General features: G+C 37.9%; 3 protein-coding genes and 4 long non-coding RNA genes across 8 annotated transcripts; 4 read left to right on the forward strand and 3 right to left on the reverse strand.

Annotated features, from left to right (window-relative positions):
* The first annotated feature begins 2,542 nt into the window (after window positions 1-2,542).
* LOC139138804 (uncharacterized) lies at window positions 2,543-8,484 on the forward strand. The gene is made up of 3 exons (XR_011553672.1): window positions 2,543-3,292; window positions 4,489-4,700; window positions 4,903-8,484. It is a non-coding gene; the product is annotated as an uncharacterized lncRNA (long non-coding RNA).
* A 3,986-nt stretch (window positions 8,485-12,470) lies between these two features.
* LOC139138805 (gluconolactonase-like) lies at window positions 12,471-14,237 on the reverse strand. The gene is given in 3 exon segments (XM_070707340.1): window positions 12,471-12,680; window positions 13,021-13,503; window positions 13,506-14,237. Coding segments are annotated over 3 exon segments (1,158 nt in total). The 5' UTR covers window positions 14,122-14,237; the 3' UTR covers window positions 12,471-12,621.
* Window positions 14,238-17,394: 3,157 nt separating this feature from the next.
* Window positions 17,395-20,137, forward strand: LOC139137920 (uncharacterized). Its single transcript, XR_011553495.1, has 3 exons — window positions 17,395-17,512; window positions 17,766-17,926; window positions 19,695-20,137. It is a non-coding gene; the product is annotated as an uncharacterized lncRNA (long non-coding RNA).
* Window positions 20,138-24,596: 4,459 nt separating this feature from the next.
* On the forward strand, window positions 24,597-38,160 carry LOC139138026 (excitatory amino acid transporter 3-like). The gene is made up of 8 exons (XM_070706246.1): window positions 24,597-24,912; window positions 25,034-25,088; window positions 27,714-27,756; window positions 28,708-29,015; window positions 35,830-36,063; window positions 36,466-36,660; window positions 37,509-37,643; window positions 37,959-38,160. The coding sequence occupies exons 1-8, from the start codon at window positions 24,597-24,599 to the stop codon at window positions 38,152-38,154; spliced, it is 1,482 nt and encodes a 493-aa protein (XP_070562347.1). The 3' UTR covers window positions 38,155-38,160.
* Window positions 29,134-33,788, forward strand: LOC139138806 (uncharacterized). 2 transcript variants are annotated; one of them, XM_070707342.1, is made up of 4 exons: window positions 29,134-32,164; window positions 32,417-32,612; window positions 32,975-33,128; window positions 33,413-33,788. In XM_070707342.1, exons 1-3 carry the CDS (start codon window positions 29,407-29,409, stop codon window positions 33,120-33,122), a joined length of 3,102 nt encoding a protein of 1,033 aa, XP_070563443.1. In that variant the 5' UTR covers window positions 29,134-29,406; the 3' UTR covers window positions 33,123-33,128; window positions 33,413-33,788. The 2 variants fall into 2 exon arrangements, with proteins under 2 accessions (XP_070563443.1, XP_070563442.1); XM_070707341.1 differs by having other exon boundaries at window positions 32,975-33,095.
* A 10,994-nt stretch (window positions 38,161-49,154) lies between the features above and the next one.
* Window positions 49,155-52,960, reverse strand: LOC139137921 (uncharacterized). The gene is made up of 3 exons (XR_011553496.1): window positions 52,104-52,960; window positions 50,451-50,674; window positions 49,155-49,848 (listed from the first exon to the last, which is right to left on the reverse strand). It is a non-coding gene; the product is annotated as an uncharacterized lncRNA (long non-coding RNA).
* A 1,846-nt stretch (window positions 52,961-54,806) lies between these two features.
* LOC139137922 (uncharacterized) lies at window positions 54,807-60,167 on the reverse strand. The gene is made up of 3 exons (XR_011553497.1): window positions 59,964-60,167; window positions 59,757-59,856; window positions 54,807-54,928 (listed from the first exon to the last, which is right to left on the reverse strand). It is a non-coding gene; the product is annotated as an uncharacterized lncRNA (long non-coding RNA).
* Between the last annotated feature and the right edge of the window lie 4,526 nt (window positions 60,168-64,693).

A 64,693-nucleotide genomic window follows, 5' to 3' on the forward strand; every position in this document is an offset into this window, starting at 1 on the left:
TGCAAGAAAAAGAGTTACCCACCCCAATTTTCATACTCAAAAAAGCGACCCTTCCCAGATGTCACAGTCTGTATCAATAATATCTTAATTGACTTATAATTTCCCATTTGACCTTTGAACTTTCAAAGAATCCTTTTGAACTTTACAAATAATCACTGGGTGAAATTCCAATATCATATTGGTTTTTCAGATCTGCTCTTTCAAATATAATATTCTCGTCACGTACATTTATATCAATTGTCAAACTTTTTTAAAGCACAGATTTTAAATGCTAGTTTTGTATTGTAAAAATATACAATGTATAGAGAATCAACATCTTTGGTGAAATTCCCAAATCAAGTTTCTTGCACACACATGAACTTAAAATCACCCTAATCTGATCAAGTACACGAATATCCATAATCAAGTGTACATGAATACAGAGATTTATCTAGTTTTGTATTGGAAAAAAAATTATTCATAGTTTCTTCATAGACCATGTATAGTGAATTAACATCTCGGTGAACTTCCAAAATCAATTTTCTTGCTCACACATGCACCGGTAACTATCCTAGTCTGATCAAGTACAGTAATATTAATAATTAAGTGTACATAAATACACAGATTTAGCTAGTTTTGTATTGGAAAAAAAAATTATTCATAGTTTCTTCATAGACCAACATGTATAGTGAATCAACATTTACAGTGAAATTCCAAAATCAAATTTCTTGCTCACACGTGTACCGGTAACTACGCCAGTCTGATCAAGTACATTAATATCAATAATAAAGAGTCTATAAATACACAGATTTAGCTAGTTTTGTATTTAAAAGAAATTATTCATATTTCTCATAGACTACTCATAGATTATGTATGGACGACCAAGCTACATTTCAGTGAAATTCCAAAGTAAATTTTTTTCAATAACTCCATACAAACCCGTAAAATTTGACCCCCCCCTTCCAATCATTGATTGTAAAATTTGACCCCCCCCCTAAAAAACGGTTTCGTACAAGTCAACCCCCCCCCCCCCGATTTCCACCGACCCCCCCCCCGTAAAAAACGAATGCTCCCTTACAGGGCCTATTACAGGGTCTGAAAGTATGTCAGCTTTCAGGGGTGTATATTTTTAGAAAAATTGGCGAATTTTGATGACAGAGATGAATACAGGCATAATTTTGTGCAGATTAAAAAAAAAAACAGGTCTGTATTCATCTTGCTGTGCACAGTCCTGTTAATATAGTGCTGAGACAGGCAGAAATTTGAGACCCTGTCTCAGTCAGTGGTCTACAACACTGTACACAGTCCTGTCCCCACAGCCTGGGATACAGACCTGCACATCAGCCCCTGTCACAGCAATGGGACATCTTTGCTGACACAGACCTGTACCATTAGGTTGTGTCAGGGTCTGTACAGGGCCAGTCATGGGAGCAATTTTTAGGTGTGTATGTCAACATGTCAGTATGTATGTCAGTATGTATATGTATGTATGTATGTATGTATGTATGTATGTATGTATGTATGTATGTATGTATGTATGTATGTATATTTGTATGTATGTATATTTGTATGTATGTATGTATGTATGTATGTATGTATGTATGTATGTATGTATGTATGTATGTATTATGAATGAATGTGTTAGGCACCGCCTTTCATCCACATTCCGTATTAACCGTTGAAAATAACATCATGAAACGTCCTTATTTCTATATCTGTAATAACATTATTTTCCGTTAACCAACAGATTTCTGTTCTAAGAAGTATACGTATAATGACACTAAAAATGGCGAGCAACGTTGAGGAGTCTGTCCACATGAAATTGTCAGTGATATTGATGAGCAAATATTAGAGTGTACAGTGTGTTATAAGAGACTGGTAAAACCGAAGATACTTCCATGTGTGCACACTTTTTGTGAGAAGTGTTTGGACACGTGGGTTGCCAAGAATGGGGGTAAGCTGATGTGTCCTACCTGTCGCAGTGAGTTCCCCCTCCCGGAAACTGGGGTGTCGGGACTCGGCAATAATCTATTCATCAACGATCTCCTGGATATTTTTAGCAAAGTCCGTTCCGAAAGCCCAGAGAAGACACTGTCATGTGAGCTTTGCGAGCGAGACGCACTGTATTGGTGCAAAGAATGCGCCCAACTTTTCTGCGACAGCTGCCGTTCATCTCACGGAAAACTGCGAATTCTCCGGAACCACACATTCATTTCCACCGAAGAGTACGGCAGAGTTGTAGCGGACGGTAAGCAAGCCCAGTTACTGCCAAGGTTCTGCAATCGCCATTCCCAAAGTCAACTAGAATTCTTCTGCGATTCTTGTCAAGTCACGGTTTGTATTAGGTGTGCGGTGACCAGCCACAAGGGAGACAGTCATCACCTGCTGTCCTTAGAGGAAGCAACAAAGAAGTACATGCCAGCTCTGAAATCTCTTGAACAGAAGTTAGGAAGTACTGTAACTTTCATGAAAGAAATACACGAAGCGAAAAAGAAGGTCTGGCTGGCTTTCAGAGAGAAATTAGTGATACTGAGGCGAAAATCAGGGCTCACGCTCAGAATTGGATGAAGCGCATTAAAAGGAAGAGGAGAAGTTGTTAAAGGAAGTTAGACAAGTTGGTGAGACGAAACGTAAGCAAATTGAGGCAGATGTTGGAGCTATTGAGCTCGATTTGGAACGTCTTGAAAATACTTACGCGTATGTGAAGCATTTCCTACGATATGGCAGTCACGCAGACGTACTAGCTCAGAAGTCTGATATAGAAAGTCAATTGAAAGATGTTACAGCCAAGTCACTGACTACTCGACAAAAAATTGAGAAGCAGCCTCGCAGGTGTGTAGACTTTGAAATTAAGCCACTTCCTGAACGCATCGTCCTCGGAACGTTGAAAAGTAACAGTACCGAACAGCATAAGGCCGAGGAGACAATTGCCAGGGATAGCGCACGAAAAGGAAAAAGTCGCCATGCCACGAGAAAAGAAATTACAGTATCACCACCACAGCAGGAGACAAAACTGGCCGCCAGTATTAAAGATAGCATACAGAGTGACTTTAGAGGTTTTGACTCACCGATGTGTGATGCATGCAAGTTGGCAGTTATTACCTGCGCAGTGAAACTCCCATGTCGCCACCAGTTCTGTCAACGCTGCTTGCGCCCAAAGCAGGGCTCAGCTATCAAGTGTCTTGTTTGTGACAAGATTTACGGTGACATGCCCTTCGGAACGATGTGTCACGACGTGTCATTCAGTTACTTACCTGGATTCGGTTGTACTACCCTGGTCGTAACTTATGATTTTCCCCCGGGGAAACAACAGGTAGGATAAAAATTAAATTTCAATACGCCTACCGTATTCTCTGTGTGTTTGTGTGTGTGTGTTTGGTCTGAACACTCAAACCTGAAAAGCCGATTGAATTCTTTAAACATCAAAGTACTTAATATCAACGTAATGGTGCCTTTCTGGCCGATACTCTTCACTGTTTATTTGGATAAACCTTAGCAAATCACTTGCTTCTCTACCGTATGGTTGCCTTATTGGTGACTTTAAGATCAATCATCTGATATACGCAGATGACCTTGTTATTTTTTCCACCGTTCTTACGGGCAGCAAATGTTAGTAAACGCTTGCGGTCATTATGGCAATGAATGCTCAATACTCTTTAATGAGAAAAAAACACTGTATGTTAAAACAACCGAATGCAAGGAAGGTGCGACAAGCTCCGATATATTTGAATAATAGAATGCTCAACTATGTTTGTGTGTATAAATACCTTGGACACTTTATAACTTCAGACCTAAAAGACGACGATGACATTCAAGCTCAGACTCGCCTGTTTTATGCTAGAGGCAATGCTCTTATTTGATATTTTAAATTTGCATCGCTTTCAGTTAAAACCACCTGTTTACTGTTTTCTGTGATATCCCTTATTGCACGTATCTTTGGTCTAATTTTCCTGTGAATGTTTTCGAGACAATGAAAAAAGCAATTTATCAGGTTTATCGTAAATTGACAGGTTTCACATACACTTTTGTGCAAAGTAACAGCGTTTTGTTTGTTAACCTATCGCTTTTAACATTTGACGAACCGTTTAGAAAAAAGTCGGTGAGTTTTCTCGGTAATAATAATAATAATTTATTGTTTAAAGACCACTACACACCTTGTCTCAGCGGTCTGTACATTGCAGAAAATTACAGGTAGAAATAAAAAATTCGAAGAAAATACAAAGTAGACTGCATATCTCTGATAACCCCCTTATTTCAGGAGTTCGAACTTTTCGATTTTCACTGACACATGGTAAATTATGGAAAAACTGGTGTAATTGGATTTTTTAACTCCATCTCTGTTTGTTTACTTTTTATTTATCTGTTTTTTGTATATGGATAATTATATCTGAAATAAACAATAATAATAATAATAATAATAATAATAGTAATAATAATAATGATAATAATAATAATAATAATAATAATAATAATATCTCACGTCCTTCGTGTTCTTCGCTCTGTTTGAAGGCTATACATCCAGAACCCGGCGAGCCGTTCGAGGGCGCTACATTCTTGGCATATCTACCGAATGACAACGAGGGCCAGGAGATCCTTCGACTACTGAAAATTGCCTTTGAGCGTAGACTGACATTTACCATAGACGCCACAGCAAACACCGTTACATGGAACGGCATAACGCACAAAGTATCGAGACATGGGTCAGCAGCGAAAGACGAAAAGTAAGAGACAACGATTTTCTCTGGTTCAATAAAGGCACAGACATCAAATAAACGAGTTTCAAGAATGTGATTTATACACGCTAACGAATTGACATCATACGACAACCTATCAACATTCCCATGGACACATTTTAAACCTCTCCCCCCCCTCTCTCTCTCTCTCTCTCTCTCTCTCTCTCTCTCTCTCTCTCTCTCTCTGTAGTGAGGTACGTCCTGTTGCAGACAGGGAATTCTTAGCGAAAATGAAGGAACAGCTGGCAGCCAAGGGGGTCAAGTGATTCAGTCCATCCTATCCCAGCCAGTCCGCAGTCTACAAAGTAATATTGACAGGACACTCTATACCAATGGATTTCTAATGTGATACTTCGGCCATGAAACAACATGACTGAAATTGACGCGCTTACATTACATTTTCTTACTTTTTACAAACCGAGATCGCTTCGTCAAATGGTTCCATGCTAAAAGATACTTGACGTGACCCATTTAATGGATACATGGCGTGACCTTGCGGTCAATCAATTAGAAAACATGTGGAGGTTAGAAGCTTTTAAATTCCCTTTTTTAGTAGTTCATTTTCCTCTCATGGTCACGTCGATTTGTGTATCATCTCTGTGTCGCTATTTATATATGTACGAGTTCTAAGAACTCAAGTTCTCAAAGTCTCACAGCAGAATATCACGCATAGCACTAGCAATGAAGTTTGTCTCTTTACAGTCCCTCTCTATCAATAGATAGAGGGATTGTTGTCTCTTCAAGTATTAGGGACCAGTAATGAGCCATATTTGCTTTCTGCCTTAACTCGTCGTTAACGCGATTTTTCTTTCGATTGTATGATAATTGCCTTTATTTTGTATAATATTTGACCCAATGTTTTCTTTTCACAATGCTAGGATAGGATTTAGTAGTGTTGAATGTTTGTCTTAATTTCTTCTTACATATGACATATATTTGCACCTCATCTATTTTTCCAAATCATCTGCCACAGTTCAAGCCAGTCATTCCTGTCATCATGCCAAACACGTTTTACTCCAAATATGTCTTATCGACATGTACTTTCTTTGTTCTCTAGGTTATCTTTGATTCACAAACTTCACTAAGTAGAGTCTGTTTTGATGTTTTCAAATACAGTCTTTGTAGTCCTAGTAACCTCACAACGCACCAGATACCCTGTCAAGAGTATTACACGTGTCGCCCTCTTGAGTTCATCATACAAATACCTGATTGAACACTTATATATATCGCCCTCTTGAGTTCAAATGAGAAACCTTACAGTCTGAAAGTATTATGTACAAATATAAGTTTTAGAAGCTTTACATACATTTATTTCCCGCATTTTGGGCCTGTAGTTGATATCTTGCCAGATATGAATTGTAAACTATTCAGAGCATTTGATGTTTTCAAATACAGCAAGGTGATGTTATTCTCAGACTCAAAGATAAGAAGAACTCTGCATTTTACAATTATTACAGAACAACTGGCATAAACTTGACAGGCATTCTCCTTTATTATTTCCACCAGAAAAAATTATCAATTTTGACAAAACAAAAATGCGGAAATTCTTACTTTATTTTCAGCTGTTAAAATTAAAAGTTTTTTGGATGATTTTTCGTTTACGGTACAGAATATGCAGGGTTAGGAAACTATACGGTTCGAGCTCTGGTGAAAGACCACTATTCACTGTATGGCTAATCTCACCCTTAATATCACGTGTTTCATATAGGATATAAGATATAGTCAAAGTTTGCCTAGATATACTTTGAAAATTATTTGGTATTCCATATCATGACTACCTACTTTTGATCGCTTCGAAAACTGATTGAAAGAATGTTTGGCAATTCAGAACACAGTGGAAACATTGTTTTTCAAAGTGAATGTCGTCATGGTATGACATTTCTACCCAAGATGATGATCAAAAAAGAAAACATTTGGTCACCCATGCTACCTTAGATTTCATATACATGTATGCTCTTATTCACGAATGAATTGACAACAGCCATAACTTTTTCATCATATTTCCATGAATTTTTTATTTACTCGACAGGTTGCTGTACTCCCAAAAGCATGTTGATACACACAATATTCAGCTCGTCAACTCAGCATGTATACATATGTAAACTATTGTTATTGTTGACAATTGAATTCTTGTCCGGACTGGAATTCAAATCTAAACAATAATGTGCGTTTTACACAGACGCCATGGTGACAAGCTAAATAGCGGGTGTTTCAAAATTCTTTTAGGAGTAGAATAAGACTTGCAATTGACATGCAAAATAAAAATAATGAAAACAATTATCAAAGGTAGGAGTTGCTGGCCCTTCAAGAAAATTTTCAAAATGAGTAGTAGAAAAAACGAATGTGGTTATAAATTTAATAACAATGAACAACTTAGATATGTCTGTTTAAAGATACATGATAGTAAATTGTTGGTGATACAATGCTGGTAAGTTTGTTTCCTCCAATTCAAGAGCTACTAGTGACTTAATGTCATGTATACTTGAATGTTTGAAGCGTGGACTTTTTGAATTCAAGCACCATTATGGGTTTAAGGATGATATTTATAAGATCAATTTTGAGAAAAAACTATTTTGTATTCATTAAAGCATGCGAGAATGTTTTGCTAATTGAATTGTCAGTGTATCATAAATACAAAACATATTCATATTCATCTGCCTAAAGTATATTAAAATGCCAAATACTAGCCCTTCCCAACTAAGTATTGGGTACAACTGTGCAAGAATATTGCCAGACAAATGAATAATTATCGTCCAGACTAGATCAATTCAGTTGTCAACAATGAAATTAAATGTTGATTACACACAGTGCAGGCTGGGTCGGCAAGTCTGAAGGCTAGGCATTTTAATGTGATTTACGATGAAGCAGGAAAAACAGTAACTTTTTGATGGAGTAAAAAGCTGGAAAATACAGCAAAGCTGACAGCAAACAGTAGAGCTTTTAAGCCCTTATATTCACAGTATCGACACAGTTTTTAGAACCTCTGAAACACCCCTAAGGAGTTCTGTGGGTTAACCAGTAATGCCACAGATAGGACAGATAACTGTCGCGTGAATGGTTGTAGGATTAGATACTCTCTTAAAGCAGGCAATAGACCACTGGGGGTTTGTGTGGATGATGGGCTTTGAGTTGTAATTTGACAAAATTTATTACACATTGTTTCATCCACCCTGTCTGCTAAATATACCACAAAGCTTGACAATATCGACAGGAAGGATCTGTGTAATTATACGCAAAATACAATTAGAAGGTGTGTGTACTCTGAGAGACCTTACAATATTACACAAATACCGTAGCTCGTGCCCAAGATCATAGCCACTAGTACAGCGGGCTTATTACAAAACACGTGCTACGTAGCATTCCGTCAATGAAAGTCATATTTTCCCGCTCAGTTTAGTTTTCAAAATATTACCCAAAATCAATATCAAAAGGGAAAAATTCGTTTGCACCTGATTTGTAGCTAAACCCACAAAGCTGTGTTATACACATTGATAATGAATACTGTTTTTCACCCATTGTAACTGTATCCAAGTCTGGTTCAATTACGTACATGCACCATGGCAACAAACAAAAAGCTTTGGGGTTTTTTTAATCGCGGTGTTGCCCATAGCAATGCCGGTACAAAGATCAGTTGCAGCTGGGCATCCCTCGGCTAGTCTTTGTACGCCAACATGTCAAAGAAAAAACAACCCGACTTTGTTTATCCAGCCATACGCGGTGAATATATATGCCTCCCAGCATGCAATGCAAACCTCCATATTGCCGGAGACAATTTGGAGACTGGCCTTGACCGTAGACTGTGTGAAAACAGTATTTCAGTGAAGATCAATTCTGGCAAGAATTCAGTACAATATTCCAATCGTACACTTTGCGTCGCATACCATCAACAAACATGAGCTGGCTAGTGTATTGATTAACGAGCGTTTAGATGGAATTATATTTAGATCTCCTGAGCAATATTAAATCACTATAATGACTCTGTCTTCAGATATTTATGTTGTTCATACTATCTCTATCACAGAAAAGCGAACCATCGACTCTCTTATTGACTCTCTTATTGACCTCAATGTATTTTATATATTTCTCAAAATTTAGTTGACAAATACAGGTACATCGACACTGCAGGGGTGTTGTTGTTTACAGTCAGCGCCTATAGCTTCCATTGTTTTGAGATTCTCATACCTTACATTACCATACCCGCTTTCTCGGTACTTGGCTCAAACCATAACATTGCAAACAAGAAATGCGTACGCAAGCAAGCGTTCAACATCGGTAAGGCGCCCAGCCGACGGAAAGGTCAAGCTGCCCTGACCTGTCCGGTTATCCTTCCATTCTCTGCAATCCTGATTCACTCGAGTTGAATGAAAAGAAAAGTCGTTCAGCAGCACTTAATGGGCAGAGACGGCTAATGGATGCCAAGACTTGTGTTCGGTCCTTGAGGCTGTCTTTGAATTACAACTTGGAGCAGAGAGAGAAAAAAAGGATGCCCTTGAACGACATCTAAGACGCAGCTGTTCAGACAGACGACGAGATATCACATTGTTCACAACAACCATGTTAGAAAACTTGCGATAACTGTTTTGTCTTCATCCCGGCTCTCTACATCGCTTTCATTTGATCGTGCCTGTCAATAATACAAGCGCCTATGACAGTTTTAATTTTATGTGCCATCTTGTATTCATGGACAAGTTTGTAATTCCTGTCGATTCAAATTTAGACAACAAAACGATCACTAAGTTTATAGCTTTCAATTTTATGCGCCACCATGCTGTCCTCTACACGCGTGTTTGTAATTCCTATTGATTGAAATTTCAATAACTCAAAAAATCACACAATTTATAGCCAGTAAAAAAAAACATATTTAAACCACTTTGGTATTAATTTCAAGGATTTTTGTGATTATTATTAGAATAACATAGTTCTGGATCATTTGAACCCCGTTGCTGAGTTAGCTGCATCTAAAATTTATACGGTCGTCAACCATAGATAATGTTTGTCATTCTCGTCTCTCTGATGAATAAAAATGTGGCGCTCAGCTTGTCAAGACAGTATGTCGATGCTAACGAGGAAATTCAAGTCAAAATTTGCCAATTTTGGCGGTGCACCTGTTAGTTGTGTCGACTAAACATTTCGTGCGCATATCCCCAAACCTCCGACTGTTCATCACGTTTGTTGTAACGATAGATCTTTAAAGAGTTCACATTTAAGGCGAATACATGTCCAAAATACATGAACATGGATCAGTTGCTGTAAATATCAAACCATTCTCTGATTGGTCAGTATACCGGTGAAGCCAGTCCGCGCTCAGGTGTATCTTAGGCTTGCACAGACAATGTAACCAATTATTGTAAATTTCGATGACGCAATGAATTGCACTGACCCTGTACAGCTCCACCAATGTATATCCAGGGAAAAGTATTTGAGCATATTGACATTTCTATCACCGTATGATGTCTATTGTAAGATATTTGACACTGTTATTTTGCCAATATTAATACATGCATCGGAGAGTTGGGATACAAAAGCTACGATTATTTGGAATGAATTCGATATTTTTTGAGTCGTGTTTTTGAGGTGCCTCAGGCAAATCTCCAAATGTTTTTGGGAGAATGTGGAAAATGCCCAATATAATTTTGTATACTGCTAAAAGTTGTGTCAAGTACTTTTCAAAAGCTCATAAACATGTCTAAAACAGATACCAAAGAAAATATTATGACGTGCAGTATAAAGTTAAAATTTCTGGAACGAGGAAAAAACAACATGGGTGCGTCTTATGAAAGATCTACTGTACAGTTGCTTTGCGATTTGCAGGATGTGTGGGAGACTCAAAATGTAATAGATATCAATAGATTTGTAAAAACTTTTGTTACTAATTTTGTTGGGATTTTTACAAATTTGACGAGTGAATGTGCACTTTGAATGTGCAAGTTTTATATCGTGACTTTGAATACACGCTTGAACCCGAAAAAAGTTGTTCTGAGTGAAAATATCAGTCCGTATGCAAACTATTCTCTCATAATTTAAACATTGAAAGAGGAAGACAATGTTGGATTGATAGAGACCAGCGACTGTGTGAACTGAATAAGGAAGGAAATGAATGTCATTTTCTATTGGTGTACTCTTTCTTTTAACTTTTTAGAAAAGAGTACATTCAGATATATTATTATGATGCTCATCCATCCTTAATGAAGTGTATTGAATAACTTTCTCATCAAGGTGTGGGAATGTCACAGGGTTTAGCTGCCTACACGTTTCATGCATTGATACTTGACGATGAACATGAGATATGAGTGATTGTGTGTTTTGTGAATTGTTAAGTATTATTATTTTCGTACAATCAGCCGAGGACCTTGAACACAGAATAATCCTACCTACTGATATATCATCAGTTTTTGTTTTGCTTGTTTGGACCATGGGTTTTGTTTCACAGTTGTTGAAAAAAATGTTTAGGGAATTCAGATCAGTAATTGTGAAATCCTCTGTATCCTGCATAGAATTGAATGGACCGTCCTCCTTGCGTGACACGGCCAGAATAGCCTAAACTGCCACGGAAGACGATTATGCAGCCGCTGTAACTTCGATATTTAGTAAAATTTTCTCTATTTGTTCAAGATTAACGTAAGATCTTTTTACAATCGCTCAGAAGTAAATGCACACTTTTTTTTGCTCGATTACCGTGTCGAGATTTACGTCATACGTCACGTGACGCTTACGTCATGGAAAAGATACATGCGTGATACATGTAATGACCGTTCAGATTTTGTTTTGAAAGTCCTGTCGTTTAAAATCCTGTCAGCAGTTTCAAACTTAATTTCAACAACCTAATTTGTCAATCAGCAGTCTATCGTATTTCGGGAAAATCAAAATCATGATGTCATCTTCAGATTTTTTTTTTTTTTTTTTTTTTTTTTTGCACTTCTAAACTATCGTTCAGGGAAGGGTATTAAGGTCAAATCCAATGCTCTTCGCTCGCCACGGGCTTTTCAATTATCTGCGGTTCGTTTCTTACATATGCATATTCGCTGAACATCTAACACTCTTTGCAGAATATCCAAGGAAAGTCGGAGACAGAGCCACTTAACGATGGCTAATTGACTCGACTGAACAGAATCTCAGTTGATTTCGCTGTGCGCAACGAATAAACAAATCTGCATGTAGTTGGCAATCTACAGCACAGCAAAAACACCGAACCGTCCCCGGATCAGCATTACTTAAATGACGCGGGAGACAGGATGTCAATTTTTTAAACAAATAATATTTTAATAATTCCTGATTTTTTTCCATATATAAACCGATCAGTAAACGTATACAACTAGTCCAAACACACATTAGACTCAATCCAGCACGTACAGACAATGGGAAGCCGTTGACATTGTCAACAAATATTTTCACGTGACAACTAGTCGTCGACGCGTCCCCGTTCACTTTTTTCAGTCCAGGACGCCCTAACCACTGTACTCATCACACTACGACCGACACGCACAACGAAACATCATGAGAACACGGCGCGAACGCCCTACATTAATTTACGTATTTCAGAAGTACATAAAATTGATAAATATTTAAAATTGATATAAGAAAACCTCATCGTCACAACGCGAGGTGAATTTGCAGCATTTATCGTGGTGTGGTTGATCTCGTCTGAAGGGTTAGACGCCTTCTCGGAGTCATTTAAATAATACACGTCTTTTTAAAAAATATCTTAGAGTGAAAGTCTATGACTACAAAATTGAAAGTCTAGTGTACTGTTACGGTGGGTACTGCCACGAAGCCGTGACTGAACTGATGACATTATCTACTATCATGTTTGCGAGAGTACTGTTGGCATGGACATATATCATTTGCATTTTGCAAATATGGAGGGTTGTCTTTTTAGCATTTGCCATTTCTTTTCTCATGCAACTACGAGTTACAGGTTCATCCATCGGACGGGGTCGTCCGTCTTCGTCGAGTTGGTCGCTGTCAGATCTGGGGAAGAAAAAAGTAAATGACAAAATGTGTAAATGAAAAAAAATATGGGAGGGCGCTGTTTCAGCTTGTTTCAAGGTTGGTATCTGGACATCACAAGGCGCCCAGCAAGGACTCTCAGGGTTTGGGGGTCGCCGGTCAAGTTGTCTGTCCTGTCGTGTCGGTATGATTAGCTTATTTTGCGAACAACACATGTTTTACAGCTTTTTCTTCGCGTCCTTTTGTCCATCGCTTCCATTACGCCGCCCTATGACAAGATATGCCAACACGATCATGAATAGCGCCGGTGACAATCCATTGTTCAATAAAACGTCTGTGCTAATGACACTAGTCGACTTACTTCTACAGCTTTGCTTGGCGGGAAAACCAGCACCAAAGGCGTTCAATGTCACTCGGTAAAGTGCTGAATTCGCCATGAGGTATAAGTCACTGCCATTGCTGCCGCCAAAATCCAGATTAGAAACAAAAGTAGGGGTTAAAATTTTCCCTATCAAGTCACCGTCAGGATTGAATACTTGAACTCCATCGCCCGCAGCAACATACAAATTCCCGCATTGGTCAAGTTTTATTCCATCTGGAATTCCAGGATTTTCGTCGCCGTTTACGACGTTCTCGATGACTGCGAAAAGTTGTCTGTTGCGGAGATGTTTGCCGTCTACTACGTTGTAGCGCAAGACGTGGTGAGGCAGTTCGGGATGCCAGCTACCAGGTGTTTGAATCGCCCCAGAGTCGGTGATGTAGAGGTACTGTTCGTCAGGCGAAAACGCGAGGCCATTCGGTTTGCTGAAATGATCGGCGACAACTGTCAGTCGCGATGGACCCTCGCGTTTTCATCGATACGGTACACAAAGTCACCAACCTTTGGTTTCGGGCGGAAGGACTGCAGAAAGCCATACGACGGATCGGTGAACCAAACGGTACCGTCGCTTTTAACGACCACATCGTTTGGCGAGTTCAGTTGCATCCCGTAGTTTGCATCGACTAGCACTTCAACGTCGCCGCTGGTCAGATTAGTCCGAGTGATGCGACCTGGTTGACCCTCTCTGAAGCCCTGCTCGCAAGTCAAAAGGCGATCGTACACGTCTCGAAACTGCCCGTTTGGCATGTTCGCTTTGGAAGGTGACTTGAACGTCGTCACTTCGCCGCTGTCTACATCGTATCGCCGGATGGAGTTCAGCGGCCCCGCTCTCGGATCGGAATAGTTACCGACTGGCTGCGTTGTGTACAGCACAAAACCATTCTTTTCATTCGGGAAATAAACAGGTCCTTCGTGGAACTCTAGTGGATCGCCGCTCTTCACCAGCAGCTCCAGTCTCGGTTGCCTTCCGAGTAGATCCGAAAATTCCTCCGAGTAGACGGCAAACGGTCCATTGCCCCTCGCAAGGCATGGCCACAACAAAAAGAAGCACAACGCTGACACGCAGGCGGCAAATATTGTCATTTGTTTTGGCCTGCAGATGCCCAGAGAGTCCTCACAGCCTTCACAGTAGTAGAAATTTAAGTCACAACGCCGGCCGGGCTGTGCGGAACTTTTATTTATACCATTCCTCAACAAAAGAAATTTCCGCCTATTTAATTTCTTCGAATATTAATCCGCATGCGCAGACGGATATCGAAAGGCCGTGAACCCTCTCAGGTTAGAAATTCAAGGCACTGTCAACAGCAAAACCTGCTTCCATCATGCGACGGTCACGGTCACACGGGGCGCCTTTACAGCGTTCAGGTCACGTTCACGGGCAATTTCTTGATTCAGCCTTAATGTCTGTTTATTTCCCTCATATATAATTTTTCAGACGTTAGTCGATATATTGTGCAACCAGAGCTGTTGACCGGTGATTATTTGCGTGCTATTTTTACTGAATGGTTTCGGCTGAAATAGGTAAAAAATAAGAATGGATTGCTGATTTCATTTGATTTATCGCTGAGACAAGACGGAGTGCAATTTTATGAGAGAGAGAGAGAGAGAGAGAGAGAGAGAGAGAGAGAGAGAGAGAGAGTGAGTGAGTGAGTGAGTGAGAGAGAATGAGAGAGCGAGCGACGTGGAAACAGATGGTGGGTCAAACTACTCCAGAAATCGCTTTTTGTATAAATTATGTGATTGGTAGTTTTTGCGTTTGAAAAGGAGTTTGAGCTACACGGTCATCGAGTGTACAGCTGTTACATGAACTAGCGGTGAGATGTGAAGGTTGCGGCGATATGACAGCGCGAGTTCAGGTGATACCGTTGTTATTATTAGTTGAGAGAAGTTCAAGGCGAATGTGGCGCAATAATGGCGCTGAGCACAATGCGTTTCGCGAAACGATTGTTCGCTCTAGTCGGATAATTGAGCAATAAGCGCGATTCGTCTTGAGTGCTTTCGTACAAACAACAAACGCTTCTATAACCATATCTCACTTGAGCATCGTTCGACCTTAATGGAGACCGCGTCAGGTGAAAGTTCGCAATAGAATGTCAGGGAAAATGAAGAGAAAGCTCGTATTATGACGACATTAAGTATAGTGTCGGTGCCTGTACACTAACTAATAGATTATATACAATATTTACATTCTTCAATTTTTTTTTATTTTCAATAGCCATCACTCTAGGGAAAGTAAAATTGTGCATTTTAAAAGCAGAAAAAACAGACCTTACATCAGGCGGTGGAAAGTGCAGTCCCTTAACACGTAGGATTGTTTGAACAGCGGAATGCATTTCACTTTCGCTGGAGATGATATATTGCCCTCATGTTTCGACGCATCTAGTCAAGGTCACGGTGACATTATATATACGACGCTTGATCCAAATTTAACTTCACAACAGTACCACATTGATTTCACCTTTAGTTATTTTCGATTCATGGGCAGGTCTTGTGTATTGAACAATTCGGAGATTATGAATGGCACCTCACAGTTTAATTTGTGCGGAACGTTTTGTTGTGGCTATATTTACAGGGAAGGGAGTGTTCTGATAGCGTCTGTATTACTCCGATCTTCTGCTGCTGTCTCGATAATTCTCGTTGATTTGCACGTCAACAATTTATAAATACGACAGTGATCAATATTACCTCGCACCTTATCAAACCTGTTTACGTAGTACGCGCCTCAAACTCGAAAGTCTGTAAAACTTGTGCATGAAACCTTCCCCAAGGAAACTTTCAACCATTCCCCGAAAAAGTTAAAGAGACCTCGCAAATTTTGGTACTTGAAACAAAATATCTTAAATTTACCAATATTTTAAATTCAAAATTATATTAACTCTATGGGTAACGATTACAAGTTCAATTTTAACGAAAATAAGGAGGTGAATTATTTTTTATTCAAAGACTTGACAATGAGCCCACACAAGCTGAGACCACGTTCAAAGTTTTGTAAAAAATCGCGAGTCCGAATGTCTGTCCCAGAGGCGTCGACTACTTTGATAACACCACTCAATTTGGGTGTCGTCCCGATATATGTACAAAAGACAACTGTCCTTCACAAATGTTTGCGAAGAAAAGGTATTGAGAAACGAGTGTGAGAAATGCGGAAAACGAAAGCTTACTGTATTCGATACCATCATCATGCATACCCTGTAAGTAGTGGCGAGCCTATATAGCCCTTATGCTCTGAGCATGATGAGGGAGCGTCATGAACAACTCGCAGAAATTGTAGCGAATGCACTACATTTTTGCAAAACAGATCGAGAAGGTGTGACGATCACATATGACAACTAACATCCTAATCAAATTACAAGTAAAGAAAACTCGTTGTTTTAAACTAGAATATTTCATGGTTTTTGTCAAAACTTATTTTCTTATACTAATTTCAATAACGTATATAAAGCTTGACAAGAGGCTGAAATATTTATGCGCCTTTGTTCTCAGTGCTAAGTCATCTGCCTGGTAAACTATCATCACCGATTTGAGCGTGTCTTTCAAGGTGATACGCACCTCGGAACTAGGTTTCAACTTTTGCCCTTCCTTTTCTCACGGAAGCGTAAAAATTAAGGGCTATCTTCGGAATTAGAGAGACAGAGTACCCAAACTTTACCGATATTTGAAATTCAAAATGGCCGCTATACCCTGTTTTTAGCGCTATAGGAAAATTAAACTTTCGATTTACTCATTGATAAAAACAAGACAATGAAAGCATATGTACTTTTTAAAAAGGCTTCACAGTGATTCGGTACAAGAAGCAGAGAACAAGAGCATTGTGTATTTTGGAGGCATCCGAAAAATTATCACCGAAGTTTATTCTACGCTTTACGGTATCCTTGCCCAAGTGACAGTTCTGCAATGTAACTTAATTTCTTCGATGAACTATCGTGGCCTAGAGTTGAGCGCGCGCTGTTTTTGTTATCCTTCTTTTTGAGTGCGTGTGAGTTCAAGGTAAATGTCATGCCAGCTGCTTCGCTGTTTATTCCGGTTGAAGAAGGATGTGTATAACAAAACAGCAAAACATGTGCGACGTTCACGGTGAATAGATGGCGCCTTGGAATGTTATAAATGTTAGAAGAAATAGAACTATTGCAGAGACCAACCGCGTGACCGGAGCTTGCGGGGCGCAACGGGGAGGTGATCTTTACGTGTCCGCAACTCGGCTTCGGGGTTTGTTGAGAATGTTGAGAATGACATGCTTCTCTGTCAACAATGGCCATGACCGTCAGCATCTCAGGTTAATCAAACACAATTTCAAAGATACCAATCAAGTGTAGTATACTTCATATTTTCCGTTTGGTGTCACTTATTTATTTATTTATTTATTTATTTATTTATTTATTTATTTATTTATTTATTTATTTATTGGTAGACGGGTGCCAGGGTGTCAATGCCATGGTCTTCGTGCATGAAAGTGGTGTCGCGTTGAACTCAGAAGGTATCGTGTTTTTATTGCCAAGGTTCATCCACTGGAGCTTATCATAAATTTATAGATTATGCTCTTATTCAATGATAATTGGATAATCGTGAAATTACTGATGATTTCAATATTTGGGCAATGCATTCTGGTTAACGATCTCGCTGTTGGCGTTTTAAGTGTTATTTTGAAACGGCTCGCCCTCCAGTGTCCATTTCACAAGGCATTCTGGTTTCCCATCGCTATCTTTCTCTCTTATTTATTCAAACGACAGACCACTTACTGCAGACAAGCATGCTATCAATACAGGACGCCGCATGTCAAACAGCTACGACACACTGTGACAGGAACACTGGATGGGGCGAGGGTTTTTTTGTATCGGAAGTCAAAACCCGAGCTCGTTAACTTACTATGGTTAACAATAGGCCTAAACACGTAAGTATTTATTGAGAACACTGGTGAAAACTGCAGACAGGATCTGCACTCCGCTTGTTAGAAAGTGCATCAAAACAATACGGAAAACTCAGTAGCCTCGCTTTCACTTTCCATAGCAGCGGGAAAGTTAACACAGAACTCCATGTTCAAAGTAAGAATAAACATTAAAGTCAGGGTTAGTAAGTCTTCCAAGGTCATGCTGTTTCCGATTATGTGCGCACGGTGACGTCAAACAACTTTGATTCAAACCTCAAGCTATATTATTCGAAGTACGAAGCAAATGAAAAATACATGTAATACGAACAGCAATCAACAATTTCACAATCTTTCACGACAATACACTCAGGCTGTCGCGACAAGCCTAACCGATATTAACGTATTTTCACGATTATGTGCAGTGTTACAGTTTATATCAACCATCTTCTACAATGGCTAATCGTATCGATTAGCAACGAGTAAAAATCATAGAGTTCCCAACAGAAGGAAAATTGATGATGATCGATGAGGGCGTTGTTCGGTTAGCTCGTTGCAGCTTATCCGTACGCTTGAAGTTGGCGTCTTGTGACTTAAAGGTGGGATTAAAAACAGACAAATGAAGTCACAATTCACGTGCATCATTGAATAATTTTCTTGCAACATGCAATAATTGTGCAAAACACCATCACACATCACGTTACTCTGATACACTGATCTGAATATCGTCACACCAAAATACACGTAAAACTCGTCTGTAGTAGCATTACACCTTGAACCTTTAAATACTTAGTGATGTCAGTGATGTCAGAAACTGTACAAAATGTATGCATCATTTACAGCAAAAAATGATAAAATCACCTGATCACCTGATGAGGTCACGGTGCTTTCAGTATATTTTTTCATTGTCAGAACTTAATGCTGTAACCGGATGTAAGAATAACTGCAATTCTATTGTATAATACACATATTCTAAACAACTGAATTCGGTTTTTTGCTTCACATAATCCAAGAAACCAATCCGAAGTCGTCCTCAGTGGGTATTAATATCGGGGTCCGGAGGTCATCATGGCGACCAACATTGGCCCTTTTTCGGTTATCCCAAAATGCTTTGCTTCGGCCGTTTAATACTCTATATACACCGTTGAAACAAAACATGATCACGATGTATTTTCGTTGCATACACTTTGCCCGGTAGTACAGCTTATGATGAAAATAAAGCTTGTGACCTTGTGTTTCAATGGGCGACGAATGTATTGGCAGACAGCTGCAGCCTGGTATAGTATCAGCTTGAAATGCCATTAGTTACCCTCTGGCGCGAAAAGCGCCATGGAACCGGTTCAATACAGGGCTATTCCAGCGTCAAAAGTCCACCGTCCATGTGGGACGTGGTGTTGAATCTGGGAAACTATATGCAAAAGGAAAAAAACAAAAAACAAAAGCAGACCGAAATGGTAAGCTTCAGCTGTGGGGGAGAGTTAATACGCACAATAGTAAAATGATTATCCTTAGCATGTTAATTTTCCTGGACAACACGATATGTAGTCCTGCCGTCAACTGCTTCCACTGGATCTGTTGAAAACTGACCAATAAGTTTGTGGGGGGTGCGGGGTAGGGGTGGTAAATTAAACATGAAAAAAGTAATTTAAAGTGCTCCTCAATAACCGAATTCTAACACAACAATGCACATGGAATTTTTGAAAGTATGCATAATTAAATCGTTCGCCATTGAACGGTATGAAGTTCGCGGGAAAAAATAAAGCAACTTACGGACTTTATTTTCTTCACACTGCAGGCAGAGAACCGTTAACGTTGATGCCTAAACTAAAAGATTCGTCGCTCGAGGGCGCTCTCCACGATCCACTGCCTGGAATCAAGAATATCGAAGTCTCTCATTCCACATTTGTCCTAATGACAAACTTTTGCCGATTAAGATTAGCGTTCCGGCAAACGAATTTGCTGGGTCTCTAGTTCTCTGCTATTGACGGAATCTGCACATGATCCTCTTGATATGCAGATCAAATACTTGCCGTTGGAGTACCTCCCTGCTGTTGTAACCTTTAGACGTAACAGGACAAACTGTTATTGCCAGGAAATTGCCTGAACATCTGCAGCTTCACATTTGTTCGTTTAGCTTGTGCGTTAATTGGAGCCTACATTCAATTCATCCATGTTCACTGACGTCACAATTCGAAAGAGGGATGTCACATTTGACCATAACAACAGCTATAGGAATGCTTTTAGGGAAATGGTACAATCTGAGGCAGAGGCGCCGGACGAGAAACTGTGGAGGAAGGTCACGTGCCTTTGAACGCTGGACTATACTAACTGTTACAGTGTGGACATGAGAAATGAGAGCAAGATTGCTCTACTTTATATTGTAAATAGTTTTGTGTGCCTAGTAGGACCTGGCAATTTTAGCGTTGAGACAAGTATCATCAAGGTCTTTCAAACGCCGGGTCTGTTGCGCGGTGCTATACATATCTAAAGTTCGACGAACAAGTATTTCTGCACAATCCCCTTGGAAAAAATGCAAACAATAAACTGAACAAAAATGTTCAAGGCAGACGTTTGACTGATGGAGAAGTTATTTGGAAAATAACAGCCACCTCTACACAAAAAAAACAAACGTATGACAAAAAATGTCACTGTGAAATGTTTTGCAATAAATTATTCAAATTTACGTAAAGGCAAATGAATGTGCTGTGAAACTTTGTTCCTTCTTTGACAATTATTTATTTATTTATTTATTTATTTATTTATTTATTTATTTATTTATTTATATACCATGGGTATCGTGTCATCAAGTCAAGAGGACAAACATGCTGGGAAATATATAAAAATTATAGTTAACAAAAATTTACAAATGATTGGTGGAATGGTAGGTCAAGAATGGCAACAATTATTTTGAATACTTCCATGCGCAAGTTAATTCACACCCTCACAGACACAGTTGAACATGACTGTGTAGTGAAGTAAACCCGCTATGACAATTCTATCGAAATGTTGTGCTAAATCCACATGATCCCAAATGCATATGGCGTTCAGAACCCCCAGCTCATGCAATGTAAACCCTACACGACAATCGTTGCTATGTGAATATGCCGTACAAATTACAACCTACTTTTGTCTGACCGATTTCATGACCCGATCCATACGACCTCTGACCTAAAATTTTCCATTACATGTCTGAGCATGAATGTGTTTGAAACAAGCATCTTTTGTTTGCTACGATGATGATGGTGTCGACGAACAACTAGGAACTTTTCCCTTCGAGAATTCGTCGGGCAGGCACAATCTCTCCATAACTTAGGTGGTATTTGCCGAGAAGGAAAACTTTGAAGTGGTATAGATTTGTCTTAAATTTAACATAGCTTTCACAGGTAAAAACAGGTTTTAAAGTTTCGGGTGTGATACTTCACAGTGTGAATTCCAAGGAAACACGCAATCTACAGGATTGAAATCAAAATCGTCAATACACTTGTTCAAGGGCAGCCAACAGTTGTTTCGTGCAGAATACTTTTGGGTGATATTCTTGGCATGATCTTCCAAATTGTGTTGACTCAAGGTCATTCTAACACTGGCACGAATAACTGCTGAGGCCATACCCTTCCTTTCGCCCCTATTTTGTTCTTTTAAAAGCGACTGCTGATGTTCAGACACAAGGTTCAATGCGCCCTGTTCAATGCGACCTTCCCAAAAGATGTATTGGTGCTCGTTACCAAGGAGATGGCTGTAACTCATCGATCCCAAACTAATGAACTAGTCGAAATAGCAAGGTCTGTATGGAGGAATGTCTTCTGCAGCATTTTGGCATTCGTCCTTGACCATCTGTGCGGACCATCTTTGTGTTCAAAACAGTGAATGCAGGTATCATTCTATCCGTTGTAAATCCACTGCCTTGGAAAATCAATGCCCATTCTTACTCTCAATTCATGTTTTATTATGCCTGAATTAAACAGTCAGAATGTTTGTGGTCCTGTCCTTGCCCTAAATACGGGCGTGTTCTGCATGTGTACACGACAACTGTTTCACCCTGTACAATACTTTTTTGAGATATTTTTGTTTTGAACTTATCTTTGCTGACTTAAGCGATCTCACACTATACATGCGTGTTTTATTGAAGTTGCTCCAAATCTTTTGGAATAACCTCCCACTGATCTTTCATCCCTCTATCTTCAAACCTGTCAGCTTTGAAATCAACTCCGAAACTCGTTTTTCATATCCCTTTTGACCATTTCTTTATATCCTATTGTTTTATCGACTTTTACATACGTCTTTCTCTATTTATATTTCAACATGCGCATTTCGAGCTTGTTGTTGAGAATATTGATGACAATACAAAATTATCGTTATCACACGATTCTTGATGATTTACTAAAGCAATAAAGCAAACTCAGCGGCGGTATATACCATGAGATTTTGACCAGTTCACGACATATATGCACGAGCGATAGCAAGTACGTATATGAAGTGAACTGGTCGAAATCGAGTGGTGTACCGTCGCTGGGTGTGATTTATTGCTATTATTTTATAACAGTGTATCGAAATTCTGGCATGGAACGTCAAAAAAGGATTTTTGCTCTAGCCGAGAGCCAGCCGTGGTAATCGCGAATATACCACGGTTCTTTTTGCGTCTCGACCAATCACATCGCTGTATTTGCGCCATCAATGTACTGGTATGATATAATTTTCCTTATAAACGTGCGCGGTGCCATTAAAATTGATTTATGATGCTTTAGACGCATGGTCCAATATGACCATTCGTAGTACGACTGATAACTATAGCTCCAAAAAAGACGCACGTGTGCCTGTTACCAAGGCGTTGATCTATATTCAGGAATGCCAAAAGAGGGCTCCAGAATAACAGAAAAACACGAAAAGTTTTGTTATAAAACCAGACTGTGCCTCATTTAGCAGATCTTTATGAGACAAAGATCTATATATTTTGCGATTTACACGATTTTTTAAATCTTTCGAAAAAGCAGGCAAAATTTTAAAACATCTTTGTAATTTGACTTTTCTTTTACATTACCTGTCAGTCCTTATAAACATTATTATTTCTGGCACATTTAAAAAAATCAGCTAGTGCTAATATAATATAGACGTTATCACATATGTCAATTTCGTCTATGAGGCTTCCTATCTTAGCTCGATTACTAATAATTACTGACACCATACCCTTCTATTAATACCCCTGGTGTCCACTGAAAATTGGCGTATGGCACTATGCCATAAGATGCAGCGCGAACGACTTTAATACGACCGATAATTCCAGTTCCATAAACAATTACGGATGCTTGTTACCAAGAGACCGATTAATACTATACTCAGGAATCCTATATCGACGAAGTGTTTAGACATAAGGTCCAATGCGACCTATTGTAGTAAGACTGGCTTCCAAAAAGCTGCACGTTACCAAAGAGCTGTCTAGATCTGGAACTCCAAAATAATTAACTAGTCTGAATGGCCAGGTCTGTATGGAGGAATATCTTCTGCAGCTTTCTGACATTCGTCCTTGACCATCATTGTGCGGAATATCTGTGCATTCAAAACAGTGAATGTACTACCATTCTTCTCTGAGATCCTTTGTAAATCCACTCTCTTGGGAAATAGGCAGGGCCGGCACTCTTTGTTAACCTGAACTAGAATTTTATGATGCCAGGATAACAAAGCCAGGAGGTTATGCAGCCACGATATGCAACCACGATAAGACAAGATGAAACTTTTTATAAATCCTAAAGAGGGCAATTAAATGCCTGCTTGACAAACTATACATACAGAAAATTCTAAAGTTCATTAAAAGCCGCAAAAATAATCAGAAGACGATAAAAAGTGAAAACAACAACATGTAAATGGCTAATTCAATTTCCACGATTAAATTTGCGTTAAACAGAATAACAGCTTGTTGGATAAACGAGTTTGCGTAGCACTTGATACGAGCTACTGGTGGGCCATGACTGCCACTTCTAACAAATCGTTTGTCGACTTTGTTTTGAAGAAGAGGATGAGTTGTGTCGGTCAGAATATGGGTAAATTTGTTTTTTATGGCTATCATGGTAGATAAGGTGAACTTGTCACTGTGAATTTCCGATGACTGTGCCTGCCTTCTTTATGATTTTTGTAAAGCCTAGCTTTCTCTTGCTTTGAGATGTTACAACCCCAACAGACAATACAATAACTTAACGCTGCTGATAACGGCATTATAAAATGAAGAAAGGATCTCTTTCCTTATATTAAAAAATCTTAATTTTCGAAGACGAGACATACAGGAATTAAACTCCTTCAACGTTGCCTAAGCAAGAAAACGCCAGCATAATATACTATCATATCGCTTATTGAATACGCACAACGAGGATTTGCGCAGATTCATTTTTACCTGCTGCGTGTGTGTTAACTGGCAGTGCGTACCATAGGCAGCGATTGTCATAAGAAACCAAAATGAAAGCATACAAAAGGGGCGATCTCGTTGAAGTGTGTCCTTGCAGCAACAGGTCACAATTTGTATGTTATTTGCATGACGAAGCAGAGAGTCGAGCCAATCTCGTTACAGCCTGCATAAAGTAGCAACCGATTTGTTATAGCGCACACCGGTATATGTGTGGACACGGGGAAAGTGTGCTTGAATGATTTCTCTGCCTTAAACAAATCTTTTGGTTAAAATACGCACGAACGTACTTTTCTCTGCGTCTTCAGAATGGATAAAGGCGGGGTCAGCAAAGGTCGAAGGAATAGCAATAACGAAGATGAAGAAAACTTGTGCAGCGGCAAGTGTTGCTGCAAATGGATGAAAGACAACGTGTTACTGGTAATGATAGCAACTGGGATCATACTGGGCTTGTTGATCGGATTCCTGCTGAAACTGCACTCCGACATCGAGTTCACAGCCAAAGAAATCGCCTACATCTCATTCCCAGGTGTCATCTTCCTTAACATGCTCAAGATGATAATTATACCGTTGATCTTCACTAGCGTGACAGCGGGATTGGCCGTCCTAGACACCAAGAGTTCCGGCAAGCTCGGCGGTCGCACGATGCTCTATTACATCTGCACAACAGTTATGGCTGTCATTCTTGGCATAATTCTCGTCGTGAGCATCAAGCCTGGGAAAGGGAGCTCTGATGACGTAACTAGAGCCGGTTCGTCGAAAAAAAGTGGAAGCAGACGACGCCTTCATGGACCTTATTCGGTAGGTACACCAAATCCCAAAAGTTACGGAGAAACCTCCATCTGCCATAACAGCAGCGTTATTTGTCGAGGGCAACATGATTTAAACAGTTATATGTTAATTGGAGGGCATTGGCAAAGAAGGTGATAACACCATCCTTGGTTAATAACATTTGGTGGCGACAAAGTTGCAATAAGTAGATAAAGCAGTGGTCACAAAACACATCCTCGCCAGATTACCGCTGATATTAAAAAGACTCACAAAGACGCCTAATGTCGCTTTTCCGGTCAGCTATGACACTTGATATGTAATCTGTCTTAATCTGTCTGAAGAACAACAACATTAACAACATTTTAGAGCAATTAACAATGTTTTATAAAAACTATTAAATGGCCATTTGAGACGATATTGCCATTTGAGACGATTTGGCATGCTGTAATTGACAGATACGTAATTTGTAATGTAAATTTCCAGCCCATATACTTTGTCATAATTAAAATGTATAATCATATTGAATGGTAATTAAGCCATGACGCCATATATAATTGAGTGGCTGTTTTGCTAGTGATTAATGCTTGTATTCTCGCTTTATGATCACAAGGAATCTTAAAGGAATATCAAACAGCACTTCCTTGATTAGATGTAACTCTTCATAGAATTCTAACTATTCCGTTACAATGAACTAAACGCTGAAAACAATTTTTACTTTATGTGTCATTAACCTCTACACAATATTTGATATCCCTGACCTCAAAGGTGTTCCCCATGCGAAATGTACATTTGATAGGGGGTTAAACTCAAGTTTCACAAGATCCTCCACATAATGGGACGCTTCTATAGTCACATGGACATTTTTAATGTAATATTAATGCTATTTAACATTTACTTCAAGTTGGGTAACAATATACAAAATCAGGCCTGAGGACATAATTAACGATAGGGAGGGCTAGTATATATCGAAAAATATACCAAATATTCGAAGTCACGTCGACATATTTGAAACCATACGAACCTATGCCCGTTACATACATAAAATGATATGAAAAACACAGAAATAGGGCTCGAGACAGACTTATCGAGGTGGAGGGGCTTTTGTTTTTTTTATAATATACCTACCCTATAAAAGACATGCTATTGAATTCATTCCCAGTTTTGAAGTCATACTAGTTGACGCTATTTAATCCTTCAAGTTAGATTTAAAACACAACATTAGGGTTCTAAAAGAGTAGTTAAGGGGAGGGCTAGTGTTTTGAAATACAGGGTTAGTGCTTTATTCCAAACATACATTTCCTATGAAGTGATGCTGCTTAGTTGATAAGTGCAACTTCGACGAGGTCATAGCTTCTATATAGTAATTCACGTTAGATATAAAACTGAAGATTAAGGTTACATGTAGAATAAAACAACTTGCTTCAATTAGACAAAAGTTGTTAGATACAGCGGTGGGAGAGTATTAGTATAATCATGAAAGATTACCAAGTGACTTTTTTGAGTTCATAAGAACACTTTTGGAGTCAAAGATATTTTCAAATCAATACCAAATGTTAGACAAAGCAGTGGACGTGTACAATAATCCTATACCAGCCACTGACGACGCTTTACTGGTCACCCGGCACACTTTAAGTCGAAAGAATTCCTTCAATATGTAAAAGTAGATGGATATAGGAGTGGAAAGATATAACCATCAGACTTATCCTGGCACACTTTGAGGTCATGGGAACACTTTTGGAGTCATATGCTTTATTTTCAATTCAATACTAAATGTTAGACAAAGTAGTGGAAGGGTATATCATCCTATTACTGACTGACACTTTACAGGTCATTTGGCACACTTTTGAAGTTAAACACTCTCCCTCAATTAAGTAAAATTATTCGGATAAAGTAATGTGAGCATATAATCATCATAATTATTCAGGACACTTTAAAGGTCATCGGACACTTTTGGAGTCATTAGACGAAGCCATGTTATGGTACCTTAATCATATTAGTAACTTACACTTTACAAGTCACCTGGCACATTTTTGAAGTAAAAAATATCCCCTCAATCGCGTAAAAGTAGGTGGATACAGCGGTTGGATATAGCGGTTGGAGGATATAATCATCAAAATTATCCGCGGACATTTTAGAGGTAATGGGACACTTTTATAGACATGTTTCAAATTAATACTAAATTTGGGATATAGCCATGGAAGTTGCCATAATTTTATCAGTAACTGACACTTTACAGATCACCTAGCGCAATTTTCAAGTGAAAATCACATTCCTTGAATTACGTAAAAGTTGTTGGGTGAAGCATTGGGAGCATATAACCATCAGAATTATTCAGGGACACTTTTGAGGTCATCAGGACACTTTTATGTCACGTGTATTCTTTTCAAAACAACACTGAATGTTTGACAAAGCCATGGAAGTGTCCCATAATCCTATTCGTAGCTGACACTAACTGACACAAAGTCAGTGATAAAATTTGACGCGCAGTTCGGTCTTGTTTCGCAAAGTAAAATGCATCGGGAATTATAAACATAATAAAAGTGAACGCATTTGCTAAAAATGACTCGAACAACTGATTAGTACTGAGAATGTTACAAAGTTCTAAAAATTTATACCAGTTATAACCTCTTCTTCTACTTTCTCTTTTCTATTCAGAAACATGGTCCCGCCAAATCTCATCGCAGCCTGCTTCGAGACGGTAAGTTTTAATTAACATTTGGTGGCATCTCTTACATATGACACTTTTAACGGCCACTACCAAGATGGGCTAAAATCTCGCTAAATGAACTTAAAGGGCGTTCAAAAGGAGGGTCATTTCAAGTGTTTGATCATTGGATAAGACTTGTATGACCGCGCCGTCCAGGGTATCAAATGCAATATTATTACTTAAGAATGGGGACAACAAAATAATCCCATTAATTGAGAGGACATGAAACGTCAAAACACTTTTTCTTAAAAAATAAACAAGAACTCAGATGAGTCGGGAGGAAGTTTGTTTCGCCGGTACGCAGTACAAAAAATACCCATGTCGGCATAAGTTAGACAATGAGAATTAAAAACAAGTCACCTTCTGTGTATCCTGGTTATATTCATCCCTTTAAGTATCGCCTGCAGGCTCCTCCTCCTCAAAGACAAGAATAACAAATCACAGATAACGTGTGTTTAACCATGATAGAACTACTTTCTTTCATGACTGCACGGTTACCTTCTCTGCTGCCGGGTCAAAATTCTGTAAACACTGCTCTCCGATATTTAGAGTTCTCACGATACAGTTACAATTATGGGAACGGCAAAAACTGCATTTGTTAAATAAGTGTAATAATCTGAATTGTATTTCGTTGTCAAATTCGATGAGTCTAACATGTTACTATGCCGCTACTTATCGCAACTTTGGAGGTTATTTTACTCTGCCTCACTCGAAAATCTCTCTTGACCAAAGGCTAAAAAGTAGCAGGTAATTTTTTTTCTGAGACCAAACTTTTCACGGTGACCCCTGATTTTCAATCTTGATTCAGTAAGAGAATGTCAAGAAAGTGTTCGCAAAAGTTTAAGTCTTTCACTTTTGAGGCGCATATATACTACCTTATCATTATCATACTTAGGCTTCGTTGAATAAATAGTCACATGTATTCTTGCAACACTTTCGCAGTATCGCACGAGTCTCGTCCCTGTCGCTCCAGAGCCGATGCCGTCACCGGAACCGTCAAACATGACAACTCTTCTGACAACGGGCATGATGATGTCAACGGACAATGCCACAACCTTGCCAATGACACCAACTGTTGTGTACAAAAGTCAAGGTGGCTACGTCGACGGATCAAACATTCTTGGTATTATCACCTTCTCCATCGTGTTGGGCGTGGTCATCAGTAAAATGGGACCCAAGGGGGCCATTCTCATTCACTTCTTCGTTGCTCTGAATGACGCCATAATGAGGATTGTTTGGCTCGTCATGTGGTGAGTAATTACACGATCGAGTACATCTCCCTACATGCATACTTTTGTACTTCAGGTAACAATCATTGGCTGACTTCCTCCTTGCTATACATATATCATAAGGCCAAAGTAAGTAAATTCTTTGTTTTGCGTCCGCGCGCGCGTAGGTTTTTGGAGATTTTCTGAAAAAAAAACACAAACTTTGCTTTTGAAATTTTGCCATTGATTGCGCTATTTTGTCGCAAAACAAGCGTTGCCTTTAAACTTTGCGGCAAAACACTCCTTTACGACAGTCGGGCTTCACTATTGAACCACGAGGTGACGTAAAACGGTACTCTCTACACACTAACCTCCGTCGATACCCGTGCCTGACATTCCCGCCGCGTGCCGTGGCTCTGCTTTTGCGATAAAAATGGACGAAGGCAGAGAAATAATCGTCGTTAAGGTAACAGAGAATGATAAAATAATCCTTAACTGGTTTGGGATCGAAGTTACAAGACAGGAAACCTTTGCACGGCTACTTGAAGGCTTGGTGATTGCGAGCAATCGGGACGTGAACAGACATCGATTCAGTCGGCCGATTGATATGAAGGACAGCACGACGGTGCAGGTGAGAGTGCGGCAGACGGAAAAATCAGAAGGTGTTGAAGCCAATCCTAGTCTATCGGTCTTTCAGTTTTGCCAAAAATTTGGTTCATTTGTCCATTTTAACGTGAAACAAAAACAAACCACTGATCAGTCATGTACACGAAATGCCTTCGATGTGCTACTTGAAAGTGCAAGGAAAATAGATAAGAAGTATCCATCTAAATTTGGGTCTGATGAGTCTGTGCGTGGAGACTGGCGATTACGAAATGATTTCATTGATTTGATGGAAAGGAAAGGTGCTGGTTTTACGGATGGTCAGGAAGAAAGTGTAGGGAAAACCTTTGTCAATAATGTCACTAGTGTCTTGTTCTCGCTGATGCCCCATCTTTCAAAACTTCAAAGCAGAGGCTTCAAGTTACCCGATCTGTTCAATGTTTTCTTTCAAAACAAAGACACCTTTCAGCAAAACTATAACAACCCATCAGGGCATAAACATTTCCCAAGACTTAAAGTGCAAGAACTTGAACACAAAAGACAGCTATTGTATACTGTTATGGTGTACCCTTTCCTCAAACTGCCCAGATTTAAGGAATTTGATGAAGCCGTCAAGTTGTTGTGCAATGGTATTGACATATACATCAAAAACCTTGAAGAAACTACTGAGAGGGTTAATACAATTCACCAACAGCCCTTTCCTCAAAGAGAACCAGCTGATGGTAAATCTACTGACTTGAAACACATCAAAGGGAAGATACGAGACAATCATACAGTCGTACAGTATAAAAAGGTAGAAGTTTGTTTGCTTGAGAAAGCAATGTATGAGCCTGTGTCACTAAATGAAATCATGCCAGTTGACCGACGTCTTCGGTACAGATATGTTCATAACTTGGTCCTTCCCTTTGACATAGAGTTGTATGGTTACCATTCAGGTAGTCAGTATGGTAGCTTGTGGTTTGTTTGGAAATCAATGCCACTTACTGATATGGAGAAGTCAAACAAAGTCATACATGAGATAGGAAAAAATCTACCAGTCTATCACACTAGAGCTATGAAACGGGAGTTCATGTCACGGTTTTCTCTCGTTGTGAAGGTCAGTCCAACTATTCTCAATGAAATGTACTACTTTCTCACTGGTGACCATTCTGTTCCTTCTCATGAAATCTCAAAGAGTGTGAGAGAGCGACTGAAGGTAATTTTGGATGGGAATGATCCAGATATTGCTGTTGATATGCGAAAAATAAATGAAGGTAGACCATCAGTGTTTGACAGGTTTTGGGCTGAGGTTGATAAATTGCTGGAGGAAGAGGCTTCTCAGGCTGTTGATGACAGACGACATGGCACTGTTTGTTTTACTAGTACAGCCATGTCAGTACCTGACCTACTTCAGAAGGTTACACGGAGATTGCCTTCAGAGGTTCCAATCCCATCTGAAAAATGGCTATATTTACAGTTCATGCCAAAAAACCCATTCCTGAGATCAGCTATTCAGTACACTGGCAAATTTCCTTTGAAATTCAAAGTGCAGTCTCGACAGTTCAACATGACACATCAGGATGCTCATTATGCTAGTGCAATTTTCAAGTATCTGAAAGAATTCTGTGTAAAGTTCCGAGATCATACAGTGCTATTATGTGTAGATGACAAGAACCAAATACCTGTTGGGGAGCCTGGTGTCCCTTTAGCTGCTGTTGGTCGGGGTAAACAGACAGTGGTTCAGTCTGAAATTCCACTAGTTGCTTCAGATCATGATATGAACACTAAATGCAAAATAACTCCTTCAACAATCATTCTCACTGACATCCCTGATTCAGTGGATGAATCATTCTACAGGGGACAAGTTGTTGAAATACTTAAAGACACGATATTTGAACCATCATCACCACTCAGGCACGCAGCTGAAATGAGGAAAGCAGTATCGACGGAGGGAAAACTTGATCTACCCATACGAGCAATATATTCAGACGGTGGGTCAGACCACAGAGTTTCTTACCCATCAGTTCAGATTTCATTGATTGGCCTATTTCTCTTGGATGATCTGGATTTCCTTGTCGCCGCTAGATGCGCACCCCACCAGTCCTACACAAACCCTCCAGAGCGATGGCATGCTGTGATGAATTTAGCATTGCAGTCAGTCGCCATACAACGCAGTGCTATGGCAGAACACTTTGAAAAGGCTTTATCATCAGCCGTTACCATGAAGCAAATACGACTGCTTGGTGACAGGAGACCACAACTGAAAGATGCACTCATGGAAAGTTTGGGAAGTGTTATAGGTCAGCTGAATGAACTACTTGGCCGACTGAAGTTGAAGGGTGTACCTTGCAAAGTTGGGCAACCAGCAAATGAAACCTTGATAGATGAAGTGTGGCAAGCTGTTCTCAAAGTGGATAATACTTTACAACTGGACCAGCTTACAACCAAGGACATACGGTCAAAGCCAGCTCTGAATAAGTTCATGGAACACTGTACAACAAGCAGAAAGTATTTCTTCACAATACAGAAATGTGGGAAGGATAACTGTGATATCTGCAAGCCACCTCGTCTACCAAAGGATGTGTTTCGACTTCTTTGCCCTTTGCCAGGTAAAGTGTTTATCTCAGTAAAGTTTCTATTGTCATACATGAACAAAATGAGTGTTGTTGCTGTTTGTAGTGTATCGTGTGAATCTGAACTGTTTTTGGAATATAAAAAAATTCATAAGTTGTGAAAAGCATATTTTTATTTGTCATATTGTTTTATGTTGTGAGAGACACCTTTTTGCATCTGTGTCAAAGAGATAAAATGAGTTTTTTACAAAATCACATATATTACAAGTCATTTCGCTTGATTTTTAGATCCAGTTCCTACTCCTGATGGTGAACATTACAAGTCATTTAGTGAACTGTATGGGACTGAAACCAGTGAGAAGTACTGTCCATCCATTGCCAATGGTAGAAAACAAACTTTACCAGCAGAACGAGAAGTTGGATTCAGACTATCTGGTGAAACAGTTCGACACAAAGTAGACTGTTGTGAGTGTCAGAAACCAAGGTATGTTTAAAAAGCCAAATATATTCCCTCCTGTACGTGTCCTGATGATGCGGTACACATCATCATCTGATATACCTTAAACTGTATTGCAGATTTGAGTGTGAATAAAGATCTAAATATAAAATCACAGATCCCACTATAGGTATTATTTCTCATACCCTATAACATGGCCTGACAAAAATGATCAGTCAGTTGTTTCTTGCTGTGTACGTCTGCATTTAGTAGTTTCCAGAGCCCACCAGTCATAGCGGTGACAATAGTGACATATCATCATGATATTTAATGAATGCATTTTTTCATCAATATACCTGACAACTATGCCACCATTTTTTCAACTTTTTCCTGTTCTTCTCTTTCATCAGACTGATCTACTCAAAAAAGAAGCTGACGAATGATGAAATGGTCGAGTTAGATATCTTGAAGGAAAATTGTGACTATTCCTGTGGAAGCTGTCTTATTCCACCTGATCATTCACTTAAAGAGGTACTAGCAGAAGAAAGGGAGCAATAAGGGGGTGTAAGCAAACACAAATTGTATGGTGGTAGTGGTAGATTAATAATTTGGTGACGGAACTGAAGTTCAAAAATATATGAACAGAATCACAGTCCCTCTATGCACGTGGATAGAGGGACTGTGACAGAATGAATGTCATTGCCAGTACAATCATACAGTCAAATTGAGATATTGCCATATCAGAGGATTGCTGGTAGTGAGTCAATTATTGTTTTGTGAAATTTACTAAGAAGCATGTAATGAGTGTTTTATCAGCTCACATAAATTTTGAAATATTTCATTCTCAGAAATGTTACATAGTGCTGAACCAAACTTGCCAGATGGAAGTTTCTCCACACTACTACAGTGCGAGATTGAAATATCCTGATGTGTGCTACATTTGTGGAACAGGAGAACACCTCATCCCAATTACACCAGATATGAGACAACAGTACCAGTCTATCCAGCCTCTGTGCAGAGCATGCAAAGACAGTGGACACATTGAACGCACAAGAAAGAAATCTAAAGCTAATAAGAGAAAAGCAAACGTGGATGAATGACTGTTTATTTTCATCTGTTTGACATGAAAATACATACAGCAATTATACAGCGTGTCACACTATGACAGGGTTATTCATATTGTTTGAGAAAAGTTGTCAAATAAAGGCAAATTGATTTGTGTTATTTTTTCTGTGTGTGTTTTTTAACCGCTTACCCGCGTACCTTTTTGGATTTTGAGTGGACGCAAAACAAAGAATTTACTTACTTTGGCCTAATTGAACAGCAGTGTTGTCCTTATATTTAAAAGTAGCCAGGTAATTTAAGAAAGTAGACGGCTGGACTGCAAGGGAGCAAAGCGACCGAGCGGCGAGTGAGCGTAGCGAACGAGGGCGGAGAGCGCGAGAGGGGCGTGTCCCCCTCTCGCAAGGCGAAAAATGAAATTTTGGAGCGGAAATGGTGTTCTCTGGTGGCGTGACATTTGACTAATTAATATTTAACTGAGACTGAAACAGTACTTTTGTTGTGTGTCTTATACGTGGCTCACATTTAATTAAATCAGAAAAGAGTTAATTAATTTAGGGACCACGTCAAAAGATTGATGTCGGATAAAAAACTTAATTCTTTAAGTTTTGCCCCACTCCTTGAAACTTAATTGATGAATATTTATCAGATGTTCCCATTATTTATCTTTACTCTGATAATTCAAATCATACTTAAAACACAAATAGGATGGAAAATTGAAAATAATGACATTATTCTAATGAAAAACACATTTACTTTTGTTAAAAAAAACTATCAGTAAGATAATTCACTGTAATGTAAACACATGCACCAATATAAAAATGTCTATTTCAGACAACAAGAAGAAAAAGTTTTGCATTTGCAATTACGGCAATGTAAGGAGCAAAAATATGTAATTTCATCATCATTTTATAAGAATTCTCAACCAAATCAAACAAGAATATCGTTTTTGTCGGATGAAAAACCTTTCAAAGAATTTAGATTTTTATCTGCCATCGATCTTTTTACGTGGTCCTTTGGTAACCTACTCTATCGATGAACCTTATTATCTAAAAATGACACCCAATAAAATGAAATATCCTGACATAACCTTAATTTTAACAGTGCGCATACACGTAGACATGTATAGCGTATTAGAAGGTAGACGAGGCTGTCAGAGAGAACAGCGTAAAACGGTCGGAAACACAACCCCTGTGACTCTGTAAGGGAGCCTTCAGTAATTACAGGGGGTGGGCAGGGGAATTGGGGGAGCGTCACTTTTTAGAAAACAGTTCAAGGGGGAGGGTCACTTTTTATAAACCTATCTTGGGGGGAGGGTCACTTTTGACAGACAGAAGCTGATTTATGGCCAAAACTTTGATTGTCCATGTGATATTTCCTGAATAGGAAATCACCAACAAAATACATATAAATTATAGACCGCAATGCATAGTAAATTGACATTTCAGTGAAATTCCAAAATCAAATTTCTTACACAACCAAAGACTTGTAACCACTCTAATCTAATCAAGAACGATAATCTAAATAATCAAGCATACATAAATGCACAGATTTATCTAATTTTGTACTGAAAAAAAAAACATTTATGAAAATGATCGCGAAACTTCTAATCGTACATGTGCCGTCTGACAGCTAGCAGTGCGATCCCGAAATTAATAGGTCTATAAAATAATCCAATTACATTAAAAGTAGCCGGGAAGAAATGCAAAACAGGCGGGTTATTAACCCGGCACTCGGCTTCTAAGGACAACACTGCATACATACATACATACATACATACATACATACATACATACATACATACATACATACATACATACATACATACATACATACATACATACATACACACACACACACACACACATACACACACACACACACACATACATACATACATACATACATACATACATACATACATACATACATACATACATACATACATACATACATACATACATACATACATACATACATACATACATACATACATACATACATACATACATACATACATACATACATACATACATACATACATACATGATATATACATACATGATATATACGTACCCACGTATACAGTTAAACCCGTATTTGTCCAATAATATTGAATTTTGCTTTAACAATGAATAAAAACTGTCAAATAAAATGAAAAACGAAATTTTAATGATAGATATTTTCGTGCTATCTTTGACAGGTTCGCTCCATTCGGAATTATGTTTTTAATCATGGGTCGAGTTTTGCTGATGGACGATTGGAGTGTAATCGGCGGTCAACTTGGAATGTACATGGTGACAGTCATAACAGGTTTACTCATTCACGGTTTGATAATCTTGCCTTTACTCTATGTTATTTTCACAAGGAAGAATCCAATCAGGTTCTTCCTTGGAGTGCTGCCAGCGATATTGACAGCGTTTGGAACAGCTTCCAGGTAAGTTTAGCAAGCGCCCCCAGCGTCAAGAAGTACATGGATTATCCGGCCATTAAAGACCGAGCAATAGTTTCCAAGTCGAATGAACATCATGCAATGTTTGTGTTATTTTCAAGATCTGATCCTATATCTGCATTGTAGAACACAAACTTTAAAGGCATAGATGCATGTTTTGAACGTCTGCAATGGATACGCGATACGCTCTCATTGATACGATACACACGTATACCAGTTTTACTGAAGCAAAATTCCTGTGTTTCTAAGTAGTTCAGTCTAGAATATTAGAGTAGCTGTATGAAGGAGACATGATGTTTTTTCGAACTTCAACACATTTCGAAACGGAAAGTAATGATGCTTTATGAAGAATTGTCCTTTTCTTTCTTTCCTTCTTTTTTACCATAGTTCTGCAACATTACCTGTAACCATCCGTTGCGTTGAAGAAAATCTACGTGTTGACAAGCGTGTGGCTCAGTTCGTATTGCCCATCGGTGCCACAATCAATATGGACGGTACCGCCCTCTACGAGGCCGTTGCGGCTATTTTCATCGCCCAACTCAACAATTATGACCTTGACATTGGTCAGTATATCACCATCAGGTAAGGTCTAATACTGCACCATACCAGAGAGAGAGCATTGACGCAGCAACTTCCAGACTTACTTATTCAGCTTCTCTCAGCATTACCGATCTAATCCCTGTCGTTCGACCTTTTCAAATCACGTACCTACTTTACATTCTCGAACATCGCGAACTTCACGGTGAAGATGCAATGTATTTACAGTAACAGACAATCTTCAAAATCTCTGCATGAGCTGATACTCTGCTCTTTCTGTAGTAATTGTGTGTATTTTTAAAATTCAACTATTTTCAGCAATTTTTTGCTGAAAAGTATTCTACATTGCAATTTAATGCAAATTTTCTGTGAGCTTCATAATTGTTGACTGCCACTGTGTTCAGCCGCACATAATGTCGTACCGACGAAAATATAAGGATGTAAGGTCATATCGAGGTCATAAAAAGTGACCTGTTGTGAAGCCTTGCAGTCCTTCACGTGGAGCAGTTTGAACCACCTACCGCAGTGAAACAAAAGGCCTGTACTGTCATTGGTTGATCTGTGCGCTGTCTTGTCGATGCAACTGGCACTGCTATGAAGTGCACGTAACAGTATCTGACGGACAACTTGACGGCCCAGTCATCGCTAAATTGAAGTACGGTTTGATTTGAGCGACACCACAGATGCAAATATTAGTTTCATTAATGATTATAATTGAAATCTATCGTAACCTTGCCAGCCTGTATTGACCTTCACAATGTCATTAATTGGGGAAGATGATTTTGTTCAAAATTAAATTTTTAAAATAGATATTGTGCCGAGGATTTCATTTCGCCTCTTGGAGATCACGTATATCTGAAGGCAATATTTAAAAGATCGTTTATGTCTCTTAGCATCACAGCTACCATGGCGAGTATTGGCGCAGCAGGTATACCGGAAGCTGGTCTCGTAACAACGGTGCTCGTCTTGACCGCCGTCGGCCTGCCGGTTGAAGACGTCGCTCTGCTCCTTGTCATCGATTGGTTGATGTAAGTTATTGTTACCATGACGAATAACGACTTAGTGTCGAGCATTTCATCACGTGGTTGTGGACATGAAGAGTCTGTTATCTGCAATGTTCGCTCACATAGTTAATGATGAGGGTTGTTCAGGTTGAGCAGTGGTGAAACTGAGGATCATGACGTTTATATCATCGTGATGATCATCATCATGTTCATAATCATGATGCTGATCATGATGACGACAATTCTAGATTGCATTCGCTGTAAAGTTGTTTGCATCATCATGTCTGTCTTTCTTCCAAACATTCAACAAAATGTAATTTCTATTTCTTTTATTACCAGTGATCGTATTCGTACAGCTGTCAACGTTTTCGGGGACTCGACCGGAGCTGGCATCATAGAAAAGTACACGACCCATGATCTAGAGGAGGACAGCAAGGAGGAAGAATTTGACGCGATCGAAGCAGGCTACTATGACAACAAAGCTAAACACAATTACGGTTACAAGAACAGCGACAATTTCGACACTCCTCTGTAATCTATGCTGCTCGCATATTACAGCGCACATTACTCTACTCCGTTCGTTTATCATTTTTAATGTTTCACAGCAGTTATTAAAGTTGAAAGGGTTTCTCATCAAGTCTGCGACTACCATAATGAAAAAAGAGGCGTCTTTAGGTGCTTCGGCTACCCTGCCTCTCCTTGAGATCCTACGACGAACAAGATACTATTAGATAACCTGGCCTGTCGAGTGATCCTACGCAAGCTCTAAATTCTTACAAATATAAAAAGTTTAACGGTAGTGAGCATGCCATCCGCTTCCTTTCTAAACTAAAATACACACACTTACATCCATGAATACATCCATGAATCCATGAATACATACATACATACATACATACATACATACATACATACATACATACATACATACATACATACATACATACATACATACATACATACGCACACACGCGCGCACGCACGCACGCACATACATACATACATACATACATACATACATACATACATACATACATACATACATACATACATACATACATACATACATACATACATACATACAATACTCCTAACAGTGCTCGTAGAGCTGTCGAAGAGAAGTCGGCGAGAATTCTGTGTAAAGTCATCAGCATTTAATGTGACTTTTGACGAATCAATGCAAAAATATATAAACAGTAATCCCGGAAATATTTAGGTGAACAAAACCCAAAATAATATGCTGCTCTTTTAGAAATATTTTTAATATCTTTTGTTGGAATTCTACATTATATTTTTGTAATGTTTTGTAATTTTTACAATAATTCTGTTCTGAATAACATATTTTCTTGTATTCTCTTAATTACGTTAAAATACAGAGTATTAGTAGGACAAACAAAACGCACCGTGTCAAATATGCAACGATAGTGTTGACAAATTACCTCTGATCCTGGCTATTGTCAAAAACAATATCGAAAATTACACACATATACCGTGTTCACAAATTGAACTCTGGGTCTTTCAACACACCATCTTTACATTACAAGAAGAATGTGAACAAGTTTAAACGTATGCAGAGTATCGTAAATGAATTCGAAAGTAGATTAAATTTGCTTCAGAAAAAAACACGCAAGGACTAAGGTGTATCTTTTGAAAGGACCTGTACTGTAGACATTATCATTACTTGAAACGAGGTTGAACATCGATATGAGATATGGTTTCTGCGAAAAAATTACTACTTGGATATATATATATGCAACAAACTCCATAACGTTTGAACATCTTGAAAAACAGAATCTGTGTCTGTTACTTAATCTTCAGAAAGTATCTTAACCGAAAGTGAAAGACATAAAAATTAAATTTTGCTGAAACTTTCGTTAATGACACGTTCAACCATTCTTTGACCAAATCAAGAATAAATATCAGGGGGTCACTGCGTGAAGTTTGGTACTTGAAAATAGTCTACCCAACATTGACCTATATTTGAAATTAAAAATGTCTGCCATCGCTGTGTTAACCGTCTTGTAAAAACTGAAATTTTCGATTTTCGAAAAAGCTAAGACCGTGGAAAGTTATTTTTACGTCATGACCTTTAAGATGAGCCCCCATAAGATCAGAAAAGAATTTATCCGAATCTCCGACGGTCCCTGAGGTGCATTCTGCCTTCAGACAAAGAAATTTAATCCCCTGTGGACTAAGTTATCAAAATTTGAGTTTTCATAGAATAACCAACATATCTTACAATTAATTGTTAGAGTTATCTGTATTATGTAATAAAGTATAAGGTCGTTCAAGAATTAGCATTCCTTGTCCTTCCTTGAATTGATAGCATTTACACACAAGAAACAGAAACTTGAGAATCGGTATTAGCAGTACACTTAATTCAGAAATACAGGGCTAAGAAAGAACATTCAAGATCGAAATTTGGTTTTAATGTTAAAGTAAGAGGTCATGTGAACTGATGGAATAATGAAATTTGACCATATTTCGACTGCCATTCTGTGATTTCAGGGTGAAATAATAGTTGGCTGAATAATGTCACGGATTCAGTACTCTCAGTGAGTGAGAATAACTGTAATTTTACTGAAGAATACACATATTCTAAGGGACTGGTCAGTTTCTTCAGCCTGGGGGGGTGGATTATTTTTGCCGACGTCAAAAACTGGTTGACCCCCCTATTCCAAATTTTGAAAACAGGGTGACCCCCCTATTCCAAATTTCGAAAACTGGGTGACCCCCCCCCCCCCCGGCGCGCGACATAGGTAAAACAAAAGGTGGACATAATTATATATATATAATATATATATATATATATATATATATATATTATATATATATATATATATTATATTTTACATTTTACATATATTTATATTTTAAATAGTCATTCTATGTTTTAATGAAATTGTTGACATGTCAGTTGTAAGATAGGAATTTCAAAGTGTCAATCTTAAAGTTTGAATACAGTACATTTTGAATGAGCTGTATTTTGAATGAGCTGTGAATGTATTTCACACTTTCTATGCTTAACCAGATGTCCTGAACTGTTGTACAGAAATGGATGTCAATCATTAATATCAAAGAGGAAAAAGCAGTGAATCAAAAACTTTTATGGGTGTTAAGACTTGCCAACCATCCAATTAAATCTCCTGAGGAGCCATAGAGAGCTTTTTTAGCCAAATCTGATGTGTACAGTGTCTGAGAGGACCTTTTCTTGTAACATTGAAACCATAAAAGCACAGGTAATAATGACAAAAACTGCCTTTTTTAACTGTTATTTTGTTCATAAAAAAGCATCTTTCTACAGAAAACCAGTGACACAAAGGAAAATAATTGCATCAATGAGAAGGAAAGATATCTTGTCATTTTTCTATTTCTGAAATAAGTCACTGTATCAAATATATATTGTGAAATATTTGTGCATGTTGCTTTCTCATGCTGAATTCTCATAGAGAGAACAGAAAAGTATCAGGAATTTGTCATCCTTTTCATATGAAATGCAGATTTCATAATGGTACACTTTCACTTAGCAAACATCAAGATATCTCAGAAATATTAAAGTATGGCGCCCGAAGGGCGCGCCGAAAAATATGAAACATCCTGATATCTCCGATATATATGCCTTGTATATTAAAGTCATGCACCTGAAGGACATGCTGAAAAATGTCTGAATATAAAAGTAATGAGCTTGAAGAGCACGCTGAAAAATATTGAACATACAGATATCTCTGATGTATGTCTGCTTGATATGTTAAAGTTGGGCGTGCTGAAAAATGTGACTGATTATTAAAGTTATGCGCCCAAAGGGCGCGACGAAAAATACAACTGAATGATGAAATTTGTGGCTGACACTTGCATTTTAGGCAATGATGAGCCTGTGTCAAAATTCAAAAACACACTGACCCCCCCCCCTATTGGGCATTTCAAAAACATGGTGACCCCCCCTATCACCAAAGTCAAAAACAGGGTGACCCCCCCCCCCATGAATCCACCGCCCCCCCAGGCTGAAGAAACTGACCAGTCCCTAAGCAACTGAATTCGACGTATTTTCATTCACATAATCTGTGTAACGGATCTGAAGTCGTCCTCAATAGGTAAATATCGGGGTCAGGGGTCGTCATCATGGCGAACAGGTCGATCATCATAGACCCTCTTTCGGTTATCCCAAAATGCATTGCTGCGGCCGTTTACTCCATATAAGCTCTTGAAACCAAGACACGATGACGATGTACTTTCATTTCGTATACATTATATCACATCGTCCGGTAGTACAGTTTATGCTTTGGCAAAAAGCCTAGTACCTAGTGTTTCATTGGGCGACGAATGTATTGACAGGCCACCTGGTTTAGCATCAGCCATAAATACTATTCGGCCGTTGGCTAGAGGGGGTCTACGTGCACCCCCCTACCCCCACACAGGATAACAAACCTGTATTTTTCAGAAGCCTTGGTATCCCTAGAATACGAAATGGAATTTTAATATAAAAAATATAAGGATGCAATAGCTGTTACGGTAATGTTTTGAAGGGTACCGCAAAATCACGATTTTGCGACCCACGTGCATTTTCGTCAAACCTGTCTTCTTGTAAGTCATCCGCTGAGCTTATTTTTTACATAACCTCACTTGTTTGGTATCATTAGAAAGGCAATTCGTTCCTCTTTAAGATGACATATTGTGATATGCAATATCTTTTACAGATTTTGTGAATATGACCAAAACTTACCCCATACCCCAAAGTTAAACATCGCAAATTACTGTCGTAGATATCGTCAAATTCTACCAATTTTTTATCAAGACTTAAAAAACTGTCAATTTTTTGTATGAAATCTGTTTTATTTGGTACAGGGACATGTCAGAAATATGAAATAGACTTTTAACAGAAAAAAATATTGGGATTCTATAGCTGTAACAGTCATATTTTGAAGGGTACCGCAAAATCACAGTATTGCATCCGCATATTACGTTTTTGTTAAACCTGTCTTCTTATAAGTCATCTGCTTGAGCTTGTTTTTGAATATAATGTAACTTACTAGGTATCATTAGGAAGGTAATTTACTAGTCTTTAAAATAAGATATTGTAATATGCAATATCTTTTATGATTTTTATGGAATATGATCAAAACGTACCCCATACCCCAAAGTTTATACCGAAAATTACTTTCATAGCTAACATCAAATTCTACCAATTTTTACCTAGACATAACAAAAAATTGATTTTTTATACAAAAGGCAATGCTTGTATGCAATTTATAAAATCTGTGTTTTTGCTATAAAATTATGCCACAAATATGAAATTAACTTTTAACAGGAATGTAATATGATTTAGTAGCCATTTGAATGTGGGTTACACACTTGGGAATAGGTTAGAGTTAGAGAGAGACAGAATAGGCCGGAGACAGCTTTGTATTGTGTCTTAGTATGACCAAGTTCAAATCTATCCTTTATTACCGGTACTATAACAGGTCCATATATACAGTGTAGTATGAATAATCATTAGAATCAATGAATGACACGATTAACTAATGACACGCCCAATGCATAATCTACATAATTAGTAAAGGGTTTGTGGGCGGAGCTACACCATGAACGTGATTCCCGACATCCTCCCGCCGGCAAGATAAAGTGTTTCGAAAATCTTACACAACTGAATTCACAAATGCAAAAACAACACGAAACAAATCTCAAGAGTAAAGTGTCAATGATAAGCGTAAGATTGGAAAGAATAATCTGAAAGATCAATGGCGGTTGGTGTCTAATCATGCTTGATAAGAAAATACGCCTGGTACGGATTAAATCACAATCTGCTGCTGTTTGTGGCGCGTGATACAAACTTCAAAGAAACTCTACTTCAAATCCTTATATCAACTAAACTTAATTAAATCCTTATTACAGTACAGGTTCGTTATAAGCTTTAAAACCGGCACACTTATTTAAAAAAGGAGATAAATATGACCCGAAAAATTATAGGGGCATTTCTGTCGGAAGTTGTGTAGGAAAAGTTTTTTCTTACATTCTAAATGAAAGGCTAAATAGTTTTTTAGATGACAATCATATTATACATAATAACCAAGCTGGATTTCGCAAAAACCATCGCACAATAGATCACATATTTACCCTGAAGACAATAATACATAAATATATTAACAATAAGCAGAACATTTATGTTTGTTTTGTTGACTTTGCTAAGGCTTTCGACTCGGTATGGAGAGTTGGTCTTTTCATAGACTTTAAAAACGTTTTTAAAGTCTATGGTCTTTTCAATAAACTTCTCAAAAATAACATTAATGGCAAATTATACAGACTTATAAAACACATGTACACCAACACAAAAATACACGTCAAAACAAATAATTTTATCTCGCCCAGCCTGAAAGTTGAAAAAGGAGTAGTCTGTTCAATTTATATGTCAATGACTTGAAAACAAATCTAGACAAAGTAAATACTCAACCACCAGTGTTGAATAATACCCCAGTTAACTCATTATTTTACGCTGATGACCTAGTCTTAATCTCTACTTCAAAAGAGGGTTTGCAGAGGGAGTTAATACACTACACGCATTTTGCTCCAATTGGAAACTTGATGTTAATTTACAGAAAACCCAAGCAATTAATTTTAGTAAATCTCCTTTGGTAGATAAACACTTATTTAACTATGGTAGTATATGCATCAAATCTGTTAAGAGCTATACATACTTAGGACTGACAATTAAATCAAATGGTAGTTTTAGTGACACAATTACAAATTTGGCTGATAAAGCAGCAAAATCTTTGTATAGTTTAAAAAGGGTTTTATTGCACAACAAAAAGATAAAATTTTCCCTACATCTATTTATTTTCATTAAACCTGTTTTACTGTATGGCTCAGAGATTTGGGGACAAGATGTCATGGATTACAAGAAGTGGGATAAATCAGCAATTGAAAAAACTCACCTCAAATTTTGTAAGAACATTTTACAGTGTAATAGACAAGCTTGTAATGCCGCTGTGAGGGGTGAACTAGGACAATTCCCACTTCTACTTGAGATCAAACTTAATATTGTTAAACACTGGCTTCATATCGTACAACTGCCACATTGTAATCTTGCTAAAGAAGCTTTTCTGGAGCAAATGGTAAACAACACTAACAATAGATCCTGGTTTAACTGTTTAAGTGCTTTAATTAAAGACAATGGAATGGACTTTCTCCTTGATAAAGCTCCATCACTTAAACACCACAAAGTTATAACTGGATTAATGAAAACAAATTTAACAAACAATTATGAAGTCTTTTGGAAAAATTTGATCACTGATGAAAATAGTAAACTAAGAATGTATGCCAAAATAAAACGTAATTTTAGATTAGAACCCTACTTAACACAGTTACAAGGTGAGAAAAGAAAATTACTCACCAAACTTCGCATTAGCAGTCATGATCTAGCAATTGAAAAAGGGAGACACACTGTTCCAAAAACCCCAATTACTGAAAAATACTGCAATCAGTGTAACACCAACAGTATTGAAGATGAAACACACTTTTTATTAGTCTGTCAGAAATACAAAGTCCAAAGAAAGAACTTTTTCAGTAAAATCAATTTCCCAAACGACGATACTGAAAATCAGCTTATTTCTCTACTAACAAAACAAGAGTTATCTTTTAATGAACAACTTGCAGATTATATTTTTACATTATATAAACAAAGAAATACCTAGTTATATTTATTATTAGCTACTATTATTATACTGTAATACTTTATCTTTATTGAAGAAAATTTAACTTATTTTTGTATCACACTTTTATTGCCACAAATGTGATGTAAATCCTATATTTACAAGCAAGCAATAAAAATATTATTATTATATTATTATTATTATTTGAAAAAGTACTCAGGTATCATTGCAAATTTGCTGAAACACATACACTTGCCATATATGGGTTCCCCTCCAAAATGATCCACATGGCTACTAAACCATTTTATCTTCCCGTTAAAAGTGTGTTTCATATTTGTGACATACTTTTGTACTAACAAATCAGATTTCATACAAGAATTGCCTATTGTATGATGTGTAGCAAAAAATGGTAGAATTTAAGTTAAGCTGTGATTGGCGATTCGAACTTTTGGGGTATTGGTAAAGTTTGACCCTATTTCATGTAAACTATGAAGGACATTGCACATTACAATATGTCATCTTAAAGAGGAATAAATTTGCCCTACTAATGATACTCCACAAACCAGGTTATGTATAAGTTAGGCTTAAAAAAGAAGCCCAGCAAATGACTTACAGGAAGACAGATTTGGCGAAATTCATGTGGTCGCAAAACCGTGATTTTGCGGTACCTTTCGAAACATGACCGTAACAGCTATTGCATCCCTATATTTTTTCTGTTAAAATTCCATTTCGTATTCTAGGGATCCCAAGGCTTCTCAAAAATACAGGTTTGTTATCCTGTGCGGGATGCACGTAGACCCCCTCTAGCCCACGGACCATATTAGTTACTTACCCTGGCGCGAAAAGCACCATGGAGCAGGTAACAGAACTATCCTAACGTCAAAACTACACCGTCGATGTGGGTTTTAATGAAAACGTGGTGTTGATGAAAATCTAGGAAACTGTATGCGACCAAAAAAAAAATAAACAAAACCAGACTGAAGTGGTAAGCTTAAGCTTTAGGGGAGACTTAATATCTACGATAGTACCAGATATGAACTGTAAATGCTCACGTGTTACATTATATATTGAAGTTATGTGTAAATTTGAACCTTTGCCACATGTTTGCAACTTCATTGAAATTATTATGATCATCATAATGAACAACAATCACCGCAGATTAATTCTAAAAGGTCATGAAGTATACAAATATGTAATTAGCTGAAATAAAAATATTAAAGTTATTTGACTGTTCTTATTGTATCACCACTTTATATAGCAAATGTAATTACTGTGGGCCATGTCCTTCAAGCCATATATGCCGAGCTGTGAAAGCTCATTAGATATGCAAATTATAAATTAGCTGACATGAAAATGTGAAATGACTTTCGATATTGTTTTAACCTGGTATAATCATCAATGTACATAGCATGTTTTGCCAACTTTGATCAAGTAAATCCCGGTATATATCCCTAATAAGCAAAGTTCATTAAATATGTAAATTAGGAATTGGCTTTAGTAAAAATGCTTAAAGATTGTCATAATGTTGTATCATGGTATCTGTAATATGTGTAGCAAATTTTGTCAACTTTGGTCAAGTCAATTCAGATATATATCTCTAATTAGGAAAGATCATTAAATATGCAAATTAGGAATTGGCTGAAGAGAAAATGCTTAATGACTTTCAGTAATGTTGTATTATAGTGTCTTTAATGTACATAGCAAGTTTCATCAATTTTGATCAAGTCAATTCAGATAAATATCCCTAATTATGAAAATTCATTTAATATTCAAATTAGGTTTTGGCTGAAGTAAAAATGTCTTTTGACTTTCAATAATGTTATATCACAGTATCTTTGATGTATATAGCAAGTTTCAACAACTACAATCAAGTTAATTCAGATATATATCCCTAATTGGGAAAGTTCATGAAATATGCAAATTCGGAATTGGCTGAGGTAAAAATGCTTAATGACTTTCAAAAATGTTGTATCATAGTGGCTTCAATACATGTAGCAAGTTTCATCAACTTTGGTCCAGTCATTTCAAATATATATCCCTAATTAACAAAGTTCATGAAATATGCAAATTAGGAATCGGCTGAAGTTAAAACGCTTAATGACTTTCAATAATGTTAAATCATAGTTTCTTGAATATACATACCAAATTTTGTTAATTTTGATCGAGTCAAATCAGACATATATCCCTAGTTAGGAAAGTTCATTAAATATGCAAATTAGCATTTATCTTTCATGTCACCCCTTAATGGTTCCTACTGCTGATATATCTTGGTGTGATCAACATTTGTAGCAAATCTCATCAAATTGTGTGTAGTTGTTTTTAATGTATATCCGTTTTTTCTGAAATCATTAATTATGCAAATGAGCAAAAAGTATGCAAGCCACACCCACCAAAAACTAACCAGTTCTTGCCATTTGCTAACTGAATATGTGAACCAGATTTGATTATGATCTGATACGCCGTTTTGAGATATCGGACCAACAGACAGACGGACAGACAGACAGACATCGCTGCGACATATGCTCACGTGTGTAAACACGTGAGCAAAAAATAATAATCGCCGGCCTATTACAATATTCCTGGACAACACGATATGAAGTCCTGCCGTCAACTGCTTCCACTGGATCTGTTGAAAACTGACCAACAGCCTGAATTTGTATGGGGCGGGGGCGGATTAATAAAAATAAAAACATAAGTGTTCCTCGACGACATAATTATAACACAACCATGGACATTTTTGAAAGAATTCATTAAATGTTCCACATCTAACTGTGTGAATTTGGCGGGAAAAATGAAGCAAAGCTCGGACTTAATTTTTTGCTCACGTGTTGACACACGTGAGCATATGTCGCAGCGATGTATGTCTGTCTGTGTGTCTGTGTGTCTGTGTGTCTGTCTGTCTGTCTGTCTGTCTGTCTGTCTGTCTGTCTGTCTGTCTGTCTGTCTGTCTGTGTACTCATTATCTCAAAAACGGCTCATCAGATCAGAATCAAATCTGGTACATAGATTTAGTTTGCAAATGGCAAGAACTGATTAGTTTTTGGTGGATGTGGCTTGCTTACTTTTTGCTCATTTGCATAATTAATGATTTTAGAAGAAACGGATATATATTGACAACGACTGCACACAATTTGATGAAATTCGCTACAAATGTTGATCACACCAAGATATATCAGCTGTGAAATATACGAAGGGGTGACATAAAAGATAATGGATAATTTGCATATTTAATGAACTTTCCTAATTAGGGATATACGAATATCTGATTTGACTTGATCAAAATTGACAAAACTTGGTATGTATATTGAAGATACTATGATGTAACATTATTGAAAGTCATTAAGCATTTTTACTTCATCAAACTCTTAATTTGCATATTTAATGAACTTATGAAATTAGGGATATTTATTTGAATTGACTTGACCAAAATTGATGAAACTTGCTATGTACATTAAAGATACTATGATATAACATTTTTGAAAGTCATTAAGCATTTTTACTTCAGCCAGATACTTATTTGCATATTTAATAAACTTTCGTAATTAGATATATATATCTGAATGGACTTGACCAAAGTTGATGAAACTTGCTATGTACATTGAAGATACTATGATATAACATTATTGAAAATCCTTAAGCAGTTTCATTTCAGCCAATTCATTATTTACATATTTAATGAAGTTCACTAATAAGGGATCTGAATTGACTCGACTGAAGTTGATGAATCTTGCTACATATATTGAAGATACAATAAAACAACATTATTGAAAGTCACTAAACGTGTTTACTTCAGCTAATTCCTAATTTGCATATTTAATGAACTTTCCTAATTAGGAATATTTATCTGTATTGACTAAGACCAAATTTGACGAAACTTGCTATGTACATTAAAGATAGTATGATACAACATCGAAAGTCATTAAGCATTTTTACTTTAGCCAATTCCTTATTTGCAAATTTAATGAGCTTTCCTAATTAAGGATATTTATCTGTCTTGACTAGACCAAAGTTGACGAATTGCTTTTTAAATTAAAGATACTATGATACGACATTATTGAAAGTCATTTAACATTTTTACTTCTGCCAATTCCTAATTTGCATATTTAATGAGAACATTTCAGTCAATTCCTTATTTGCATATTTTAATGAACTTTCCTGATTGGGGATATATACTTGGCTTTAGAATCAATCTGTGGTGAATATTATTCATTATGTTGATCATAACACTTTCAATGATGTTGCAAACATGTGGTGAAGGTTCAAATTTACACATAACTGCAATATAATGAAACACGTGAGCATTTACAGTTCATATCTGCTTTCTACCAAGCCGAGAACCATTATAGGCCACAACCGAAAGATTCGTCGCTCGAGGGCGCTCCGTATGATCAATACTCTGCATATGGCAGTCTCTCATTCCACATTTGCTCACAGTATCAAACTTTTGATTAAGATCAGTACTCCGGCAAACGAATCTGCTTGGTCTCTAGTTCTCTGCTGTTAACCGAATCTTCGCATAATCCTCTTGATATACAGACTGAGTCGATCAAATACTTGCTATCGGAGTACCTCCCTGTTGTTGTAACCTTTAAACGTAACAGGACAGAATGTTATTGAAGTTGCCGGGAAGGTGTGGAACATCTACAGCTTCGCATTTGTTCGTTTATCTTGTACGTCAATTGGAGCCTTCATTCAATTCATGCATATCCACTGACGTCACTATCCAAAAGAGTGATGTCACATTTGACCATAACACAGCTACGAGAATGCTTTCAGGAAAAGGGCACAATTGAAGGGGCGAGAAAATGTTGGGGGAAGGGAACGAACATTTGGCGGGGTTTTCCTCTGATTTAGTAGATAACTTGAAAATGAAGGGCAGAATAATTTGCATAAAAACTACATATTACTTTGTATATATATTATAACGAAATAATAAGACTCAAAGAATAACAGTTGTAGGTAGTAAACTACGAAATGAAATCAAAGAAGGAGCTTAAGATATCACCAGAATTAAGGCTACAGTGTTTATTGCAGCAAATCAACCAATTTCCGTGAGGAGCAGCATTATGGTCCCACTATTCCCCGATTTTCAATAGTATACCTGACTTTTGCAGACATAAACCCGAACAGACTGATTGTATTTGTAGAGACAATTCACACATGACGCTGAGTTGATTTACTAACTTGCCTGCAAATCTGTGGGACTTCCAAGGTCATAGGCGGCGATAAATGCATTCTCTCCAGATTTCCAAACAGTCACATTTTGGGGAATTTGGGAGCCACTTGTTGAAAAGTACACATCAAGGGTTCTTCTGTCGCTCTCCGGTGTGGCTTCACGGTAAAAGATGCTCATACAACGCTGCTTGCTGTCACTGTCTGCCAGGTTCAACTTTCTGAAAGGACGACTTTCAACTGGAGACAAATTGATAAACACAACAGTGTTAGCCGCCAACGTTAAGGATGAACCTGAGGGCGCGAGTCTGTGAATGTTGTAGGTCAAGAGGCAAGAAATGGTACTTTAACGGTAAGATCGTGTGATGAAACACAGCTGGCTAGCAATTAGTACGAAAAGTCTCATCGCCGATTAAAGGAGTTGTTAATATTCTACACCCTAGTTTCAAACCATATACCACTATGATGTTCTGTTCTCAAGCATGACAATTATGTACTTCTCGTACTTTTCCACGGAACTTGACAAAGTTAAAGCCCCACTAGCTGTAACTCATGAAATCTGTGGACCTCAAAATATCTTCCTGTTTCCTTCTGGTTTTCTCTGAATTCTACAGAACATACAATGTCACAGTTGAAAACATTCACCCCTACATGCATTACATTGGACTACTCTGTGCAGTATTTGAATATACTGCTGCGTGCAGTATTCTGTTTCACGGATGTATTTGACAATCTGTGACTTGCAGGGAAGAGAGAGATTTTGAAAGAAAGCCGCCAAGAATATAGTAAAAGTAATTGAAGGCCAAAATATCAATCGACACCATACTATGGGGTAGTTTGAACATTGTTCACAATGTACATACACTCATAAGTGTTTTTTCACAATATCCTCTAAAATGCACTCTCATATGAGGCCGTACAAAAACAAAACTGTACTATTCCGATAACCCGATCTACCCTATTTTTTTATCTGCCGACCCTAAACTTTTTAGAGCTACGTAAACACAGAAGTAAAAAAGAAAGAAAACCCCGTAAAATCACGCGTTCGTTAGGCCTATATGACATATGAGTTTTGCTTTAACGAGGATGTCTTTTATGGATTTTTTTCTTTTATGTATATGATACATTTTTCTGGAAATGTTGCGGCCAGTGTGTGACCGCCCTGAACCCCTAAAAAGGCATATTTAAAAATAAAACTATTTTCGTAAAAAAATTCCTGCCGACCTACCTACCCTATTTTTGAAAACCATGTTATCGGAACAGCACAATTTTATTTTATTTTCTTTCTTTATTTACTTATTTATTTTTGCCTAATCACCTATCCTTGCAAGTAGGAATATACGCTGCAAAGTGTGAAGTCTGCACAGTTTGAAAAATATCATTTTTTTCATTTCAAAAAAGTGACTCCCTTACCGACACAAATTCAAGAACTGTGTACATGTTTCTTCTAATCTTAGGCGTACGTCAGATATCACATATCGGTCTCAAGTCATGATTATATGCCCTGTCAATTCTATATCGGGAAGTGGCTTCGCAATAAAAAAGAATAACTGAAGCAAATTCTCTGAGTGAGACTCAGGAATTCAGAAAAATCGGGTTTTTAAAACTTTACTGCTATTTGATTTTCGCTACTATATTTGATTACATACTGAGGAAATCTGTAACGAACCTTTGGTAGATATCGCATAGGCTCCAGTCCCGTGTTCTTGCCCTTGCGTGGACAAATCTGATAGAATTTTGTACCGTGCATATAGGTTTTTACAAAATTTGTCGGTCACGACAGAGCCGAAGGACGCCAACAGGGCAACTGTGGCCTGAGAAAGTCTGCCCTCAACGTCACATTCACTGTGACAGCGTCTTGGAGATAGCGAAAGTCTTGAAGGTCTTATCGAAGTTTGGTCCGTACTGTTGGATTTTACGCCATAGGGAAGCGTTGAATATTTCATAAATCTTTACGTCAACCTTATTCCATTGGTAAATTTTCTGTTGCAGATCTGGACCCAGGATGGAGTGCTTTTTGCTCACCCTACGGGCAATATACAGAATATCCTCCATCTTCCAACACATCAGCCGCTTCAACAATACAAGAGACTCATCGAAGTATTCTGTAATTACTACGAGGTCTAGTTCCCGTTCGAGAATCGTAAAGTATTTTTCAACAACATCAGGATTGTCATGATATTGGTTTTCCAATCCTAAGTGCCACGCCTGGCTGTTCCTTGCCACCTGCCACATTATGTTCCTATTTTCCATTCTTTTGTGATAATATTCTGGCTTTCTCAGAAACTCTTGCAACGTCGAGGGCGCGCATGATATGTTCTTACAATTGACATATTTGTAGAGTTTGAAAAAGTTGAACGCAGATTCAAATTGCGCAGCAGGTTCGCGAGCAGTCGCGACAAAAATGACCCCGGGCGACTCGGTTCGTTGGTACAGGTGGGCCAGTTCCGAGGCGGCAAAGTGTAGTGTTGCGTTTTCTCTTAAAAGTAGAACTCGATTTTTTCTGTTCGCCCAAAAGCGGGCAGTGAAACATTGCCTGTTGATCCATCACGTGGTAGGTATTGGACGCTCCAGAGTAGCCCTCCCCTCGTGGTAGACGCTCAGTCGCTTGAACTGAAACTTGTGTTTCCTTGCAAATCGACCGAGCAAAGTATCAAGAGTTGTGCTAGCTGTTTTCCGGTTATATATTCTTGCGATATTGTGTAGAGGGGCGCAATTCCTATCGTATGCGAGCCACGACAGTCGAGAGTCCAGTGCTTTCTTTTCCACGATGACGTCAGAATCGATTCGGGGCTGGGCATTACCGGCCGTCATCTCTTTATTTGTATTAATTATCCTGAGAACAAGGGTAAGACAAGAAAATCAACACATAATAAATGAAAAATGGGATTCGTCCGACAGAGAACAATGTTGTCGTAGATGATATCGTCGATGGAATTGCTATCAAGGAGTTTTGCAAATTTAAATGAGTTTGCAAATTTACTTTCTCGGCCATTTTTGTAAGAATATACGATGTTTGTATCATTCACAGTAGGATTGTTAATGGTCAACAACTGTCCGTATCTTCTTTCTAACGTGCCACGCACATGCTGCTACAGCACTAGAATCACAGAGTAACATAGACCTATCTTTCTCTATGCTAGAATTAACTTAAGAGAGTACTACATTTTAAGATGGACAATAAATGTTGATCATGTCTGAAAAGCACATACAGCCACTCATCTAAATCTCCAGTTCAGCTTCTACCTTTCTTAGACTATAGTCTGTAAGGCCAAGAACAATAAAAAGTTTGTTTCTCATCCTAGACATATTGCAAAAATGATGCGGTGACGCGGGTGTTTTTACTCTCATTTTTTTTATTCTTCAATCAACTAGAACGCGCAAAAACCATTACAACAACATAAAAATGCACGCAGAGATAATTGCATAGCAGTGTTGCTTTAATATTTTTGTATAGCAACAGTTCTGCGGTTTGACTTTTACTTAGTGCAGCAATGCAGTTTTGACAGTGTGATATAACAGTGACATATGTGTACAGTACTGAATGGAATGTTAGTGTCAATTATTTTGTTTCCGGTTGTTCTATACAGCACTCTGTTACGCACTATCGTCTTGTATTTTTGCGTTTATTTTTTTTAAATTTTATTTCCTCATGACATGAGCAGAAAAAAAAAGATTGATGCGGTGGGTCTGAATTGACGCGCGCGAGGATGAGAGACAAACTTTTTTTTTCTGTTAAATTTGCTTTTAAGTTTTTTCTATGTTTTTGTTCGCTTAACATTTTTGTTAATATCGTTGCTTATTTTTTCTGTGTTGTTGTTTTTGTATTGCTTTGTCCTTGGTATTTAAATTTGTTCGATTTTATCTTTTTGCAGAGTTCATTCTAACGGTGTCTCGCCCGTTGGTTTACCAACATAAGTAAATAAGTAAATGGTAGTACTCTTTTGTGTGTGAATAGCTAACATTTCAGAACGTAACTTTTGATGAATTTTTTTGTTTTTATTTTGTCGATTGAAAATAGTTTTACTCCTCAAAGCATGTTAAAACAACTATTTATCTTGTCAACACAACATCTATACATCTTAAATGCACTTTCATTGTTTAAGTTTGAATTCTAGTCCGGACAAGAGATAAATGTACATGTCAATAATAATAATGCAATTTACACGTGTACAGGTTGAGTTGATTAACTCAACACTATGTATCTCAACATGCTTTTGGTTGGCAACATGAAGAACATAAAGAGTGAAACATCATAAAGAAAGTTAAACATGAAGCAGTGGGATTATAAAGATGTGAAAGAGCACTTTCGAACAAGGAAACGGACATCTCAAAAATGTGGTCTGTTTGTATTTTGTTTTTTCGTTGTTTACATTTTTCAGCTTACCTGGTCGTAGATGGCGCTGGTACGGCATTTCTCTCAATGGGCCACAGCTTGTAGAGCACGGTGGTCAAGAAAACCAGCGCTGCTACCGTGAAGTAGCAGTATTTTAACTGTGAAAAAAAGAGAAGGTACGCCATAGGGTGAGGTTGACGTCAGTTCTCCGATATTCAAATGGAAGTGATATCAGTTTGGACTGCTGAAATAAACAAGACTTGCTAATCTCACACTAAGATCAGCGGCTACCTCTAGGCCTGGCCCAAGATTATGATGAGATAAGAACAATTTTGGTTTGCGTTCATACTGTATTTGAATCTCCCCCCTGGAGTCACTTATCGATCTTACTCTAAGTCGACTGTGAGGGTGCCAACTACCAGGGCCCGGGGACGACCTAAAGCGTTCGCGCGCACAATTTTAATTATACGGCTGACCAAGGATCGACTTAGCCCTATCCCATAGATTTGTTTTCACTGGCACCGATTCAGAGGCGACCTAAAATCTGTAGTGTGAATACAGGGAACTCAGTCGCCTTGTTTGTTTGTTTATGAGTGTTTGTTTATTACTTATGAATGTTTATTTCCATATACAATGAGGAATCAATAAAGAGTTGTATTGGTATTCATGTTTGCCAATAAAGAACGATAATTATTGTATTTGTTTGTTTGCATGTTTATTTACTACAAGTGTAGCCAGTAAATAATACTTTGAAACTTTCTAATGTAATTCCACATATGAAAGAAAGCATACCCCTCTCTTTGCTATGAGGATTACGTACACCTGTGTGTTCATCTCTCTCTCTCTCTGAATACGCACCTTTTCTAATAACTCACGAAGGAATGCATCTCTGCTTGTCACTTTGTTTGCTCATCAACCATTCTATTTTCGAGACCAGCAAACAACATCAAACAAATACCTGATAAATAAAATAACTCCCTGTGCAGATAACATTATACGTACTTACTCTTTATTTTCCTCGTGTACTTCCTGTGTAGATAAAGTTTACAGTAATCATAAACCGAATATTAAAATGGAAAATCAGCAGGGCAAATCTCGTCTATGTAAATTATCTTTGTGAGGAGAGTGGATACAGTAAACACAGGTTATGTTCTCTGCACGCAAGCGACGTTTTACATAATATCGGGCATTTATTTGGTGCAAGTTGTTTGCTGAACTTGAAAATAGGATGGGTGAGCAAAATGACAAGCAGAGATGCATCCCTTTATAAGTCATTAGAAAGGGTGCATGAGTATTCAGAGAGTGCGGTGGACACACATGAGTGCTTAATCCTCACGGCAAAGGCGGGGAATGCGTTATTTCATATATGTGCACAGTGGGATTGTATTAGAAACTTTTAGAGTATCATTTCCTTGCAGAAAAAATCTTAAAATTTAATTTTAGCAATCAACTTGTACTTTGGATTATTGACTTTCTTACAAATAGATCACAAAGGGTGTCTGTCAATGGTATTTTGTCAAGTATCATTCAAACAAATACAGGTTCTCCTCAGGGTTGCGTTCTGTCTCCTCTGTTGTACATCCTTTATACTGACGATTGTAGAAGTACACATGAAGGTAGCCATCTTGTTAAGTTTGCTGACGATAGTGCTCTGCTTACACTTCTACAGGGATCAGAATGTCATCATGGTCCCGCTCTTAGTGAGTTTGTTGAGTGGTGTGATAATTCGTATCTAAAATTAAATGTTAAGAAAACTAAGGAAATGATAATTGATTTTAGGAGGCAAGAACGCAACCCTCCTACGTCCATTGTTCACGATCAAGAAGTCGAGATTGTTTCGAAGTATACATACCTTGGTTCAATATTTGACAACAAATTGAAATGGGATCATAACACCGATGCTATACTGAAGAAGGGGCAGCAGAGATTGTACTTTTTAAGGAAACTGCGTTCATATATGGTTGATAGACAAATTTTATCTCTTTTTTATAAATCTTACATTGAAAGCGTTATCTAATTTTCATTCATTTGTTGGTATCAAAATCTGTCTGTTAAAAACAAAACTTCACTTGATAGAATTGTTTCACTTAGCTCAAAACTAATTGGTATACCCCAGAGAAGTCTTTCTACGTTTTATAATCAGCAAGTACTCAGGAAAGCCCGCTCAATTCTTTTGTCTAGTGATCACATTTTATCAGCAGAGTTCGACACACTTCCCTCTGGACGGCGTTTTAGATACCCGGCTTGCAGGTCAAACCGGCGCAAGTTGTCATTCATTCCAACCGCTGTGCGGCTTTTAAATGATTCCTAAACTGTTTTTTGTATAGTCCTGCGTCTCCTACCATTTTGTAAATTTGTATTATATATTTTTTTTTTTGATGTTGTATTTGAGCCACGCTTTTTAATTGCCCGTGTTTGGGATAAATAAAGTTCTATTGAATTGAAATGAATTGAATTGAATTTATTGACTACACCCGTACCAACATACAAACAAAACAAAAACAAACGAACAAAAAACGTTCTATATCACAAACATGAATACAAATGCAACTCTTTATTGATTCTTTATAGTAAATGGAAGTAATTATACATAATAAACAAACACTCATGGACAAACAAACAAACAAACAAACAAGGAGACTGGATTTCCTGTGATGTGAACGTAGTATTCTTTTACCAAATATGTCAATTACATTAAAACTTATGACAGTGATGACGAAACAGTCCATGCTATACCAGGTTATGTTAGGTTATCTCTATGTGCTCATGCCTTACCGTGTTATTCGGTTGACTGCTCTGATCGTGGCCAAGTGCTTTGTTTTAGGTTCTCCCTCGCGTATGCGCGTCGCAGAGCGCAAGTTCTATGACGATCGTGCTCACGTATTTCTACAGAACTGAAATATGCCACATAGGCCTGTGTTGATGGCCATTTGAAAAAACTATCGTTACGAATTGATGGAGTGCAGATACATGTACCCAGAATAATAGATCAGGAAAATTATCATTTTCAAAATCAGTCACTTAGAAAGAAAGTTCATAAAATTGTTTCCATTGCTAAAACTGTACAATGTCATTTACACTATTGAGCACGAGAGTGATTAGTCGCAGTACATTCTTTGAAAAGACAGCTTTAGATTTCTGACACCGACATGTTAATCAAATAAAACATGGCAGTATTGCAACTTTGCAAAGCACATATAATATCTTAATTTCGTTCTTCGATTCTATTGTTTTTCGCAGTTGAGGATTATATAATGTACATACTTCACTGGCCATTCAAATGCATCTGCATATTTCATCGTTGCATAGTGAGTTAGTCCTACTAATTGAACACACTAGTCCATTTGGCTAGGGGTCGTGGATGATTAATATATACTTTACAAGCAATACTCGATACGTGTACTCGATATGTATTTTTTTCATTTGGTATTTGGTGTTTACTTTTACACACATAATCTATATCATTGTTATAGCTTAGTTTTTGCAATGACCAGGATGTATGTCGAGCGAATGCGTCGACACAAAAATCGCTACATTCAGTGTTGTTTGCTAATTAAATGCGAATAACATGCAAACTATCTAAATTTATGTAAATGACCCAAAGCCCAGATAAGCTGGGTTCTGCCCTCTTGGCAATTTGGTCAGGCTATGGCCATGCTAAGTGATAGACTAACATAAAATTACTTTACTTTTGTTCAGAATCCCGAAAAGGACAGACTTGCTGGGTTTTGGACTAACAATGGTTTGCGATCGTCAAATTTAAATCATTTGAGAGGCCGGGCATGCTGTTAGATAACTTGCGATAATCTTGGGCACTATAGTCGCTTTGGTATTTAGACAAGCTCAGCTTTTGTTCTGTATCTTGCCCGGGCGCATGCGGTAGTTACTGGTTAGCAGTGTAAACGTCATAGTAAGCTCAACATTCAAGGCTTCAATTTACTGTAGCAAAGATATCTATACGCCTACAGACTTGGCGCTGTCTACTCTGAGACATAGAGAGCGGGCAACAAGGCACTGCTGCATCAAACGCAATTGTTAAAGAACGTCACACAGTAAGTGAGGCTACCCATAATTCCTCTTGATTTGTTCACTCAGATATTTTTTGCTAAAGGCTTTTTCAATTTTATCAGTTTCTTAACAATTTTTAACTTACAATTTAAGTTCAGGATTATTTGTTCAAACTATGTTTCAAAATTATTTAGTATGTTTAAAATTCAAGAGTAAATGTAATGAGAAGTCGATGTTTGGAGGTGCTAAAAACTACACACTTGTCAAGATAAAGTTATCAGGAACTAAGGTGGTCTCATCATACCACCTGTCAGACACGCAAATTTCCTTTGTTACAAACATTAAAAAAAATCAATACCCTTTCTTTTTCCAACACACATGCAACTTATTCCCTTAGTTTCTTGAAAATATTGTGTATGGCTGTCAAAAATCTATGTCGACAAAATTCCAAAATTGCTATCTCCTCCGCGGAAAAGGGGTTGATCTTCTCATTATTCACAGTGAGAAATCAGAAAATTATGATTATCAGAATTATGTTGCAAGAATTTTGAAATATGGACCGAGTTGTTCTGTGTACAGAAGAAATATGCTTCAGTTCACTGAGTGATCTCCGTGTGTACAGATCATGGAGAATTGTGGGTAGCCTCACTTACTGCGCGTCAGCTATTTCTTCATGTCGTCCAGTGAAAGTGTATGCTAATGAGCTGCATGTACTCTCCAAGGACAAACTTCACAACACTTGAATGTGTATCCAATAATTCATGCCATGGGGAGGGGGTCCAGTACTTCCCCAACTATAAGGAGGGGGTCCAGGATACCGTTAATCGCCCACAATTGTTAGTGCTTTATAAATTGATGGTGAGCCTCAAAATTATTAGTGTAATATTCCATTGGAACAGATGTTAAGCTTTTAAGTGAGTACTGTTGGTTGCAATGCCGAAAAAGCACTACAACAGTATTGAAAGATTCTCTTCTTACCTTTATCCAAGGCATGGTATGGTCAGTCGATCGACTCCGGAGAGCATCCGCGTTTCCTCGATGACAACGGATCGTGATCTGCTACATGACTTTTAGTTACCTATTATGTAACAGGGGAAAGTGTCATGCACAAAGACAGGAACAACAGTTCAGTATTCCACAAAAGTGTGACAATAAAGGAACAAACATCAATTAACGGCAACTCACTAGCTTACTGTCTGGTTAGGTCCTGTCAGTTGCGCTCAACCACAATCCCTCCACACTGTGGCTGACAGACAGTTGGTGTTCATAGACGATGTCATATCACTTCTGAGACCATCGCTCATCCTCAAATCCAGCCTCGATGGCTTCTTTCTCCCTGCACTTGTGTCGAAAGATAAATTTGCATAAACCCCGACAAGTGTGCATGGAAACTGACTATAATTCAACCAGAGAACGGACACTTACGTCATAGTCCTTTAATACCAAGCAAAAGGGAGGTTAATTACCCGTAGACACGGTCCTTCATGGGATTTTGAAGTTATTGATACGAGGCTCTATGAAGCGCCAAATGTAAAAAAATAATTTACATACATACATACATACATACATACATACATACATACATACATACATACATACATACATACATACATACATACATACATACATACATACATACATACATACATACATACATACATACATACATACATACATACATACGTACATACATAGAGCCTGGACAAGGGTCGAAATTTACATGAATGTGTATGTATGTATGTATGTATGTATGTATGTATGTATGTATGTATGTATGTATGTATGTATGTATGTATGTATGTATGTATGTATGTATGTATGTATGTATGTATGTATGTATGTATGTATGAATGTATGAATGTATCTGTGTGTATGTTTATAGGTATGTATGTATGCATGTATGTATGTATGTATGTATGTATGTATTCTACATGTATAAATGAATACCCTATATGCGTATGTATATGTATGCATACATATATGTGTATGTATATGTGTGTTTGTATGTGTGTGTGTGTGTGTGTGTATATATATATATATATATATATATATATATATATATATATATATATGCATATTTTAAAAATTGGTCTCTATATATATTTCCTAAACCGCACGACTGGACGTATCCCACCATCAATCGGCCACAGTGACTGATCTATTCTTTTTAGAACGAGTGGCAACGACAGAGTTCCTGGATGACTTTTACTGGCTGCTCATAGGAAAATTGAAGGTCGATGAGGGCGGTGTTAGGTTAGATCACTGCATCAGATCTGTATGTATAAAATGTGGTTCAAAACACACAAATTAAGTCACATTTCATGACCCGCGTGCGTAATCCTAGAGCAATTTTCTTGTAACATGTAACAGTGGTGCTACTAGCCGTTCGCACATTACATTATTCTGTCACACTGACATTATCTGAATATCATCATAACAACAAATTACACAAAGACTGTATCTTTGGATCAGGTACACTTTGAACCTTTTAATAATGACTTAGTGGCATCAGTGTCACCTTACAAAATGTATGCGACAATTATATTATAACAATAATAACTTTCAGTGAGTCTACCATCTGTTTAAGTTTATTTCAGAATATTCTTTTGATCTTTGGTAGGAACTTATTATCGTTATCAATACAGGAATGTTATGATATACATGATATCCATATTCCAAACAACCTAATTCTGTTTCTTGATTCACATGACCAGAGTAACCAATGTGAAGTCGTGCTTGGTAGCTCAGTATGGCAGTCGGAGGTCATCGTCATGCCGAACAGGCCGATCATTCCGATGTCAAAGCTACATCACGTACATAAGTGTTCATGCCAATCTGTTGAACTTCTAAGAGAAGTAATCAAAAGCAGACTGCTTGTAGTGGCGAGCTTTGGCTTTGAGGAAAAGACAATGCCGGAGACTGTAGAATCATTGCCGTAGGGTTCGGTACAATGAATGTTTATTGGCATTTCTATGTTATTAAACAGGCCTGTTCTTAGTGTGTTCTATTTTACCGTTAGTATATTAAAATGTTTTGGCATGACATGTTTTTAAGGTAGTATGCGCCTTGAAAGTGGAAGTTTTCTCGAACTTTCCTTAGGAACCTTTCAACCATTCACTTTCAAGATCAAGAATAAAAATCGGGGGGTCACCTTGCAAATTTTGGTACTAGAGAAACAAATAATCCAAGATTACAAATATTTAAAATTCACAATGGCCACCATCTCTGTGTTATCTCTATAGAGAAAAATAACATTTTAAAATTTCGAAAAACTGAGCCGGTGAAAAGTTTTCTTACATCACGAGTTTTAAAATGAACCACCACAAGTGGCATATCAGAAAAGAATTGTAAAAGTTTGAGAGTCCAAATATTTGTCCCCGAGGCGTTTTTACTTTAAGTCCTGTGTAAGCTGCATCCACGGGATCTGTTGAAAGCTGACTAAAAGTATTTGGGTAGGTAGGGTAAAATTGTAACATGAAAAAGTAAAGTGTTTCTCAAAAGGAAACTTATCATACATTACATTTATAGACTTGAAATTCCCATAAACGTGGATAATTAAATCTGTTGAAATTTAACCGTAGGAAGTAGGCGGGAAAATAAAGCTTAATGTTTGCCATTGGATAGAGCATAGACCCTCAAGAAAGGTTTTGTGGTCGCACTATCCGACCTTTAATTACAGATCAGTGTACCGGCAAAGGAATCAGCTAAGTCCACTGGCCGCCGAATCATCACATGAGCCTCTTGATATGCTGACCGAGTCAATTAAATACTTCATATCGGAGAACCTTCCTTCGGTTGTAACCTGTAAACGTGATAGGACAAAATATTATTGCCGGGAAAGTGTCTGAATATATGCAGCCTTAATGTTTACTCACGTCACTAAACGAAGAGTGACGTCACATTTGATTATGTTACAGTTTTGAAAATGCTTTATCGGTATTGGCGTTTGGCATCTGGCATTGTCAGAAATATCCTTGCTTGTTTAGGGACCGTTCAGTTTTTACGGCCTGGGGGCGTCAAAATCTTGTCGCCGGTGTTCAAAAAAATATAGACCCCCCTGCATTTTTCGTGAAAAAAGATGACCCCCTTTGTCAGGCGAAAAAATTTGATGGCACCCCCCCTCCCCCGCTGAAAAATAACCAAAACTCATATGTCAAATTTACCCGCACGGTTTTGATATGAACTTCGGTACGCGGCGCACTCTATACGTGTAGCAGAGATGCCAGTGCACAAACTTCTCAGCTACATCCATGCAAATGTCTGTTAATAAGGACAACTGAAAGGCAATTTTTAACTTCATTTCCATAGACAACTTATGTCCATGGACATTGTATAAAGTAAACTTTATTGGAGTGGTTCGCCAAAGGCAGCCCTCCGGTTAAGAGGGTCATGGGCCATTACGTAAAGTCAACTTTATTCTAGTGGGCCACCAAAGGTGGCCCACCGGTAAAGAGGGTCGATCATGGCCATTGCATGAAGTAAGCCTAATTGGAGTGGGCCGCCAAAGGCGTCTGCCGTTAAGAGGGTCATATGTAATACATAAAGTATATTATTGTAGTGGGCCGCCGAAGGCGGCCCGCCGGTAAAGAGGGTCGATCATGGCCATGGCATATTGAACTTTATTGTTGGTATTATGTTTTTGGAAATGTGGTGACCCCCCTTTCCTACCAGTGAAAAAGCGATGACCCCCCCCCTTGCTGATTCCAAAATTACGATGACCCCCTGGATTTTGCCGCCCCCCGGCCGTAAAAACTGAACGGTCCCTTATTCATGACTCTCTGACACATCTGAAATGCTTCGTTCCCTGGAGTTTACGACATCGTCTAGGGTTTTGTGGGGTATGCCTATTGCAAAAATATTCGTCTATTCTCCATTTTATAGTATGGCCTGAAGAGAAGACATCTTCGAGTGAATTAACTTATTTGTCATGGATTCACTACAATAATGCATTCTAATCAAAAACTGTAGAAAGACGATTATGGAAATAGTGTTTCAACAAAATTTGCACATTGCTCTTGGGAGCAGGACTGTGGTCCCACCATTCCCAGATTTTCAATCGCATATCTGATTTGTGCAGACACACAAACCCCGAATACCAATTTTGCATTAAAGTTTGCCTTCAATTTTCGTGGTAATGCCATTTTTCGAAGGTGAGCACAACTACTAGAGAATATTCAAATACCCGCCACAAATATATGAAAGTAATCGTAAAAGCAAACGATATCGTCAGTTTACACAGTATAAGTAACCTGGGAGTGAAATATTGATGTTTAGAAAGGAATCAGGCCGAGTTTATTTGCAGACAGAAACAATTCACAATACACGGACACACAACACGGGGTTGGGTAACCAACGTGCCTGCAAATCTGTGAGACTTCCAAGGTCATAGGCTGCAATGAATTCGTTTTCCCCAGATTTCCAAACTGTCACATTTTTGGGAATTTGGTGGCCACTTGTTGAGAAGTACACATCAAGGGTTCTTCTGTCGCTCTCCGGTAAGGCTTCACGGTAAAAGATTCTCATACAACGCTGCTTGCTGTCACTTCCTACCAGGCTCATATTTCCGAAAGGATTGCTCCCAACTGGAGACAAATCGAGTGACACGACAATGTTAGCCGCCAGCATAAATGATTAACATGAATTGGATGGGGAGGGGGCGTCAGACTGTGAATGTGTTTTCACCATTAAAACGTTTTAGACCAAGAGTGTGGGGGATTTACACGGGGATTGCTCGTCAAAAAAGCAAAGCATAAAATAGCAACTAAAATGACTTCCAGAACAAAGGAATAATATCTTAATATATGTAATTATTACATTGTACTTGAAGTAATTGTGATATATATATATATATATATATATATATATATATATATATATATATATATATATATATATCACATATATCACATATCACA

This window comes from Ptychodera flava, chromosome 8 (assembly GCF_041260155.1).
Source record: "Ptychodera flava strain L36383 chromosome 8, AS_Pfla_20210202, whole genome shotgun sequence".
Lineage (NCBI taxonomy): Eukaryota > Metazoa > Hemichordata > Enteropneusta > Ptychoderidae > Ptychodera > Ptychodera flava.

Excerpts from the sequence above, each read along its gene's own strand:
- LOC139138026 (XM_070706246.1), top strand. The coding sequence starts at position 24,597 with ATGGATAAAGGCGGGGTCAGCAAAGGTCGAAGGAATAGCAATAACGAA. Across the intron at positions 25,089-27,713 it reads GCCTTCATGGACCTTATTCG|AAACATGGTCCCGCCAAATC; the intron begins GTAGGTACACCA and ends TTTTCTATTCAG. Across the intron at positions 36,661-37,508 it reads GGTCAGTATATCACCATCAG|CATCACAGCTACCATGGCGA; the intron begins GTAAGGTCTAAT and ends TATGTCTCTTAG.
- LOC139138806 (XM_070707341.1), top strand. The coding sequence starts at position 29,407 with ATGGACGAAGGCAGAGAAATAATCGTCGTTAAGGTAACAGAGAATGAT. Across the intron at positions 32,165-32,416 it reads ACTTCTTTGCCCTTTGCCAG|ATCCAGTTCCTACTCCTGAT; the intron begins GTAAAGTGTTTA and ends CTTGATTTTTAG. Across the intron at positions 32,613-32,974 it reads TGTGAGTGTCAGAAACCAAG|ACTGATCTACTCAAAAAAGA; the intron begins GTATGTTTAAAA and ends CTCTTTCATCAG.